General features: G+C 38.3%; 2 protein-coding genes and 1 long non-coding RNA gene across 3 annotated transcripts; 1 reads left to right on the top strand and 2 right to left on the bottom strand.

Moving 5' to 3' along the window:
• The first annotated feature begins 4,819 nt into the window (after positions 1-4,819).
• On the top strand, positions 4,820-6,120 carry LOC108984619. The gene is made up of 2 exons (XM_018956639.1): positions 4,820-5,771; positions 6,077-6,120. The coding sequence occupies exons 1-2, from the start codon at positions 4,820-4,822 to the stop codon at positions 6,118-6,120; spliced, it is 996 nt and encodes a 331-aa protein (XP_018812184.1).
• A 41,304-nt stretch (positions 6,121-47,424) lies between these two features.
• Positions 47,425-48,750, bottom strand: LOC118348573. Its single transcript, XR_004801651.1, has 3 exons — positions 48,607-48,750; positions 48,408-48,474; positions 47,425-47,457 (listed from the first exon to the last, which is right to left on the bottom strand). It is a non-coding gene; the product is annotated as an uncharacterized LOC118348573 (long non-coding RNA).
• Positions 48,751-50,431: 1,681 nt separating this feature from the next.
• Positions 50,432-53,720, bottom strand: LOC108984620 (putative receptor-like protein kinase At3g47110). The gene is made up of 2 exons (XM_018956640.2): positions 51,062-53,720; positions 50,432-50,875 (listed from the first exon to the last, which is right to left on the bottom strand). The coding sequence occupies exons 1-2, from the start codon at positions 53,718-53,720 to the stop codon at positions 50,484-50,486; spliced, it is 3,051 nt and encodes a 1,016-aa protein (XP_018812185.1). The 3' UTR covers positions 50,432-50,483.
• Positions 53,721-72,089: the final 18,369 nt, after the last annotated feature.

Below are 72,089 nucleotides of genomic sequence, written 5' to 3'. Positions count from 1 at the left end.
GAAATAAAATAATTCAAACGTAATGATTAAAATGTAAATAAGTAATTAAACCCAACAATAAGTTAATTTAGTTTGAGAAAAAATTTAAACGCATAACAATAATTAATTTAGAGAAAACATTTCAAAAAAATAATTTTTGTAAACTAAAAATCATAAAAAATAACCCAACTAAAAATCCAATAATTTTAAAATAAGAGAATAAATTTTTGAATAATTAAAAATAATCTCTCATTAAAAATATACTAAAATACGGGTGTTACAGAGAGGATGAGGTACCGTGTCCATGGACTGAGTTCGGCAGAGAACGACGCGTTGGCCTGGCTGTGGGGGGTGGCTGGGCTACTGAACGCAACCGAGGCTTGCGGTTTGGTGCTTTACGGAAGGGTAGGGACTGGCTGCAAAGGCCACGGTTTCTTGTGTGCTGAGGGCGTGAAATGAGGGCAGCGGCAATGAGTGGGTACAGTGGGTGATGGAGGCTGAGACGTGAAGAGAAAAATAACGGCAATGAAACTTGCTAGCGCAATGTAGAAGGGATCTCGGTTTGGCGAAGAGGAGGACGAGCGGCACTTAGTCTAGGGTTGAGGTTGCTTCACACACACACACATATATATATATATATATAGACTATAAATAGAAAATAGATCAAACCTAAATAAAAGGGAAGAAGAGCGTGCATGAAAATGGAAACTGCTTGAAGCCGTGCGACGAGGAGTCTGAACAACGCTTCCACGGGCTGGGCTCTCAAGTCTTAAAAATATATATGGCCACATCTTGGATCTTGAATTATTGCATGAATTTTTGTAACACCCCGTATTTTAGTATTTTTTTTTAATTGAATGATTATTTGTTATTAATTTAAAAATTGATTATCTTTGTTTTAAATTTTTAGATTTTAGTGGGTTTATTTTTATGATTTTTATTAATTTGTGAAAATTAAATTTGACATGTTTTCTTAATATTAATAATTGTTATGCATTTAAATTTCTCTTAATTTAAATTAGTTTGTGGGTTTTAAAATTATTGTATTGTTGGATTTAATGATTTTATTTTACTTAGTCACTGTGTTTAAATTTATTTTATTTAAAACTGTTGTGTTGAAATAATTTTTCGTTGGAATTTTGTGACCCAAGTTGTGAGTTTTAGACCTCATTTATTTCTCTTCATTTTTCTTTTTCCACTTTCTTTTTCTCTTTTCTCTTTTTTATTCTTTCTTTTTTTTTTCTTCCTTTTCCGGAACTGCTCCCTCCCGTGCACGACGCCCTCTACTCGTGCGTTTTCCTTCCTCTCCCAGCCCGCCGCCATGAGCCTCCGTCCGGCAACACCGCCCAGCCCACGGCCTTCCCCACCCTCCGGCGACCACCTCCCTTCAATCTCAGCCCCTCTAGCGTCGCCGTCTGCCCCCACGCGCAACGCTATGCCGCGGCATTCATTGTGCTCGCGCGCCACCACCGGCCACCATTTCTTCACCACTTCATCCTCGACCTCCTAGCAACCTAGTGCACCCATCCTGGGCTCCGATCTATCACCGGTGAAACCCCATCTATCTCCATCTCCAATTTGAGCATTTTGGCCTTAAACCGCTGCCCACGCCGCCACCCACGGCCAACCACCACCACCACTAGCTTCACCGACATCCCTAAGCCATACCTTAGCAATCTCGGGTCTTGGTTTGTCACCATTCAAAAGTGAGTTTTTGAGACCCACGGCCACAGTGCTTTTGGCACTGTTTTGTTGCTACGTTGCTGCTTCTAGCACCTTCGTGATCTTTCAAAAATTATATTATAGCATTGTAAGTATTTTCTCAAAGAACTTTTGAGATTTAAATGTATTTTCATGCTAACTCATATTTACTGTGAATTGGTTGGTTGTGCCGGACTCAGTCCGAGGAGTAAAGGGGTCGGTTGGATTAGATGATGGAGTTGTTGGTGTGATTGGTTTATGCTATGAGATTTATTGGCTGTTTCGAGTTTAAATATTGATGTTTTGTGTTTGACGTGGATTATGGTGGATATTGATGATTTTAGGAAGTGGTGATATATTTTGGGATTATGAACGTTTTAAGTTTTGAGGAATTAAAATAGGTTATTTAAGAAGTTTAGGCTTACATATCGAAATCCGTGATTGATTGAAAACTTACGGAAATTATGTGATTATTTTTATAGGTGAAGATTTATAGTTGACTCGATATTTTTTAGAAAATTTCTAAAAAGCTAAGTTGTCCAGGTAAGCGGGGTTCATATACTAGTTTTGCATAAAAGAAATTAAATGAGGTTGACTTTGAAAATATGCATGTTTGTTTCTTTAAAAGAACTATGAAAATGACCTCAGATGTTTATTCTGCATATGCATAAATTCAATATAAGAGAAAGTGTTTTTCTGTCATGACTGGTGTAGACATGAGCTAGTTTTGTGCATTCTGTTTCTGAACTATACAAAAAGAGAAAATATGAAAGTCTAAAAGTTTTTGCTTTGAATAAACGAAGATGTTTTGGTGTTTGTTTATTTCGAACACGTGAAATGATCTGAAGCTTTTCAGTACTTTGTTTTGATATGATGTGTCATCTGAAAAACCTTGGCATGAAGTTCTGATTTTGTTTCTGAATGTGATCTATTCCGATAATGTTCTGTTCTGTTTCTGTTAAGGCTCAGCCACGGGTATAATGGTGGTTTATAACCCTACCACGGGGTGAAACATGGAATACGGCCCAGCCACGGGTATAATGGTAGTTTACAACCCTACCACGGGAGTAAAACATGGAATACGGCCCAGCCACGGGTATAATGGTGGTTTATAACCCTATCACGGGGGTGAAACATGGTATACGACCCAACCACGGGTATAATGGTGGTTTATAACCCTACCACGGGGGTTAAACATGGTATTTGTCCCGATGTGATGCTAAGAGATGATATAATTATAATGTTTCAGTTTGGAAATGCCAATGGATTTTCTTTTTGGGAACAAGTTTGTATTTCTGAAAGAAAACAAGTTTGTAACAAGTTTTGTTTATACATTCTGAAAGAAAATATGTTGTTTCTGCATTCTAAAAGAAAATTTGTTGTTTCTGCATTCTGAAAGTAAATGTCTTGTTCTGCATACCGAACTTTATAAATGCTCATGTTTACATGCTAGTATATGCTCTCTGCTTACTGAGTTGTTGATAACTCACCCCCTTATCTCCATAATATTTTTCAGATATTATGATGGTTCAGCTGATGATCAAGATTATGAGGCATTGGGTGAGATGATTTAAGTGTAGTGGTTCAAGCATAGGAAGTTTTTATGAGTATTGTCGAATTTTATTAAGAAATTTTATTGTGTTGTGATGACTTGACATTTTGGAAAATTGGTTATATTGAGGAAATTAGATTGAATCAAATTTTCTAAATGATATTGGGAATTTGGAGTCTTTTTTTTTTTATATTGTTGGAATGTGAGTTTAAGTGTTAGGAAGTAACTCTCCGACCCGTGCGGGACCGAGGCGTTACAATTTTACTTAAGTCTCGGGCCTTGACTCAACCTAAAAAAAAATATACATTTGTCCCTTAAATTTTTTGAGTAAAATACCCCTTGGTCTATTAAAAGATTTTAAACCTAATTATCAAGCCTATTGAATTATTATATTATGCCAAAAATATCTTAGGCCCAAACTCTCTAAAAAAAAAAAAAAATTACTCATAATCCAAAATGATTTTTTTTTTTCATAGCTATAAACCCAAAAAATTTTGTAAAGTGGCTTGGCTGGCCCGGGTGTTACAGCCCGTCTTCCTTTCTATTTAAGCCTATGACGAATGATCTTCTTAGGTTCGGAGTGTATGGATCCATCGATGTTCACAAGTGGAAGTTTCGATTAAAGCACGGATGTGGAACCCAGGTGTTTCTTGAGTAAAGAAACTGAAAGACTGGGTGAATCTGGGACTCCGCTGGCAACTTCATGCGATAGGCGACAGTCCCTACCTTCTTGTCTATTTGAAAGGGCCCAAAGAATCTAGGGGCTAGTTTCTGGTTCCTGTGAGCTACCGCCGAGAGCTGGTGGTAGGGTATGAGTCTCAGATAGACCCATTCGCCTTTGTCAAACTTTCGCTATGCACGATTTAGATCTGCAAATTTCTTCATGCATTCCTGGGATTCTCTCAGGTTGTCCTGCAAGATCTGGAGTATGGTTTCACGATCCCTCAAATAATCTTCCATTGCTTGAACTCGCGCTTTACCGGGAACGTACTGAAGAAGCCGGGGAGGTGGATATCCATATACTGCTTCAAACGATGTAGTTCTAGTGGAGAATGTTCACTGGTATTGTACTAGTACTCTGCTAGGGGAAACCACTTGCTCCATGCTTTTGGTTTTTCTCCTGTGAATCTCCTCAAGTTATTGGAATTAAAGGATGACAATTCACAAACACTTGGAAGGCCACCAGACTAAACATGGCATGATATTTTAATTCTTATTTAATAAGCTGTAAAATACAATTACATTTTAGCATTCTGTTATTTTCTGTGCTATAAATAGCAACTGTACATGACAAATGAATACACGAGGAATTCCACTACTTCACTCTTCACGTTTTCTGCTTTCTGTTATTCTGCATTCCTGCGTGTGCTCGACGCAGTTATTCCATCACTCACGCTGCAAATGCTTCATTGTTAATATGGTACCAGAGCAATGACAGAAAACACAGAATCCTCCAAGCATTCCAAAAATGAAAACAACCCTCACCATCCCGCTAGCCCCTACTATATTCAACCTAGAGAAGGAGCCTCATCTCCCTTAGTTCCTGATTTGCTCACCACAGAATATTACGTAACCTGGGCAAGAACAATGCGCAGGGCCCTCAATATCAAAAATAAGCTTGGATTTATTGATGGTTCAATCACCAATCCAACAAACACTTCTGATCCTCTCATCGCACCATGGGAACGCTGCAATGACATGCTCATAGCCTGGATCCAACATTCAGTTAGCTCAGAACATCGATCAAGCATTGCGCATGCAGACACAGCCGAGAGTGTTTGGAATGATCTTCGAGAAAGATTTTCCATCCAAAATGCTCCTCGAATTTTCCAAATCACAAAATCCATTTCATCCTCAACACAGGACACTGATTCCGTAAGCCAGTATTATAATAAACTCAAAGTGTTCTGGGATGAACTCGAGATCTATGAACCTTTGCCCGCGTGCACTTGTGGAGCTATCAAAACGATGCTAGAATATACTCATCGCAACAAGGTAATGCAATTTCTTGTTGGCCTTGACGATTCTTATGACTCTGTTCGTGCGCAGATATTATTGCATGATCCACTTCCTGCACTCAATCGGGTCCTCTCCCTCGTTCAACAAGAAGAAAGACGTCGCCAGTTGCATTCCGTACCTTCGCCTTTAGCTATGATCGCCAAGGGACCAGATCATCGCAACTCCACCACAAACCGTAGAGAACGACTATTTTGCTCTCATTGCAATATACCCGGACACTCCCTGGAGCGTTGCTTCAAAGCAAACCCTCACCTCCCAGTGTGCTCACATTGCCATATACCTGGGCACGTCAAAGATAAATGCTACCGATTGAATGGCTTTCCTCCTGGCCACAAAAACAACAGCAACAAATTTAAATCCTCAGCTAATCAATCATCTGTTGCACAGGAGGAAATTAACCTTGGTCCGCCTATTACTCGAGAGCAGTACAACCAAATCCTTGCCTTACTCAATCCTTCCCATGGTGACGATATTCCACCTGCTGCAAACAACGCCCAAGCCAGCTCTCCTCCTGTTTCTGGTATTTCAACTTTCAATACAAAATCACACACATCCTGGATTATAGACACAGGTGCTACAGATCATATGATCTGTAGCCCAAAATTTTTCACTCACAATATCAGTTCAGTTTCTCGCATGATCAAACTTCCCAATGGCTCGACCACAGTTGCTACACACGTTGGTGATGTACACTTATCACCTCATTTGACTCTTCACCGAGTATTATGTGTGCCTGAATTCTCTTTTAATCTCATATCTGCAAACTCCTTGACACATCATTCTAATTGCTGTCTTCTATTTTTTTCCAATTCTTGCTATATCCAGGACCTTTCATCATGGATGACGATTGGTGTGGGAGCGGTTCGTGATGGCTTATACCACTTGCAACTATCCAGACCCAAGCCAAACACACTGCAACAACATCTTCATACCTTATTTCCTTCTATTTCCGTTAATCACACTACTACTACCAAGTTTGATCAATTTAAATTGTGGCATTTTCGCCTTGGACATAGTTCCATGGTGAAGCATATATTAAATGACATTGATTCTGGTTTCAAACATTTTGATCAATCCAAAATTCATTGTGACATTTGCCCTCTTGCCAAGCAACACAGATTGCCTTTCCCAACCATGGCATCACACGCCTCACAAGCTTTTGAAGTCATTTCAGTAGATATTTGGGGACCCAACCAAACTCAGTCATATGATGGCGCCAAGTATTTTCTCACCATTGTTGATCAATTCACAAAATGTACTTGGTTATATCTACTTAAAACAAAATCTGAAGCTAGAAACTCTCTCTTAAATTTTTTTTCTCTTATTAACACTCAATTCAACACTCAAATCAAAATCATTCGATCCGATAATGGTGCCGAATTCCACATGCCAGATTTTTATAACTCCAATGGTGTTTTACACCAAACAACATGTGTTGCCACACCCCAACAAAATGCCATTGCTGAACGCAAACATCAACATATTCTTAATGTGGCACGGGCACTCAAATTCCAATTTGGTTTATCACTCAAATATTGGTCTGATTTTGTCACCACTGCAGTGTACTTAATAAATCGAACACCTACTCAAACTCTCAATTACAAAACCCCTTTTGAAGCTCTCTACAAAACCAAACCATCCTATAACCATTTTAAAGTGTTCGGATGCCTTTGTTTTGCCTCCACCTTATCTCATGCAAGAACAAAATTTGAACCTCGAGCTCGGAAATGCCTATTTCTTGGATATCCTTATGGCGTCAAAGGCTATAAAATACTTGACCTCACCACCCATCAAGTATTAATTTCCCGAGATGTCATTTTCCATGAAGAGATATTTCCTCTCAAACAACAAATAAACACTGCACCACTCATTCCCTCTCAAACATCTTCACACCTGCCCTTCGACAATCCTCCCTTTTCTGATCATATTGACACTATAAACTCTCCACCTTCATCACCTACCCACACCCACACAACACATTTGGACACTCCAGATTCACCCCTTCATAATCCAACTGAACCTATCAATGAAGAAAACCAAACTTCCAGTCATAATGAAACTTCCCCAGTTCTTTGAAAATCAACTCGAACAAGAACAGCCCCTGCATTCCTACGTGACTACCATTGTCAACAAATCATTACCACCAATCCTCACCAATCGGCATCAACAATGACTGCTCCTGGATCTTCCTCTCCATCAGGTTCGCATATCTCTTTTCCCATTTCTTCTGTTTTATCATATGCATCATTATCTCCTCAGTTTCTGGCATTCACCACCTCTGTCTCCATAAATTCTGAACCAACATCTTACACACAAGCCATCAAATATCCAATTTGGCGTGAGGCAATGGATCAGGAACTTGCTGCTCTTGAGCTTAATGAGACTTGGACCATTGTTGATCTTCCACCAGGCAAAAGACCGATTGATTGCAAATGGATTTACAAGCTGAAATTCAATGCTGATGGAACTGTTGAAAGAGCCAAAGCACGATTGGTTGCAAAGGGTTTTACCCAACGTGAAGGTATTGATTTTCACGATACATTCTCACCCGTTGCTAAAATAGCTTCTATCCGCTGTCTCTTGGCAGTTGCTGCAATTAAAGGATGGGAATTACAACAGCTTGATATAAATAACGCCTTCTTGTATGGCGAGCTTGCTGAAGAACTCTATATGAGGCCACCACCTGGCCATTTTGCATCCAAAACCACTCAAGTCTGCCGCCTGCAAAAGAGCTTATATGGCTTGCGCCAAGCTTCCCGTCAATGGAATGCCAAATTGGTTTCTTCACTTGCTGAATTCGGTTTCATGCAATCCAATGCTGATTATAGCCTTTTCACCAAAAGCACTGCCACCTCATTCATTGCACTCCTCGTATATGTCGATGACATTATTCTCATGAGTTCAGACACCAATTCAAGTGATGAAGTTAAGGAATTCTTGAAGACCAAATTTCGCATAAAAAATCTGGGCAAGTTACGATACTTCCTTGGCATGGAAGTAGGACGCACACAAGCTGGGATCCAACTCTGTCAGCGCAAATATGCGCTCGATATCCTTGCTGAAACTGGACTCTTGGCGGCTAAACCATCTCCCTTACCAATGGAACCCAACATCAAGCTCAAACGGGATGAAGGAGAATTGTTTCATGATCCGGCACTTTACAGAAAATTAGTTGGTAAGTTGCTCTACTTAACCAACACACGACCAGATTTAAACTATAGTGTCAACTTGTTAAGCCAGTTCATGGACAACCCGAGAGTGCCACATTATGATGCTGTTCTTAAGGTCCTTAAATATGTTAAAGGAACTCCGGGACAGGGCATTTTTCTTCCAGCAAATTCCAACATTGAACTTGTTGCTTACTCCGATGCCAACTGGGCAACTTGCCCCGATACTCGTCGATCCACTACGGGATTTTGTGTGTTCATAGGAAAGTCTCTTGTTTCTTGGAAGTCAAAAAAACAAAACACAATCTCAAGGTCATCTGCTGAGTCGGAATACAGAGCTATGGCAGCTGTAGTTTGCGTGCTCACTTGGGTTCGTTATCTACTTACAGATTTGCATGTTACCATTAACACACCCGCTACTCTGTACTGTGATAACATTGCTGCTATGCACATCGCTGCGAATCCAGTATTTCACGAGCGCACCAAGCACATTGAACTAGATTGCCATCTAGTTCTCGACAAAATCTTAGCAGGACAAGTCAAAACTGCTCACATGTTCTCCTCTACTCAATTGGCAGATTTGCTTACTAAACCACTGCACTTACCAGCTTTTCAAAGATTATTGTTCAAGATGGGAGTCATTAATGTTTACTCTCCATCTTGCGGGGGCATATTGGAATTAAAGGATGACAATTCACAAACACTTGGAAGGCCACCAGACTAAACGTGGCATGATATTTTAATTCTTTTTTAATAAGCTGTAAAATACAATTACATTTTAGCATTCTGTTATTTTCTGTGCTATAAATAGCAACTGTACATGACAAATGAATACACGAGGAATTCCACTACTTCACTCTTCACGTTTTCTGCTTTCTGTTATTCTGCATTCCTGCGTGTGCTCGAGGCAGTTATTCCATCACTCACGCTGCAAATGCTTCATTGTTAATACAAGTATCCTTCCAAATTTTGATTTACAATTTCTGTTTGGCCGTCGGATTGGGGGGTGGTAGGCTGTACTGAGGTTGAGTTGGGTGTGTTGGAGACAGAAAAATTCTGACCAGAAATTAGAGATGAAGATTCACTTACTATGGATGTAGGGGTACCATGGAGTTTGAAAATGTGGTTGAGGAAGAGGTGGGCGATGGTGTTGGCTGTATAAGGGTGGCTGAGTGGGAAGAAATGGGCGTATTTTGAGAGGCGGTCCAACACCACCATAATGACATTATGGTCGTGGGACTATGGAAGTTCTTCAATGAAGTTCATACTGATATTAGTCTACAGTCTGGCATAGATAGTGGTTGAAGAAGTCCTGTTGGATGAGTGTACTCCACCTTGCTTCGTTGAAAAACTTCACATTCCTTGACATATTGCCTTTCAGATATTTATTTGCATAGCTGGAACAAAACGAGGAGGACTACTCGTGTGTGCTATTTTCTTTCATGTGTATGTCAAAGCTTGGTTCGGTTTATGCTGTCAGAAATAGAATTATTCCAAAGGTTGGCTCGTTTGTAATATCACCCCCCCAACGGTTTCTCCCTTCCGATTCCATCTTCTCCCGGTCACGTCTCCTATCCGATACTTTCTCTCCACACTTACCCAAGTCCTCATTTCTCTCAACAATCTCAACCTACTTATCTCTCCATGTCCAACTCCCTTACAGTAGTTATCCCTCCACTTTTCACTCGCCACTCAAGTTTTCATCTCCATCTCTCTCTCTGTCTGAAGCCAAGTATAAACCACCATAGAAACACTGCATGCAATGACTAGCACTCTCACGACATCCCGCACCACCACTTCCAAGCAATATACCAACCATCGACAACATTGAGATGACGCACCGCGAGATAGCCACACTGCCAAACGTCCTCCACACTGCCACCACTCTGCACCAAGAACCACCAAGCATTGCCCAGCCCATTAGCAAACCGTGAACCTCTGTCGTGGCCTCCACGAAGTTTGTTGCCCCACTACCAATGTCCCGTACGACACCGTTAGTTCACCACTGATAAAAGAGCATCCAAACCAACACCTCCCCTTCCCATGTCAAGCTGTCGCCCAGGACCTTCCCCCCCTCACGTCTTTACTTCAAACCACAATCACCTAAAAGACACCTCTATCTTTCTACTACAAAGTAAAGCATCCTGCCAACGCCACAACCTAGAAGGCAGCAAGCCTAGAGCCACCGTGTAAGGCCACATCCCGCATTGGCCAGCCCCTAGCCATGCATGGGCACCCACTGTACCACGAACCGCTACAAACCCAAGTCGAGAGCTACTCAGCGAGCTCTAGCCCATGTACGTAGCCACCGTTGAAGCACCCATGGTTGCATCGCCGTGAAGAACCTTCACCCAACTTTGGCCTTCCTCTCGCGTGTTTTTTGAGTGATTCCCGTGTGCAGTCTGGCCTGGTGGCTAAATCACAAAAATACCCTTCCTTCCAAGTAAGTGTTGATAGTATGTAATATGCTGTGGCAGTTAATCGTGTGATTTTTAAGAGAGATTAAGTGAATTTTAATTATTTAGAGAATGACAATATTTTAGGTTATATGAGATTTAAGTTATGTAAGTACTCTGGTTTTTAATTAGAAAGCGTGAGCTTAATTAGATAGTTAAGTATTATTGAAATTTTAAGTAAGTTAAGTGTTTATTTTATAGGTGATGATGAAAAATTCAGAAAATTTAAAAATTGAGGTAAACGGGGGTTCTATGCTAGACTTTACCTAAAAGAAATGAATTGAGATAGATTTTAGAAAAAATATGCATGTTTTGTTATGAAAAAAGATTTGAAACAAACTCATTTATTTGTTCTGCATTACTCACGAAATTTGAATAAAAGATGAAAGTATTTTTTCACATGATTGGTGTAGACATAAGCAATATTTTGACATTTTGTTTCTGAACTGTACAAAAAAGAGCGAATATGAATTCTAAAAATTTGTGCATTTTATATGAAGATGCTATGAATCTGCTTTGATAATGTGAAGATGCTTTGAGTTCGCTTTGATTATGTGAAAAATGATATGAATTTGTTCAGTATTTTGTTTTGATAAAATGTAGCAATTGAAAAACCTTTGACATGACTTTCTAATTATGTATCTGATTCTATTTCTAGTCATGATCCGACGATTTTGATTCTGTTTTGCTCTTATTTATGGTCCTATCACAGGGCAAAATCGTGACCTCTGGCCTTGTCACGGGACATAATAGTTACCTCTAGCCCTATCATGGGACATAATAGTGACCTATAGTCCTATCAATATACATAATAGTGACCTCTAACCCTACCACGTGAAACAATGGTGAGGCCTCGCCACAGGTTATAATAGTGGTCTCTGTTCTGAGTGCAATCGCTTTAGCATCATGGTGTTTTATGTTCTGCTTGACTTTCCGCAGATTACACAACCCTCCACGGAAGTTAAACATGATCTATATTCTGATATCAGTCTCTGATATGATATGATAAGATGATGATATTTAGTCATGTTATGCCAAATGATATTTTTTAATATGAACATTTTGAACTGTCGCTTTGATATTTTGATATCATGTTTTTGATTATGCATTCTAAAATTAAAATATTTTGTTTTACATACTAGTATATGTTCTCTACTTACTGACTTGTTGATAACTCACCCCTTATCTCCACAATATTTTTCAGATAATTTAAATATTTCAACTGAGGATCAAGATTATAGAGCACAGGTGAGATGATTTAAGCATAGTGGATTAAACACAAAAAGTTGTCATGGTCATGGTTATTGGAGCATGGGTGAGATTATTTAAGCATTGTGGATTAAGCAGAGAAGGTTTCTATGAGTATTGGCGAATTTTATTAAGTAATTTTGTCGTGTTCTAATGTCTGGTATTTTGGAAGGCTAGTTTGAAACAATAATTTTTATATGGCATTCATAATTTGGAGTCAATAAATATATTGTAAAAATGTGAGTTTAAGTGACACGAATTAATTCTCTGACCCCTTCGGGACTGGGGTGTTACAATTGGTATCAGAGACAGGTTTGAGATTCTGCAAACTATAATATTTGTTGCCTCCAGGACATAATTTTCAGATTTGAGGTGTAGATATTTGTGGCTGTAAGAGATGATTATATTTGTATTTAAGATTTTAGAATCTGGTAAACTTTTGCGAATATGTTCTATGAAATTTGAGGTCTTAGATTTTGTGGATTTTAAGAACTGATCTTCATTGCATTTGAGGTTTCTAATTTTGTATGCTTAGTCTATAGACATTATGAAATGTCTCTAATAAGATTTGAGGTTTACCTTTTGAGAATTGTACATAAGCTTACTCGAAAGTTAGGTTTGAAATTCTACAAGCTTTATGGATTGAGTTTTTGGAAATTCGAGTTTTAGAGATTTTGCAATCTTTACAAATGATTTTGATGATATTTGAGGTTGTAGAGTTGGTGAAATTTGGAGAACTGGTTTCGAGATATTTTTGGTTTTAGATAAGAATTTAAGGCTTAGATGTTAGAGCTATGCATAAGCTTAAGCGAATACTAGGCTTCAGATTCAGTAGATTTTAATGTATGAACAAATCTGATTTGGTGCTTAGCTTCCATTCTACTAAGAAATTTTGCCTTCAGGTCAAGTTTAAGAGTAGTTAAGGTAAATTTTTGCACGTAGGCTTTAATCAAAATGTTTTGGTTTAAATGGAATGAACTATTGAGGAGTACGATTACTTTAAGTCAGTTTAGTATATTAGAAATAATGAGTAAGACAATAAATTGTTGATTTGTGATATGTAGATTAATTGGTAGTTACATTTATGCTTAGTTATTATTTTTAATTTTCCCTTTGAAATGTTTAACCAAGTATGATTCTTCCATGATGGCAGATTGTAGTCGTGTTCAAAATCTTGGGGACTTAAAAGCTGGAGATGAGTAAGGCGAATGCACTGTGGAGCAGTTCAACTAGATACACCATCCCACTTTTGATGGGTGTGGCGATCCAACCTTGGCTGAGAATTGGATTTAGGACATTGAGGAGATACTTCGTGTGTTGAATTATTATGATGAACATAAAGCATTGTACTTCGCCTTCAAGCTGATAGGTGAGGCTAAAAGATGGTGGATATCAGAGAGAACCATCAGGAAAGCTAATGGGAGGGGAGTTTTTAGTTTGCCCCACTTCAAGCAGCTTTTCTTTGATTGTTTCTTTTTGAGATTGGTCGCATTTTGCCTCATACCTAATCCCCAATGAGGAGAAGAAGTCCCAGAAGTTTGAGGAGGGACTGAGTAACCGGATATATGAATGAGTGGAGGTGCTTCAGATCCAGTTCTCAAAGTTAGTAGATAAGGGTATTACTCGAGCGAAGCCTTAAGAAAAGCATTGAACTTTAGGAGTAGAGGATGAGGTTGATGCCATTGGGGTTTCCCTTGAGCAAGAATCAAGAACCATGGAAAATGAGGAAGGTAGCGAACAACCCGGGCCAAAGATAGGTTTAGGACAATCAATGAAGTAGCCCGTACAAGTCATGCAATATAGTACACTTTGGGAAATGTAAAAGGGAAACTGGACGATGTTTTCGATGTGGTAAGCATAGCCACCTCGTCAAAGATTGTCCAAGGTAATCAGATGGGAGTATGAACCCCAACCCGCTTTAGAGGACTAATTCAACAGCACGAGGCAAGAATTAACACAATACAATATCAGCCTAAGTTGAACACAATACAGGTACTCTACCCCTTTTCCTTTTTTTTTTTTTTAAAAAAAAACTACTAATGTATTTGATATTGAGGTTACCATTCTTTCATCTCAACAGATCATGCTAAGTTACGTACCGTAGGAGCTAAAAGGTTGGGTGATAAGAAGGGGTGTTTATGAGATTTTAACCTCAGGTACCTAGGTGGAAATTATTAGAGTTCGCAACGGAGATTGGCAAGATGGGTTGGGAGTAAACGTCATGAAGGTTTGGAAATTAGTTGAGTTGAGATTACTTAGGACTTAAATCTTAGCTATGGATTTTCAAATTTTTGAGAATTATTAGGAACAATAGATTCTTATGGACCACGATTTGGATACCTTCATGAATTGAGTGTAAAGTTAAGTACCCCAGACTTTTGGAGAACTTATTTTTGTTGCGTATGAGGTTCTTTTATAATGTGAAGAGCATGTTTACTATTTGATATGAAGTTAAGTTGAACTTGTGTGAAGTTATTATTAGAGTTTTAGTCGAGCTCGTTGATGGAGGTTTAATAAATATTTTGAATACCGTACAGGACGTCGTACCGGTCAAGGCACTGGAATGAAATATTTTAGTACCGGTACCGTTTCAGAATAGCGTTTCGGGATAACGTTTCAGGATAGTCGATATATAAATAAATTATATATAAATACATATATATAAATTATAAATAGTCTAGTCTAAATTATGGGTTAAAAAATAAATTTGTAGTTTGAAAAAATGAAAAAAAACAAAACACAGGCCGAAATTTAGTCTGGTATGGCCGGTACCGGCCGGTATTTTAGTCGGTACGGAACAGATATAGTACCTGTACCTGCCGGACGGCCGAAACGAAACATTTCGGCCGTACCGGCCGGTACAGTACGAAATTTAAAACACTGGGTTTAATACTCAAATTGGACCCTGGGGTGTATGACAATCGATATTAGATGCGTGAATTAAGGGGTATGTAAGGCATTGACCAAAAATATCAGAAAATTAAAATCTTGGAATATTAGGTTCGACAATAATGATCGAGAATTAAAATAGGCGTGGATTGGATATGATAGATAACTGTGTAGGCTTTGCTTGAGGCATTAGCAAATTTCGAGTACGAAATTTTCATAAGGAGAGGAGGATGTAATACCCCACACTCCCAAGGGTTTCTCCCTTCCAATTCCATCATCTCCCCATCATCTCTCCTATCCAGTACTTTCTCTCCCCACTCACCCACATCATCATTTCTCTCAACAAACTCTCCCTCCTTATCCCTCAGTGTTCCACTCCCTCATAGCAGTTCTCCCTCCCTTTTTCACATGCCACTCCAATTTTCATCCCCATCTCTCTCTCTCTCTCTCTCTCTCTCTCTCTCTCTCTCTCTCTCTCTCTCTCTCTCTCTCGTGCGCTAAAGCCAAGCAAAAATCACAATAGAAACACTGCATGTAATGACTAGCACTCTCATGGCACACCACACCACCACTGCCAAGCATGCTACCAACCATCGATAGCATTAAGATGACCAACCGAGAGATAGGCCCACTGCCAAACCTCCTCCACACTGTTGCCGCCCCGCACCAAGAACCACCAAGCATCACCTAACCCATGAGCAAACATTGAACCTCCGTCTTGGCCTCCACAAAGTTTATTGCCCCACTACCATTGTCAAGTACGACACCGTCAGCTCACCACTGATAAAAGAGCATCCAAACCAACACCTCCCCTTCCCCCGGCAAGCCGCTGCCCAGTACCTTCCCCCCTCATGTTGTTACTCCACGCCACAGTCGCCTAAATGACCTATGTTTTTCTACTACAAAGCAGAGTATTCTGCCAAAGCCATAACCGAGAAGCCAGCAAGCCAAGAGCCACTCTGTAAGACCACATCCCACCTTGGCCAACCCCTAGCCACACATGGGCGCATAGCTTCACCAATCTACTGTGTTGCGACCACCACAAGCCACTACAAACCCAAGCCGAGAGCTATTCAGCAAGCTCTAGCCCATGTACATAGCTACCATTGAGGTGCCCATGGTTGCACCTAGGGGTGTAAAACAAATCCGGAAAATCAGACCAAATCATCCTGAAACGGCCCGAACTGGTCCGAAACCGGTTTTCAGAATTGAAAAACCAGTCAAAACCGGACCGGTTTCGGTTCTAAACATTTTTAGCCCAGACCGGACCGGTTCTGTTTAATATATATTTTAAATTATTTTTTGAATTTTATATATAATATATTTTATATATAATATAATTTTTATATATAATATATAATAATATAAATTATAATTATATATAAGATAATGTTATTATAATTTATAAAATAAAAGTTTAATCTTGAACATGAAAATTTAATTGACCATATGCTTTAAACATAAAATATATATTAAATTATTAATAACATTTTATTATAAGAAGTAAGAACCAAAAAAAAAAAAAAATCACTCAAATATTTTTACTAATTTTGATGGCGTAATAAATTCTCAATATTTATTTTTTTGATAAGTACATAAGATATTAGTAGATTAGTAATACTAATATATATTAGTATGTAATTTATATTAATTACAATTTACATTTTATGACCTAATACTAATAGTCTAATATTATATTACTATTAGTAATATACTTTAAGTCTATGTATAAATTAGTATATAAATCACTATACTAAATAAGCACATATAAAATAATGATATAGTAATACTAATACTAAATTACTATACTAATACTATAACTATAATGCCATCAATAATATAGTTATAATAAATTAAACTCACTATAACAATTAACAAATACTAATTTAACACGGTTTTCCTCCGCCATAAGTGAGGGTTTTTTTAATAAAATTGAGAGAGGGTTACTATTGAACATGTGACCTCTTCTCTTCTTTAAAAAAAAATACTAATATAACAATTAACAAACTCACAATAGTTATAGTTATAGTTATACTATAGTTATATTTATACTAAAATATAGCTATACTAGTAGTCTACTATTAATACTATTATATAGTCTAATATATTATATAGCTACTAATATATAACTAATACTATTATATAGTTATAACTAATGCTAATATATATACTAATACTAATACTAATAGTCTAATATAGACTATAGTTATACTTACAGTAATATAGTTATACTAAATCACTATAATTATTACTATACTATAGTATTAGATATAAATCACTATAACAATTTTTTTAATAGGTTAAATCAATATAACAAAATATATATAACTATATATAGTTATAATAAATCAAACTCACTATAACAAATACTACTATATAGTTATTCTAATCACTATAACTAATACTAATATATAGTTATTCTAATCACTATGATGTAGAAACCCAATGCAAAAAACACCCTAGAGAGAGAACCTCCAACTTCTCTCTAAAAACTCCCCCAATCTAAAACTAGCTTGAGGGGGTTGGGAGCTTTGGCTCCTCACCCCTCACTTCCCTCTTGCCCATTATTTCAAGTTTATGTTTTGCTTTTGTATTTTGTGTTCTTTGTTTTAGGTCAAATAAAGGAGGAACACTTGTTGGTGAGCCTAGTCTTGGAATCCCACCCTGAGCACGATGGAGCTAGATTTGAGCTACCTGAAATCCCACCCTAAGCAGACCACCACGGAGGAGCACGGTGGCATGAGCAGTTCTGCCCAGCCTAATCGAAGCATGCTACAAAACAGGGTGGAGGTGAGCCGCATGCGTAGTGGACCAAGAAGCACGCACGTTGGACTAGAATGGATGGGGGGCTGCCTACGCAACGGTGGACCGAGCTTCAATGCAAGTGGGATGACAACATTTAGGGTATATATATATGGGTGGGAGCAATGAGCTTCAATGAGCTTCCGTAGGAGGAGGAAGTTAGTGCTCGTGATGAGGCCAGTGCTCATGCGTAGGTGGAGGGGAAACTCGCGGTGCTCATGCGAAGGAGCTTGCGTAGTGGCACATAAGAGGAGAAAGACGTAGGTGGAGGAGAAAGAAGGGGAGGGGTCGGGACAAAGGTGAAAGATGCAGGGAAAAGAAAAAACAAAAAACAACAAAAGAAAGAAGAAGGGGTGTGGCGGCTAAAGAATACGATGAAACCCTAAGGGTTGAGCTCCCACTTGCAAACAGGCTGGGACTTTTTTTGTTTTAGACTGGCCCATGTGTTTTTCTTACAGCCCCATTGTCAGTGTTTCTTTGTGTTTGTATTTTCTATGAATTTCCTGGTCTGTTGTTTTTGTTTTAGTTTAAAAATAAAAAGAAAAAGGCTATTGGACTTGATGTCCATAGCATTAGTGTCCCACTGCTCCAAAGGAGGAAGGTTGGTGATTGAACTCCTCCTCCTTGGGAGGAAGGAGTGTGGTTGTACTCATCCTCCTTGGCAGGTCAGAGGGTGTTTGTACCTCTCTTCTTTCGGAAGAGGGGTCGTTTAGTTATGTTTTAACAAGACGTTTTCTCTGTTGTCATGAGAGAGTTTATAGAAGTTAAGACAATGTCCGTCACAAAGAAATTTGTGGGTGGAGGAGCCCCTAACAAATGAGTGGTTTGGCTGGTAATCTGGATTTTTTCCTGTATTGATTAGTCACAGTTGTAACTTCGATTTTATTAAATGAAATGAAATATATTTCCATAAACAAACAAAAAAAAAAAAGTTATTCTAATCACTATAACTAATACTAATATATAGCCATACTAATAGGCTAATATTAATACTATTATATAGTCTAATATATTATATAGCTATAACTAATACTAATATATATACTAATACTAATAGTCTAATATCGACTATAGTTATACTTATACTAATATAGTTATACTAAATCGCTATAACTAATATTATACTATAGTATTAGATATAAATCACTATAAATATTTGTAATAGGTTAAATCACTACAACAAAAAATATATATATAACTATATATAGTATTTGTATTTGTATTAGTATTAGTATAGTATAGAGTATTATTATGAAAGTATCACTATAATAGTATAATATATAGTTAGTATTATAATATATACTATACTATATATATTATGCATGTAGACTAAATTTTAGTTCCAAAGGCCAAACAACATCGGTTAATTGGAGCCTGGGTTGCTTTTATCTAGTTTTCAAAACGACATCGTTTAATGGGGCTATATATATTACGGTTACATCCCCGCCGACCATCTCTGCTTTGCCTCTCGAGTCCCTGCATCCCCACAGCCGTCTCTCACGCTCAGCCCCTCTCTCACGCCATCAATAGCCCCTCGCCATCGACACTGTTAGTTCTTTCTATTCTCCTCCACTTCCAGTTGTTCTCGAGGCTACCGAGTCACATATATTATTTCCCCCTCTCTCGACAAGCTAATCGGTAACATATATATGTTTTAGTTTTCAAGATCTTACATTTACTTCATGAATCATTACAATGTTTCAATTCATTGCTAATTGATTCATTTCATTTAGGATTTTTATCAAATTTATAGATTTAAGATTTAGAGTTTTTTACATATTTTGAAATCTGATTAGTGTTTATATTTTATAGTTTTTTTGTATAGTTCCCCATCAAGCTGAATTTGTATCTTAATCGTGGAAGGTATACTTTTATATTTTATATTTTAGGATTTAGGGTTTATATATATTGTATAGCTCCCCATCGAGGATGAACTTGTATAGTTCCCCATCCAGCTGAAAATGGCTTGCTTTCTTTCCTTTATGTTTTTGTGGGTAATTTTGTTTGTTTGTTCATATATATATATATCTGTTAGTAGATTTGAACCTGAGAATTTTTTTTGGGTTGAATGGATGTTAATCAGTGATTCTACTGGTTTGGTTTTCTTGTATGTTCTGTGTTTTCTTAAATCATTACAATGTTTTCTTGCATTGTATGTATTCTCTATTTGAATTTCTTTATGTGTGTATTCTGAGTGTATTCTTTTTGTGTGTATTCTTTATGATCTTTCTTGCATTGTGTGTATGCTCTATTTGAATTTTCTGTTATTGGGTTAATGATCTTTCTTTCTCTATTAATCTTTATTCTGTGTGTATTGATATAAGGAACCCAAAAACTTTTTCTCTTGTGCTATGTAACGAGAGGCAGGGTACTTTGCCCTTTTGGCTTGTCATTGCAATTCATGTACTTAAGATTTATTTATATCAATTTATTTGGTGACCATGGTCAGGCGTCGCCCCACCATTCTATCTCTCTCTCTCTCTCTCTCTCTCTCATCGCGACCTCTATTCTCTCGGCACTCTCTCATCGTGGCACCATTGGAAAATCGACAAACCAATAGGAATCACGTCAAAATCAAGCCTGCTAGTTTCTCACCCTTAATCAACCAATTTTAAACAAGTAAAAAACAGTCGGTTCGGTTTAAGTTTTGGACTGAAACCAAACCGCATGTGTCAGTTTTCTGGTAGGACCCCATGTTTTGTGACCCATGGTCAAGTCACTAGCCATGTCATAACAAGGCTGGACAGCCCCACAGCAGCCCCATGGGCATGTCAGCCACATGCCAACAGCCATGCTACTCATGCCAGCCATGCCCATGGCCCATGCCATGGGCCAACCTAGCCCACCCATGGGCTCATGCATGCCATGGGTCAACTTGGCCCATGCCAACCATGTTATTTTTTATTATTAATTTTTATTTAATTAATTATTTTCCAAAAGACCTATTGGGAGTTTTCAAGTTGTAATCCTTATAAATAGGACCCTTAGGCTTTACATTTACATCTTTTGGAAAATTTCCAAGTGGGTAGACTATTTTGTTCTTGAGATCACCATTCGGTGCAAACGCACTTGGGTTCTTTGGGGTGCAATACGTGAATTCCCTAAGAGAGGATCACACCTTGCAATTCGTGAATAGGTGTGGTTCAATCTATCTTGTGCTTGCAACTTGGTGCAATTCGTGAATCCAAGTTGTTGTTCTCTTTGTTATTTTCAAATTCATCAATAAAGAGGTTTATTTCATCTATGTACAATTCGTGAATCATAGTTGAATTGGCTATCTTTTGTTCACTTTGTTCTTGATTATTTATCACTTGTTCATCATGTTCTTCATTTGTTTTTGGTGTACATCCATTCCATTGCTCATTTGATCAATTACATACCATATAATCGACCACCATAGTGTTTGTCATCCTTTCTATATGTTTGTCAACTTACCATAAATTATTTCCTCCATACTCCTTACCCTAGCCGAAATACACATAGCCTTCACTCCCACATACATCATTCAGCCAACCTTAGTGTTGCCCTACTTTCCATATTAGTTCACATTTTCATAATTTCCCTTCATCTATCATATATATAAAACCCTAGCCATACCATCCACTTACCATATTCGGCCATCCTAAAGCCATCCACCATAAACCCTAACCGCCCATCTCAAAGCTCTATAAGGAAACTCATTCCTTCTAGGAGTCTTGACTTCCTCCAATTCAAATTCAAATTCCAATCCCAATTCCAATCTCTTAATTTAAGGAATTGTAAATCCTCTTCAATTCCTTAAATCACTCTTCCTATAATCACTCTAAGTCAACTATTGACTTGTCATCTTAATTCAAATTCAAATTTCCCTATTCACTCAAAGATTCCTTCCATCTTACAAACTTCCTATATCCACCCCTAACCCAACCAAATCTAGCCAATCTTCCTAAGATCAAGTCAATCCAAATTCGCCCACCTTAGCCACCAAACCCTAGCCTCACTCTTCCATCTCATTCCCAAACCCTAGCATCATGCTAAACTCAAACCCTAAGCCAACTCTTGCAAATCTCGAAATCCACCCTAGCTACCTCAGAAAACCCTAACTACACTACACCATACCTATCCTAATCACCATCCAAGTGGCCCAAACATCAAGGGCAACCCTTAAGCCATTCCTATTGTATCAAACACCCATAATCCTAAGCCAATCTTCCAAGACCACGCCTACCCTAATCCCACCATAGTTCACGGCAACCCTAGTTGCCTCCAACCCATAACCCTAGTCTCATCTCACCCATTCAACCCTAGCCTCCATCATCTTGGCACCTCACTCAAGAACAAGTCTAGCCACCCACATTGATTTGCCTTAGCCTAAACACTTAGCCTACCCAAGTGCATCATCTTCATCATTCCATCACCCAAACACCATTCCTTCGTTGAAGGCCAAACAAGTTGGCAAGATCACTCAATCATCATCTTCACCAAGGCAAGCTCGTGGACCATAGTGTTAGGGACAAGACTGGGGTCCCTAACATTTTCACCCCTAGCGCCAAGTGCCGGGGGGCATAAATGGATTGGTGATATTTTAAAGAATATTTGGTAGTGTTGACTTAAATTTCTTTAGAATGATTTTTCAGGAATTTAATTTTGGATGATTATTGTATTTAGGTTTTATATTTTATGGATTTCAACTTAAAAGGATTCACCCCTGGGTACAAGGCGTGACATCTTACTTTTTAATTTCACTACGTAAATATGATTTCTTCTTTGAGAATCACATGTCTGCAACTTTATTCTATGACACATTAGAGTACTCCCATCCGATCATGTATTTTACATGTGTATGTAAAGTAGCTATGAAATGTCAAAAAAGGAGGTCCATCAGGTTATGTAAAAGCAAAAAAAAACTAATTTACATTTGAGCTAAACCAGACCTAACCTCTACATTTAACTTCAACTATTCATCCATCTAAACTTTTTTTTTTTCTTTTTTTATCGCTTCATCAATTCTTTATTATTTTCACAGTTCTCTTTTAGCTTGCCCTTAATTATTTAGTAAAAATATTATTATGGGAACATTCTCGAAACATACTCGTCTTTTTTTTCTTTTTCTTTTTTTTTATCTTTTTACTTCTAATTTTTGTGTAGATTATTATTCTCATTTTAAATGTGGATAAACAAATGATTACAATCCTGTTAATATATGAAATAACATTACAAATATTGAAAAATATGAGATATTATTATAAATTTATTAGTAGCTAGAAGAAATAATATAATTCTTTAATGTAAATACAATTTAAATTTGAATGATATTGAGGAAAAATAGATAATTTGATGCATAACACATTGTTAAAATCATTAGCTAAAATAGATTTAAGTTTACATGTAAGTTACCATTTCTATCATGTAGAGAATTTATTTTATTATTTCTTTTAATTTATAGAACCTAGCGATTATACGATCGACGCAGAATAATTAAGTAACCTATGTCATAATCCGGTGATTAATCATGCATGACTTCACTATTCCGTTGAATATTATGCAGCCTTCTATATGAATTAGGAAAACTACATTGCATCAAGAAAAATTACAGCCCACTAAATTGTGAAAATCAAGGACATTAATGTATGAAGCGCTCAAACGGACCTGAGCTTATTGTAGATCAATATTAAGCTGACATATGTCTTGCAAATTATTCTATTGATCCATTATTGCCATCTTTGAATAATATTTCTCAGTTTTCTCTGTAGGGCCTGGTTTAAGAAGGTTGTCTCTTGCAGATTTCAGTTTGTGTAGATCACCTTTAATGCTAATCCAGTCATCACGATCGAGCGTCTGCAGTGCAAGATTGCCCAACCCCAGGGATTGTGATGAGGCATTCGTGTTGAGCATCAGGGCTTATGTGTTTCTCATTGTGGTCAAGGCTGCTCATCTGAGCTAGCATCTCAGGGTCGAGTACTTGTTTCACGTTGGATGGGAAACCTAAGTACTGCACCCATCTGGTTAGGTTTTGGCCTCCAATGAAGCTTTCGTGTGTTGGGTTCTAATTCCCAGTGATCAAGAGCGCGAGCAGCATTACCCCGAAGCTGTACACATCTCCAGAAGTTGATATTTTTTCTCCCAAACCATACTCTAGACATCGTAGTTATCAGATTCCAGGGCTGGCTCAATATGTTCTGGGACCTAAGGCTAAAATTTTGAGCTATGTTTTTTTTTTAAAGGTAAAATTAAATAAATTTATTTTTATTTTTATATTATATTTTTATTTAAAAATAATTCCTATCATTTTGTAAAGTAAAATTATTGATTAAGATTTTATACCACATTTTCAATTAATACCTGACTTAATCTTTATTAGGAAATTTTTTATTTAGAGAGAATTTTATTAAATCTAGTTTTACAAGTACTTTAGACTCTTAGACACAATTATAATCTTTATTGTCAATAAAGTTCTATAAACAACTTACACATTTGAAAAAAAGTGGGCCCTTGCCTCTTCAAAGGATTATACCAAAACCTTTTTATGAACACTGAAAAATTAAAATTTGCTATTTATAATTTTCACATTAATTATATATTAAACTAATAATGAAAAGAGAGAGTGTATTCTTAGAAGGAGAATAGGTAAAATAATTATTATATGTGATACTTTTAAAAAATAATAATAATATAATATCTATTTGATCTTATTTATATTCTCCTTCTCGTTGAGTTAATTAAAATTTTTTATTAGATATATATATATAAATTATACTTTATATATTTTTTTAGGGCCTTCTTTCATTAGGGACATTAGGCAATTGCCTAAGTGGCCTAATGGAAGAGCCGTCACTGTCAGATTCATCATGTTCACAACATTTAGAAAAAAAAACTAGCTGAATAATTAAGTAGTGATATCAGAAAGGGTATCCTCAGAGAAAACATGTTCATAACTCAAGACGAAGAAAACAACATAACTGAAATTAATTATCAACTACACGAGATCGAAGAGAGATATTGTTATAGTACTAATTAGCTAGAAGTATGTAACTTATGGATTCCTTTAGAGCATTTGTGGAGCTGATATGAGATTGATTGATTATATGATTATAAAAAGAGCGAATATGAGATCAGGAGTTTGTATATGATGATTATATATAAGATATTTATCTCTGTTTAGTACTCTGTTAGGATATATTGCTGCATCTAAAAACCCTCTCACATGACATTTTGTTTCTAACATTACCATTGGTGTAAAATCGTGGCCTTTGTTATTATGTTGGTACCAGCATCTTTATTTCTAATATATCCACTTTGGAGACAAATGGTTTTCTGCGTGGCCTTTCTTGTATGTACACTCGGTGCACCAAGTTTAAAATGGGGAGATTTTACGCTCTATTTCCGTTCAATTGGCAATCTGGATTTGCACAAGCCCACCACGGGAGTTTAACATGGTATATGTTCTATTATGATGTTGTTCAGTAATGCCTCTGTCAAAGGACTTTTGTTTTTCGTACCATTTTAAATAATTATTGTTTCTAAAATGTCACTCTATTATTTTGACATTTTGTTTTGTTCTGTATTTTGTAACTAGTTCATGTTTACATATTAATATAGTTTCGCTGCTTATTGAGGTGATGAACTCACCTCTTTATCTTCATTTTGTTTTTAAGGATGACTTTGATGTTCGTGACAAATGAAATAGATGACACATGACATAATTATAAAAGATATGTGAGGTAAGTGCCAGGTGGCATAAATGGATGGTGATGTTTCAAAGAATATAATTTGGTAGTGTTGACTTAAATTTCTTTGGAAGGATTTTTGAGGAATTTGATTCTGGATGATTATTATATTTAAGTTTTAAATTTTGTGGATTTCAAGTCAAAAGGGTTCAACCTTGGGTACCTTTTTTTTTTTTTTAATTTTCTGGGCTTGACATCTCACTTTTTACTTTCACTACGTAAATATTATTTCTTCTTTAACAATGATATGTCTAAAACTTTATTCTATGACACATTAGAGCATTCCCATCCGATCATGTATTGTACATGGTATATGTAAAGTAGCTAAGAAATGTCAAAAAACGAGTTCCATTAGGTTATGTAAAAGAAAAAACCTAATTTACATTTGAGCTAAACCAAGCCTCTACATTTAGCTTGAACTATTCATTAATCTAAACTTCTTTAATTCATTGTTGTTCTTTATCTTCTTCATTATTTTCACAATTTTCTTTTAGCTTGCACTTAATTATTTAGTAAAAAACATTCTTATGGGAATATTCTCAAAACATTTCCTTTTGATTTCTAACTTTTATGCAGATTATTACTATCATTTTGAATGTGGACAAACACATTGTAATCCCGTTAATATATGAAATAACATTACAAATATTAAAAAATGTGAGATATTACAAATTTCTTGGTAGCTAGAAAAAATAATATAATTTTTTAATCGTAAATAAAAAATTGTATTTAAATGATATAAAGGAAAAATAGATAAGTTAATGTATAACACATTGTAAAAGTGTTTCAAGTTACCATTTCTATAGACTTTATTTTATTATTTCTTGTATAGAACCTAGCACTACGATGCAAAATAATTAAGTAACCTTTGTGTTAATGTAAAAATGAGTGTGTTGGCATATTTTTGTGAAAACCTTTGTAAAATTGTATTGTAAAAAGTGTTGATGTGTGTCAAGGTGAAACGGGGGTCAAGTGAGCTCAACACGGCTCAAGCAAAACACAAACAGGAAGTTTGCTCGACATCCGTTGGATTGGCGCCCGAGCAAAACTCAAAACAGAGAGTTCGCTCAACATGCACTCAACACACCGCTCGAGCAAAGCTCATATAGGGAATTCGCTCGACTTGCGCTCGACATGGCGCTCGAGCGAAGGTCATCTAGAGAGTTCGCTCAAGTCTCGCTTGACATGACACTCGAGCAGCTTTAGAAGTGCAACGTGCGCTTGACTCGTGCTTGACACTCCACTCAATCCAATGTTTAGAAAACCTAATTTTTCCTAGGGTTTGAGAGCCTCACTTCTTGGGAGGTATAAATACAACATTTTGTTTTGCCCTTTGGCAAAGGTTAGAGAGCTAAAAAACTAAAGCCATCTTCCAAGAACATTTGAGAGCTTCTCCCCCACATTCAAAGTTGCTTCTCTTGGAAAATATACCTCCATCATATCACACTCAAGATCAAACACATTTGAGTCCATTGGAGTGGACGTGTTCATTGGCCGGAAGGTTTCCAGAGGTGCTGTTGCTACAAAGATTGAGAGTTTCTATTCGGACACTATAGAAAGGTCGGAGTTCTAACACTATATGCGTGTAGAGATCGAGTGGGTCACTCGTGGAGTTGGAAGTCAAGTTTAGCTACTACAAAGGTTTTGTAAGTGTTTCTAAATTGGTTGTAATGAATTAAAGTTTCTATAGTAGATTTGTGGTGGTGACCTACACCCGGAGTGGTTTTGGATTTTAAAAACGTTCTTCAAATGAGGTTCCACTTCATGAACAACTTTTTGTGTTGATGGTTTGTGTGATTTTTTATGGTCCAATAAAAAATATTGACAAGTAAACCATTCTTCAAATGAGGTTCCACTTCATGAACAAATTTATGTGTTGATGGTTTGTGTGATTTATGTCTTTGATGAATGGTTTACTTGTCAATATTTTTTATTAGACCATAAAAATTTAAACTACACCCATTCGCCCCCCTCTAGGAGTTGTGTTGAGTAGAACTACTATTTTTTCAATTGGTATTAGAGCGGGTTCACTCTGCTAGGTCAGTTCCTGAGTGTGACCATGCTCTAATGGTTAAAATGAATAGGTCTCAATCACTCACATCGCCACCATATTTCAATGGCAGAAATTATGGCTATTGGAAAGTTCGAATGAGAGCTTTTCTGAAATCTATAGATGAACGAGTATGAGTTTCCATAACAAGAGGATGGAAATAACCAGTTATAATCGTTGAAGGAGTTGAAATTCCCAAAAATGTGAAAAATTACTCTAAAGATGAAGTCAACAAGTGTAATTGGAGTAGTAAAGGCCTGAATGCGATTTTCATGGCTGTGTCCCAGGAGGAGTTCAAGCGAATCTCTATGTGTGAAATTTGCAAAGAGGCATGGGACATTCTTGAAATTACTCATGAAGGTACCAAGGCTGAAAAAATTCAACTTCAAATGTTGACTACCAACTTTAAAGAGCTTAGAATGAGGGATGATGAAACATTTGATGCCTTCTATGCAAAACTGAATGATATTGTCAATTCTCATTTCAATTTAAGGGACCAAATCTCAGAAAATAGAATTATGAGAAAATTTCTCAGATCTCTTCTTGAGAGATTCCATCCAAAAGTTACTACTATTGAGGAAAACAAAGTTTTGGACACTTCAAGGATTGAAGAGTTGGTGGGGTCTCTGCAAACCTATGAACACACTTTTCCTATGGACAAGAGAAACAAGTCTATAGCACTCAATGCTGTTCAAGATGAGTTAGAGGAGTCTTCTGTGAGTTGGCTATGAGCGACAGAAAAATAGCATTTTATGCTAAGAAATTCAGGAAAATGTTTGTAGCTAGAAATAACAAGAGCCAGAGACAAGATAAGAAAAAGTTTGAAGGATACAACGAAGGCTCAAGTTCAGGGAATAAGGAAATGAGCTCTAAGAAATACAATAGAGCGAATAAAGACAAGACACAATCAAATGTTGAATGTCATGAATGTCATGGATTTGGATACATTCGCTTAAAATGTGCTAATTACAAAAAGACCAAAGAAAGAATTAAGATTGCATCCCAGAGTGAGAGTGAGTCAGAGTCAAGTGAGTCATTAGAGAACTCTTCTCCAAAGAGAAACCTCAACTACATGGCGTTCACTGCTTCTGTTAGTGACAAAAGTCAAGGTAGTGAACCAGTGTCGAATGATTTAAGTATATCTGGTAATGAGTCAGGTATGAAGATCAGTTACATGAAATCTATGAGAAGTTGTACAAAGAGAGTGTTAAATTGAGAAAGCTCAACAAATCACACATTGAGAAGATAAATTTCTACAAACAAGAAAATAAAGGGCTTCAAGAAAAATTAAATGAGGCCATCAATCTAACAGACCAGCTGCAGAGGAGGAATGTGTCTCTCGAAGACAAAGTGAAAATTCAGGAAAGTGAGGTATGTTTGTTAAGCACCAAACTGCAGAAGTTTATGAATGGGACATAAAAGCTTAACCAACTCCTATGTTCAGGAAAGTCCTCTGTGACAAAAGTGGTCCAGGCTATGTTGAAGATGTACCTTCAACTTCAAAAACCTCCTCCAAGAATGCAAGAAAAATTGTGTTTACGATTGAAAATGGGAATGCTCACTTATCTAAAAAGGGTAAGAAACCCTTACATGAGCAAAAGTCAGTTCCTCCTCCCAAGAGACAAAGAGCTCACAACACGAACCCTATATGTTATCACTATGGGAAGAGTGGTCATGTTATACTAGATTCCATTAAACTGAAAAATAAATCTGGGGTTGCTTCTTCTCCTTCTAAAAGTAGGATTGCTTATCCCCCAAAAAGGGGTAAGAATTTCATTAATACTCCTAAGCATGTCTCACCCTTCATGAGACAAAGAACTCATAGAGCAAACCACGTCATAATGGTGGTAAGGCTGGTCACATCCGACCAAACTATTACGAGCTTGGGAGGCATATCAAAAGAGATGAAAATAGTCATTCAAGAAGAGGACATCTAAATCTGTGGAGTCAAGTCATGGCCCTAACTAGACAAAATGACATACTCAATGTCAAGTTAGACCAACTGACCACTAGCCAAAAGGCTAGGAAGGCCAACTCTCCAAAATTTAGAACAGTGTGGATCAAAAAGGGAGAAAGAAACACGTGTCATGTTGCACAAGTTACTTTGAAGACTAGGGACATCTCCTTGTGGTACCATGATAATGGGTGTTCTCGTCATATGTCTGGTGATAGAACCCTATTTAAAACTGTTGAAGTGTGCAAATGTTGAACTGTAACATTTGGAGATGGGGCAAAAACTGAGATAATCAGAAAGGGTGAAATTGAAATACCTAAACTACCTGTCTTGAGGGAAAGTCTTATTTGTTGAAGGGTTAAGAGAAAATCTTCTCAGTATAAGTCAAATGTGTGATAACAGTTCTGAAGTTTGCTTTTCAAAAGAAACGTGCATTGTTTCATATAAGGATGGAAGTTGTTTGATGTAAGGAATCAGGATATCTGCTTACTACTATGGCGTGGCTCCTAGCTTACAGTACAGCTACAATAGTGCTAAGAGTGAGGCTGCTAATCTTTGGCATCAATGACTTGGACATGTGAATCACATAAATATGTCTAAGATTGCCAAGAAAGATATGGTGGTAGGATTGTCTAAGATGTGGGTCAGATCAATTGTGAAAACAAATTAGAACAACTCACTTGAATACTACGACCATCCTAACCAAATGACCATTAGAATTGTTGCATGTTGATCATATGTGGCCCTCTAGATTTGAGAGCCTAGGGGAAAGAAGTACATACTGGTGATGGTAGATGATTTCACCAAATACTCTTGGGTAGAGCTTTTGAGAGAAAAGGGTGATGCCCCTGATGTGATTAGAACACTGTGCAAGAAACTTCAAAATGAATAAGGGAAATCAATAGTCATGATTAGGAGCGACCAAGGAAGAGAGTATGAAAATTCTAGTCTTAAGACATTTTGTGATGAAATGAGTATACATCAAGAATTTTCTGCTCCTATCACTTTATAGCAGAATGGAGTGGTCGAAAGAAAGAACAGGGTCTTCAAGAAATGGCTCGAATCATGATGCACAGTAAAAGTGTACCCACTCATTTCTGAGGAAAAGTTGTGAAAACAGTCTGTCATATTATGAACAGAATCTATCCAAGACCAAGCACTTCTGAAACACCATATGAATTGTGAAAAGGGAAGAAGCCAAATGTGAAGTGCTTCAAGGTGTTTGGAAACAAATGCTACATTTTGAGAGATAAGGAAAACTTGGGTAAGTTTGACCCTCAGAGTGATGAGGGAATTTTTCTAGGTTACTCCAAAAATAGTCGTGCATATAGGATCTACAATGTACGCACCCAAACTGTCATGGAATCGTCAAATGTAGTGGTAGATGATGCTACTAAAGAGGCCCTGAGCAAGAAAGAGAAAGAAAATACTCCATGTGAGACTAGAAAAGAAGATTCTGATGAGGTTGATGAAAGTTTTGAGAAATCCTCTAGTCAAGTTTTGAGTGGCTGACTACATACTTATTAGAACACAGATTTTTGAGAGGAGGTGTTGACAAGATACTATTCATCAGGAAAGTGGGAAATGATATAACAGTTGCTCAAATCTATGTGGATGATATTGTGTTTGGATCATCTATTAATGCATTTACTGTTGAATTTACAGAAGAAATGAAAAATGAATTTGAAATAAGCATGGTAGATGAACTAACATTTTTCTTAGGTCTTCAAGTGAAATAATTGGACAACGGGATGTTTATATCCCAATCCAAATATGCAAAGGATTTGATGAAACAATTTGGGTTAGATGGGAAACTCTATGCCAGAACCCCCATGAGCACAAGTGTCAAGCTTAGTACTGATTTGACTGGGAAGAGTGTCGAACAATCACTATATAGAAGCATGATTGGGAGTCTACTATATTGTTCAACACTATATAGAAGCATGATTGAGAGTCTACTGTATCTCACTACTTGTAGACCAAACATCGCATTTAGTGTTGGGGTTTGTGCTAGATTTCAAGCCAATCCCAAAGAATCACATCATACAGCCGTCAAAAGTATACTTCGCTATGTAAGTGGGACAGTTGATTATGGAACCTGGTATTCTAGGGATTCAAATGCTGAGATTGCGGGATATTTTGATGCAGATTGGGCAGGTGATGCAGATGATAGGAAGAGTATCTCTGGTGGATGCTTTTTTATAGGTACAAATCTTGTGGCTTGGATGAGGAAGAAGCAAAACTTCATATCTTTGTCCACAGCTGAGGCTGAATACATTGTTGCAGGAAGTTACTGCACACAATTGCTTTGGATGAAGCAAATGTTGAGTGTGTTTTTTGACAACCCAAGTGCTATCAACATCTCAAAAAATCATGTCCAAGACTCTAGGACCAAGCACATTGACATTAGACATCATCTTATTCAAGAACTTGTGGAAAAATATGTTGTGACTCTCGAATATATTCCCACTGAACATCAATTGGCTAATCTGTTTACAAAACCTTTGGATGGCCTTAGATTTGAATGGCTTAGAAAGAGTATTGGTATTTGTGCATTGACCTGAGAGCTGAATCATACATCACATGCACTACATGCATATTTTGTTTACACTTGTTTTGCATACTTGTTTTTTACTTTCTTCTTCTTGCTATTTTTTTTTTCTTAACATTCTTCTCTTGAAAACACTTGGAAGTGATAAAGGAAGTTAGTGTTGGCAATTCTGAAAATCTAGGTACACAGGTCATTTGAAAATTGTATCATATACCTATATGAGTTACAAAGGTTCAAATACATGTGTCATTTATAATTTGTGATGTGCACCACACACTACACTCTGAGCTTTATCAATTGACGTTTTGCTGCATGTGACTTTTTGGGGAGGCAATCAAAGGTGTAAGGGAGCTCTAATTATATACAAAATTGACTATGGGCTAGATGACCTCATTATTTCTCTTCCTGTGAAAAATTCTTTTATATCAAGAAAAAGAAAAAAAAAAGTGGTCATATAGTGCGAAATAGACCAATATTGATACAGGAACTCAAACAAAAGCATCCAGGTTCCAGCAGCATTAGGCTTGACTTTCTATATCTTAGAAGGGCTTCCCAAGCATTTTTGGTTTCTTGCTCAACCCAACCTCACTGACATATTTTGGTCGAAATTTCTTGAGTAAGCAAGGACCCTCTAAACATGCCCAATCATATTACTTGTGATACTCTGTTTTTGCCCCTGCATGATTTATTGGAATATGATGCACTTTTACATTTGATTTGTATTTTGGGTTTCAAAAGTGACTTCATTAATGCTTGAATCACATAGTGTGAAAATTGATCTAATTTTGCCTCTTCGCTTGATACACCACTCGAGACCCAGGTTTCTCGCTCGAGCGAAAACTGCTCAAGTGGCCACTCAAGGGTTTTAAAGTCCGCTCAAGCTACTCATTTTCACGATTTTTTCCTTAAAAACCCCTGCGTCGCTCGAGCAATTCATATTCACGATTACTTCCCCTATTCTCATCTGCTCTCTGTGCGATTTCCTTCTTCTCATCCTCAAATCCCCTACTTTCGTTCAGTTCTCTCATCAATCGTTCGGCTCTCTCCTCGATAGTAAGTTTCTCATTCAGTGTACATTTTTAATTTCCATTTTGATTTTCAAGGGGGTATGGTTTCGAACATGGGGGCTACAGTTTGTGTATTGGGGACATGCATTTTCATTTCATATCATGGAGGCTATGGTTTGTGAAATGTGGGCTATGGTTTGTGAATTAGAGTTTCCACATTGGGTGCATTTTCATGGGAGCTAGAGTTTCCACGTTGGGCAATAGTTTTTAGGTTCTTGAAATAGAGGTCGAAATTGGGATTATTTGAAAATGAGGAGTGTTGGACCCAAGATTTTAAGTTTCATATAATTATATATCTACATATAGATTTTGATGATAACAAATGAATTCAAGCATAAAGGAATCTCAAGCTCAAGTTGTCTATATAATGGAGTCAAGCATATCAACAAATCAAGCATGGGCAAGACAGGAAATAAGCTTACAAATAAAGCTCTTAGAGTAAGTTTGTACATTTCTTGATAAAATTCGAAATTGAATTAAAGCTCAAAATTAATATTTTCTCATAAAGCATCAAATTGGATTCTCTACATGTGCATGACATATTTAAAATTAAAAGTTTGAAGTTTGAATTTTTGAAAGATGATTGATTGTCATCTTTCACATGTACATGTTTTGTTTGAAAACTTTGAAAAGTGGTTGATACTCTTTTTGATGTATGCAAAAATTAGATGATTTTGTTTGAAAAGTAAAAGATTAGTTTTGAAAATTTTGAAAAGTGATTGATACTTTTTTTGACATATGCAAAAGGTAGATAATTTTGTTTTAAAAAAAAATTGAAAATTTTGAAAAGTGATTGATACTCTTTTTGACATATGCAAAAGGTAGATGATTTTGTTTTAAAAAAAATTGAAAAGTAAATCATGCTCACTTTGTCATATGAGAAAAGTAAAATATTAGGTTTAAAAAATTTAAAAAGTGAATGATGTTTTTTTTACAATTGCTTGGAAAATGGAAAAACTTTTATTTGAAAATTGTGAAAAGTGAGTGGTTCTCCTTTTTGACATGTGAATCTTTTTAAATTTTAAAATGAAGTCTCATATGCTTAAAAATAACTCAATCGAGATCTTCAAATTCATAACACAACATCAATTCAAAGCTCTCAATCTCTCTTCTCTAAGCATTGAGTCATGACCCTTGTTCATTTTGATAGATATAGTTTGCACTGTGTTGTTCTTATTCCACTTATTGAGAAGTGTTTTTCTGATAACCTACACACTATCAGCTCTTGTATCAGTAAAAATGTGTGTATAACCCTTATTTGTGTAGAAGGGGTTCTATACAGGGAATAGTTGAATCACCACGTGCAAGGTGATTGCAAGTATAGAGAGTGTTCTACAAGGATTCTTTGTAGTAGTACTGCTCAAAAGTGTAATAGATTTCTATCTCCACCTGAAGAAGATTGAGTAGTGAATTTGGGAATTCTCAAGGGGTAACTTGAGGCTAGAACATAGGCAGTGGGGCTGAACCTCGTTAAAATACCGAGTTTGCTTCTCTCTTATCCTTACTACTTATATTTACTATTGCTTCGTATTTTGTTCATATTTATATTGTGCATTTGGTTTATAACTGTTAATTTTTAAATATAACCCCAATTCACCCCCTTTTCGTACTAGTCATCTGGGCAACAAGGACTATGGTTGGAGCTGAGTCTGTTTTGGTAATGGGATGTAGAGACAATCACTCACCCTCTTGTATTTAGAACTTTTGAAGTTGTGCATGCACTATCACCATACATGGCAGCACATGCACACCAAGTGTTTGATGAAATGCTTGAGTGGTCCCCAATGTTGCATGTAATAATGTGTTGCATTGAACATGTTAGACTTGGATTTTAGGTGTAATGCCCTGCACTCAGAGGTCCGAAGAGTTAGTTCTAGCAACCTAACATCATCTTCCATAACAGATTTATACACTCTAATATTCCATCAAAATACACAGTCTTGAAATTTTCATGACTTACAATACCAAAAATAATATAAAATAGTCCCAAATAAATACTTGTACTCTTGAATAGTTATTCCTCTACGAACTTCGTAATTTTTCTAACACAGCCTACTGTTACTCGCTAGCAGGACCATTATAATCATCTGAAAAATATTATGGAGATAAGGGGTGAGTTAACAACAACTCAGTAAGCAGTAGTTGAATTGGCTGAGCGCATCGGTTTGGTTGCTACTACGAATACATGTTAGGGTGGTTGGCTTGGCTTGGCTACGGGGTGGTGAGGCAGTGGCTCACGTGGAGGGAGCGGTGCTCTGTTTTAGGGAGCCAAAGCTGTAACGCCCGTCCTTGCGGTGGGACTTTTTCCAAAATATTTTTATAAAAGGACGACGGGAATTACCGTCCTATTTAAAACTTTTCACTTGCATACCCAGAGTGCGAGACTCCACGTTTATAAATTAAAATGTGCTTTGGGATAAAAGAGGTTTACAGCGGAAAACATTAATTTTTACAATAAAAGGCCTCTCATACGTTTAAAACTCGTGTCTAGACTTTCGTGCTCTTCCCCATGGGCCGTGTCCGTCCTGATCATGCAGTTCCTGTGGGATGAGGGACATACATAAAAACTAAAATGAGTCAAAGACTCATAAGCATTACTTCATATAGTTAAAATATAACAATATAGGTTTTCATTCATGCATTCGTCACTCGTACATACTATTACGTGCATGCATACGTGCCATACGTGCGTTCATTTGAAAAATTCACTGGACGGGGTTTTTCTCTTTTAAACATGGGCATCCTTTTCGTAAAATGTTTCTCCCGTTAGTGCCTTCATTTCTTCAAGAGTTCGTGCATGTTTATGTGCATACGTGCATTCTTTTGAAAACGTCACTGAACGGGACTTTTCTTTTAAAAAGGCTTTCCCTTCTTTATAACGTGTCCCCCGTCAGTGCCTTTATTTCTTAAAGGTTCGTGCATTAGTGCATTCGTGCATTCGTACATCCATTCATTCTTATCACTTTCATAGGCCAGTACACACTGTTACGCCCCGTGTGTTTTGGGGTTAGCGGTCTTCCTTTGGACCCGGATTCCGCCCATGGCCACGGGTTGGGAATCCCTTTCATAGGGGGCAGCACTGAGTACACTTCCAATACTATTTACCTGGCGTTGCAATCTGCCCATTCATTGTTACCCTTTTCATTCATTCATATGGCCGTTATGTATCTTCATACATTCATGCTTTCATTTCTTTCTTTCTTTCTTGCTTTCATTCATTCATTCATTCATGTCAGCTCGAAAGAGCTGGAGCTTTCATTTAGTTTGTTCTTTCATTTAACAGTCCTTTCTTTTCATGAGAAAACATCGTTTGGGGCATAAGCCCAAAAATCGTCTTTTCGTCTTTCAGTTCATTTCAATCCTATCCTTTCTTTAATAGTTCATTCGTGAAAACTTCATTTAAGAACATACATAGACTTAAACCTCAACTTTCATGGCATCCCATAAGCGTCACCTTGAACATCGTCAATCATGGATTCCACGAGCATCACCCCGTGGCACACATGAGAGCGTCGATTCGTAGGATTCATAAAAGCATCCGTTGTCATGCCTTTCATGCATTTTCATCAGTTTGTGGATTTTCTTAGAAAATACATACAATAGATACAGCGTATAATACTCCATTCATATGCGTACAATTAATACTTTGGTTGCGTAAATAGGGGCTGCCAAGGAGGGGCCGTACATACTTATACATTTGAACACTTAGCATTTTCTTTCTTAAAATGTCTTTCGTCTTTTCTTAAAGCGTCATAAAGGAAAAGCTTTCGTTTTCATTTTCTTTTATCTTATAATGACTTTAGAAGAGTATGAACGTAATACTTACTTGGACTCCATGCTACTTGCATGTCATTCAGTCCATTCATGTGCTTGTCAGATGGCAATCTACATACATACACATAGCTTAGCGTCATTCTCTATCTAATGCATAAGCAACTTGAATTATAAATAGAACTACGCTATACTTGGAACACTCTCCTTCTATCCCATGCGCTTACGTGCCCTTTACTATGTTAAACCCTTCGGGACCACTTACGGTTACCACATCTTCCAACTCAAAATCTTGCCTTGAGTGCTCATCCACTAAAGTGAACCCATGATTCACCTTAGGATTAAGACACTAAGACATTCGTCTTACTCTTCTTACAACCACATTCTGACGCATGATTCTGATCGATGGAATCACGCATCCCAATCCTAGATAATATGCCCGTCACTACCTTCATGCACCTTAGCCCATACTAATCCTCATTCTCATCCATCCAAGCCACACGGCTCTAAGCCAACTCTGAGGCTCAAGCACCGTGTAACTGTACTCATGACAGATTACCCATTACATATGATGAATCCGCTCGACACATGTGTCTCACTATGTTACACATGTACCTTACCCCTTCATCACCTAAGATCAACATGTAACATGTTGATCACCTGTTCATAGGGACAAGAGCCATACTCCGATACCAATCTTCTCTTAACCCGGCTAGCATGACTTTTCACGCTACCCGTCCTTTTTGACAGTTCATCCCAACATTTAACACGACAAGACTCCATTCACAACTACGCCTTATCTCACGTCATATAGCCCGAGATTGCTCCAAAGCTACATTGTGACCTTGTCGCGTTATCTAACATTCTGCTACGTCAACTCCTGACTCATCATGAGTACAGTTCCTCACGTACTCCCATCACATAGTGACATCTCGTCACGTTCCCTTACGCCATTCATACCCTATCGCTTCACCACATGGCAAGCACGACTGTCAGTAACCACGTCACGAGGTGACGTTGCCCAGTCATACTTCCGCTGCGTACTCTTCCACTTATTCTGCTACTTCATCCTTATTCGCAGCCGTAAGTCCAACACAGTGACACTTGTCACCTTAGACTACAGGCCACATCACAACTACTTCGGGACATTGTTCCACAGTTCCCAACACTACTCATCACGCTTTATGCCCATCAACTGCACAACCATCCTTATTTCTGCGACACGCCACACGGAGTGTCGCTGCCACGTGGAGTACACTCCACGTATAGTCCCTTCACATATGCCATATCACCACTATGGCCTACCCACCATATGGTGCATCATTAAATCACATGGAGTATACTCCTCGTATACTCCCTTCACACATACTACACCACATCACCACTATGGCATACCCGTCATACGGTACATCACTCCATCACATGGAGTACACTCCACGTGTACTCCCTTTACATACGCTACATCACCATTATGGCTTACTCGCCATATTGTAAATCAATCCACCACATGGAGTACACTCCACGTGTACTCCCTTTTACATGCACTACGCCACAGAGTACACTCCACTCGTAGTCATCCCGCTCCACAATACGCCTTGAGGGTATATTTTACATATATTCTCCTTGTCTCACATTACGCCACACATAAAGTACACCCAGCGTGTACTATTCCCATTCTATCTGCCACGTCGCCAATATAGCACATATTCCCCAACCACACTACATGGCACAGTCCACAACACTTCCCATCTACACCAAACACATCACAGCGCACTACATGGCACAGCACATCTCCACCCAACACATATATGCCCAACACTTCACAATGCACTACACGGCACAACACATCTCCACCCAACACATATATGACTAACACTTCACTACACAGAATGCCCAACACTTCATCACACAGCACCACATCACAATACCACAAATACCAACAGCACACTCCACAACTAAGTCAACTAATCAATATCTAGCAAAAATAAGGAGGGATAGAGGGTTATTCCATCGACATGATAACCTGTGCATTGCTCATTGATCGTCATGGTCGATGATGTTGGAAGGGTCATATGTGGTGGCTAAACTGCGTACGGTGACTGTTTAAGCATTTGGATAGCTAGGTGTGGTCTTGGAAGGGCTCGTGGTGGCCTTGTGATGGTGGCAAGGGGTATAACATGGCAGATCTAGCAGTGTACAGTGGCGGTCAACCACGCGTAGTGGCTGTCCATCACATGTAGTGACTACCCACCACTCAAAGTGGTGGTTTGGACCTAAGGTTGGGCTAAGGGGTTGCTGGTGGAGCTCGTGGTGGCACTGGGGTGGCGCCACGGTGGCTCTTGGCGAAGGAGGGAGGAGTGGTCGTGTAAGGGGGAGGGAAACCCGTGAGAGAGTGAGGGAGAGTATGCGTGCATGGGTGGTAGATCGAAGCTAAGGGCGGTTGGGATAGCTCGGTGGTGGCCTGAGGAGGCTGGAGGTGGTGGTCATCTGTCGTTGGTGGCGATGCACGGTAGTGGAGGGTGTAAAACCAATGCGTGAGAGAGTGAGAAACCGTGAGATGGATGAGGGTCTTCTGGCCATGGGTTCGAGGGAGGAGGAAGGGTGAGACCAGGAGTAGCTCGTGGTGGTGTCCGGTGGCCAAGGTGGTCGTCTATGGCGGCACACAGTGGGGAAATGGGTCAAAGCCCCATTTTGACTACTTGCCATGAGGGGAGAGGGAGGACTGCACAGTGGAGGCCGAGCCTGCTGGAGGAGGTTGGCCAGTGGAAGAGGAAGCTACCGTGGGAGTGGTGGCGCCGTTGGGCGGCGCTACGCGCACCAAGCCCATTCGGGCTGTGTACTTCTAGCGGAGAGAAAGGGAGAGCGTGAGGGAGAGAGGCTGGGCTAGTTGAGCTCACCAGCGTGAGGTGGAGCTGGTGGTGCCGGCAGTGAGGGCTGGCGACGTAAGGCAGCGCCGGGCTGTGCGATGGAGGCTTCGGCTTGGGAGACGCAGCGTACAACATACGCTTGAGGGAGAGGGAGGAGAGAGAGGGCTATGGGGAAAAGTGAGGGGGTCTGGGTATTTAACCCAGTCCCTTCGTCCGGAGATCCACTAATGATCTAACGATGGATCTCAAACACTGATTTAAAAATGCATAAACGTTAACTTAATTAAAAGCACTTAGAGGAATTAAGGTAGAATATTATTTTAAACTAACTTTAGTTTATAAAATAATATTCCTTCATCATTAATAAAATGATGAAGTCTCACTTAACATATTAAAGAGAATAAAACCATTTGATTAATAAAAACTTTCAACATAATTTAAATCTCATAATATCTTAAATAATTGAAATCATTTTAATAATAATATTAAAATGATTTCCGACCATTATAATATTTTTGGAGCTCTTCAACAATATTATGATTGTCATATTTAAGATCAATCTTAATTCAATAACACTGAAAATACTCCTTATAAATATTTTCAGCATATTTAAAACATTGGGCGTGCCCTAGAAGTCACACGATATCTTTCGAGACATGCCATCATGGTTCGACACGCATAACGTGGCTCGCAGTCGCTAGTGAGAAGGGCAGATGATCACATAATCTTTGCCTTCGAGATTTGTTTACGTCATAAAGACGAAACATACATAAGAAAGAAGAAGCGTACGTAAGAAGGAAGAAGCAGGGTATTACAAAAGCATAGGAACAAAAATGGATGGGTACTGCAACAGGGCTTCTCTACGGTGGTTCTCAGTTTGGTTGCTGCTACGAGTAGATGCTAGGGTGGCAGCGACTGTTGATGCGTGCATGCAAGAGCAGCGTCGTGGATCGGTTGGGGTCGATGGCGGATTTGTCGTGATCACTGCTGCGTAAAGCTTGTTGTGCATGCATGCGGACGTGGGTTGTGAGGAAGAATTCGAATGAGGGAGGCGTGAAGGAAATCCGTGTTGCTGTGGTTTCACATGGGTGGTGCACTGTCCTCAACGGTCCATAAAATGATGATGCACCGAAAGAGAAATGAAACAAAATAATTAGGCGGTGGAAAGTGGAAATGGAGGAAATGAATGACAGGCGTATGGAAAAATAATAGTGCATGTCCGGGTGTTGGTGCTTGTCATGATGAAAAATCTTAGTGGGTGGAACCGGGTATTACATTAGGCATGTATTGGGTATTCTAGAAGAGTCATTGCACAAGTTGGCATTTTAGAGGAACAAAAATGGGAATGTTTCTATATTTTTACTTTGATGAAATGTGCATACTCATGGAATGTGTAAACATTGTATTAGGCATTGGGCATGCTCGTGTATTGCATTGAGCACTTTAGGCCTGAGTTAGAGTGTTTTTCATGCATTTTAGGTGCATTTTGGGCATGCAGTTTAGGCATACACATTAGCATGCATATGTATTGGACATGCATACATTCATCATGTGCATTACCTTTAGCCTTGTCTAATCATCATTGTTCTGTCTACAACCCAAACTCATGTCTCAACATGTGCGTCTTCACCAGAATTCTCCTGCCCCAACCCAAGCACACTTCCACAATACTAGGGCACGAGAACTTTATACTCAAAATTTCATTAACTGCACTTCGATGGTTAAGCGTGAGATATCCATAAGTGAGCTCACTGATACCATTGTGCCTCATATTTTTTAATCCCGCCATGGCTTACCTTAACCACTGGTCTTCCTACTCCTTCTATGGAGTTGGTGAGAGAGTTTTACTCCACATCCATGTCATTTCTGATAATGGCTCCTTTGAGGTGAGTCTCTGGAACATCCACTTTTGGGTGACTCCGGGCATGTTAGCTGACTTGCTATAAGCCCTTAGTGTGCCCAACCCTGTCTATCCATATATCACCACCTCTCATCCTCCCAAGGCAACAGTCACTGAATTCTTAACTAGGCACTACATTGCTTGGGATGGTAGGATGCCTTTGCAAACAGTTGAATTTCCACCAGACTACCTCATTCTTAGTTGAATTGTCCTGACTAACCTCTACCCTATGGGCCATCACAATGATCTTGGGTATGATCGGGTCATTCTTCTTTATGCCCTAATCAATGACGTCTCTATTGATTTGGGGAGTCATCTGTGCTGAGTCATGCTTGAGGCCTTCCAGTCCAACAAAGCCTAGACTGGACTACCACTTGCCTGCCTCATCATCCAGATTGCGTTGGCTCAATTTGTCTCATTTCTTCCCTATGAGCCTAGGATTAAGCTTAAGGCTCCCATTGGTCGATCGTAAGACCATTCAGCTTAGCCATGCTCACATTTGCCCTCGTCCATTGATCGTTAAGCATCCTCCGACACCCGCATCTCAGCCGTCGAGTTCTCAGCTCTCTAGCTCCGCACCATCCACCTCAACACTTCCTTGCGTGGCACCAGATTCGACCGAGCCCAATTTACAGATGGTTCTTGACTACTTGGTCCATCTTTATGCTCGCCTAGACCGTCTTGATAGTCGAGTTGATGGCCTCCAACAGTTTGACACCCAATGCTTCAATGACATGGAGGAGCTCATCAATAATGAAGATGGTGGCAGCCTTTCAGATGGTGGTGATTGAACCCCTTGGATTCTGTGACAAAAAGGGGGAGTGATATATGTAGGGGGATAGATAGATAGATGTATTAGGGGGAGCACATATGTAGGTGGGGGAGCACATAGTGAAAGAAAGTTTTTTGTGAAACACAATTTTTGAGCTGCTATTGTATTGTATTTTTCATTGAAACTCAATGTCTGAATTTTTCTTAATAAAGATTTTTTTGATGAAAATTGTGTCTGTCATGTGTATACTTGAATTATTGCTTTAAATAGAAATTGATTACACATGTGTGAATATTTCTTGCACTTTTATGTTGGTATGCTTACCTGTTTGTCAAGTGTGCAAAAATATCCCAACTTGTTCGTGATTGTACCTATATTTGGGAATCTTGTATGGGGTGTGTCAAGATTAGGTCCAAATGTATAGGTTAAAGGTTTTGTCATAGAAATGCCAAAGGGGAAGATTGTTAATATAAAAATGTGTGTGTTCGCATATTCTTGTGAAAACGTTTGTAAAATTGTGTTATAACAAGTGTTGAAGTGTGTCAAGGTGAAAAGGGGGTCAAGTGAGCTCAACACGGCTCGAGCAAAACACAAATAGGAAGTTTGCTCGACATCTACTCAACTAGCGCTCGAGCGAAACTCAAAACAGGAAGTTCGCTCGACATGCGCTCGACACACCGCTCGAGCGAAACTCATACAGAGAGTTCGCTAAACATGCGCTCGATATGGCGCTCGAGTGAAGGTTGTCCAGAGAGTTTGCTCAAGCCTCACTTGACATGGTGCTCGAGCAGCTTCAGAAGTGCAACGTACGCTCAACTCGCATTCGACACTCCACTCAAGCCAATGTTCAGAAAACCTAATTTTTCCTAGGGTTTGAGGCCCTCACTTCTTGGGAGGTGTAAATACAACATTTTGTTCTACCCTTTGGCAGAGGTTAGAGAGCCAAAAGACTGAAGCCATCTTCCAAGAGCATTTGAGAGCTTCTCCTCCACATTCAAAGTTGCTTCTCTTGGAAAATATACCTTCATCATATCACACTGAAAATCAAACACATTTGAGTCCATTTGAGTGGACGTGTAACACCCCGTATTTTAATGTATTTTTAATTGAATGATTATTTGTTATTATTTTAAAAAAAATTTTCTCTTGTTTTAAATTTTCATATTTTATATGGTTTATTTTTATGATTTTTAATTTGTGAAAATTAAATTTGATATGGTTCCGTAATATTAATAATTGTTATGCATTTGAATTATTTTATTTTACTTGCTGTTTTGAAATCGTTTTCATTGAATCATTTTTTTTTTATCTAAGATGTGGGGAATGGACCTCATTTCTTTTCCATTTTTTTTTTCTTCTTTTCCTCTTTTCTTTTTTCCTTTTCTCTTTTTCCTCTTTCTTTTTCTTCTTTTTCTCTTCTCTCCCCTGCTTCTCTCCCGCGCGCGACGTCTTCTCCTTCCCTCCCTACGTCCGTGCGTCGCCCTCTAGCCCGCTGCCGCCGTGCGTCGCCTCCATTCGGCGACACCAACCCTCCCAACCTCTTCCCCTCCGGCCGGCGATCCTAGCCTTGTGTTTTCAGCCCCTCCCTCGCCGCAAAACTCCTCCACGCGTGGCTTCAAGCTGCACGGCTTTTGGTGCTCGCGTGCCGCCGTTGCGCCACCGCTGGCCACCACCTTTTCACCACACCATCCTCGACCTCCCATCTACCTAATGCACCCATCCTTGGCTCCGATCTGCCACCGGTGAAGCCCATCTATCTCCATCTCCGATTTGAGTATTTTGGCCTTCAACCACCATTTACACCGCCGCCGCCGCCGCCGCCCACGACAAACAACCACCACCATTAGCTTCACCGACATCCCCAAGCCCTTCCCTATCAATCTCGGGTCTTCGTTTGTACCCGTTCAAAAGTTGGTTTTTGAGACCCACGGCCACAGTGCATTTGGCACTGTTCTGTTGCTGTGCCGCCACTTCTAGCACCTTCGTGATCTTTCAAAATTATATTATAGTATTGTAAGTATTTTCTCAAAGAACTTTTGAGATTTAAATGTATTTTCGCGCTAACTCATTTACTGCAAATTGGTTGGTTGTGCCGGACTGAGTCCGAGGAGTAAGGGGGTTGATTCGATTGGGTGATGGAGTTGTTAGTATGATTGGTTTAGATTATGAGATTTGTTGGCTGTTCAGGTTTAAATATTGGTGTTTTGTGTATGACATGGGTTGTGGCGGATATTGGTGATTTTTGGAAGTGATGATATATTTTGGGATTATGAAGGTTTTAAGTTTTGAGGAATTTAAAATAGGTTATTTAAGAAGTTTAGGCTTAAATATCGAAATATGTGATTTATTAGAAACTTACAGAATTTACGTGATTATTTTTATAGGTGACGATTTATAGTTGACTCGACATTTTTTAGGAAATTTTTGAAAAACTAAGAAGTCCAAGTAAGCGGGGTTCCTATGCTAGATTTGCATAAAAAGAAATAAACTGAGGTTGGTTTGTAAAAAAATGTGCATGTTGTTTTAAAAAGAAAATTTGAAAAACAACCTCAGTATATGTTTTGCATTCATTCATGAGATATATATGAAAGATAAAAGAAATGTTTTGACATGAATAGTGTAGACATGAGCAATATTTGACATGTTTCTGAAATATGCAAAAGAGCGATTATGATATCATTGAGATTTTTTTTATGCATGTGATATGAAATGATTTGGATCTGTTTTTGATCAAATGGAAATGATATGAATATGTTTCACACTTGTTTTGATATGATATGGATATGATAAAACTTTGGCATACTTATATGTTCTGAATCTGATTTCTGAAAATGGTCTTGATATGATGATACTGGTTCACGTGATATGGTTGGTACCAACATGATATGATATGATATGATATGAGTGCACCCACTTTGGAAATAAAGTCGTCTTTTTACGTGTTCTTTCATGTGTGCACACTCGGGGCTCCGAGATTGAAAAAGGGAAAGTTCACCATATGACACTGCCTGGTTTGACCACCGGGGATAGCACAACCCTACCACGGGGGTTAAACATGGTATATGATATGATACGATGATATGATAAGATGAAAATGTTCAGTTATGTTATGCCAAAGCGTTTTTGAATATGAAACAGATCTTTAAATATGAATAGTTGATTTTGAGTATGAAAAGATTAAAAAGTCGCTCTAATTTTCTGATAACACGTTTTTCTGAGATTTGCATATAAAAATAAAATGTTTTGTTTTTGCATATTGAACTTTCTAAAAAAGTTTATGTTTACATACTAGTATATGTTCTCTGCTTACTGAGTTGTTGATAACTTATCCTCCTCTTATCTCCAATATTTTCAGATGATTTTTTTGGATATTTCAGTTGAGGATCAGGACTATGAGGAATTAGGTGAGATGACTTAAGAATAGAAAACTTTCAATGAATATTGGTGATTTTTTATAATTGTATTGTTGAAATGTGAGTTTAAGTGACATATAGAGGAGTTGGTAAAAACTTTCGATGAATATTGGTGATTTTTTATAATTGTATTGTTGAAATGTGAGTTTAAGTGACATGTAGAGGAGTTGATAATTTTGGGGATTACTGTATGTAAGACTTTATATACGTATATGTGTGGTTAATTAAATTTGAAGTGTTTACTTTGGATTTGGAACTTTTGGAAGTGTATTAGTAATGTTGGAGTTGATTATCAGGTGTTTTGTGTAACACCCTGACCCAATTTAGGTCTGGAGGGTTAGTCATATCACCTAAAATCAACTCCAATTAATGCGTTTAAAAATAAATTAGAGTCTCCATAACATATCAAGATATTTGTTCAACCCAAAGATCCATGTTCCTACGTAAGGGCACCTCAATGGTGTCTTGTCGTTATACATAACTTTTCCACAAGACTAGAAATATTCATTACTTAACATACCAAAGTCACATAAAATTTCAATACTACCAAAAGTTACTCTCCAAAAGTCATTGTACCCTAAGGCACTTAGTCTTTCATAATCCACAAAACTTGCAAATACTTCCTATTCCTGATTCTCAACTGTTGCGTCAATATCATCTGAAACATATTATGAAGATAGGGGTGAGTTATCAACAACTCAGTAAGCAGAGAACATATCCTAGCATGTAAACATGAGCCTTTTCAGAAAGTTCAATATGCAGAAACAAAACATTTTATTTTTTTTATATGCAGATCTCAGAAAACTTGTTATCAGAAAATCAGAGCGACTTTTCAAGCATTTCATACTCAAGTCAACAATTCATATTTGAGGATCCATTTCAGATTCAAAAACGCTTTGGCATAACATAACTGAACATATTCATCTTATCATATCATATCATATACCATGTTTAACCCCCGTGGTAGGGTTGTGCTATCCCCGGTGGCCAAACCAGGCAGTATCATGTGGTGAACTTCCCATTTTTCAATCTCGGAGCCCCGAGTGTGCACACAGGAAAGAACACGTAAAAAGACCACTTTGTTTCCAAAGTGGGTGCACTCATATCATATCATGGTGGTACCAACCATATCACGTGAACAGTATCATCATATCAGAACCATATTCAGAACAGATAAGTATGCCAAAGTTTTATCATATCCATATCATATCAAAACACGTGCGAAACATATTCATATCATTTCTATTTGATCAAAAACAGATCCAAATCATTTCATATCACATGCATAAAAATTTCAAAGATATCATATTCACTCTTTTGCATATTTCAGAAACATGTCAAATATTGCTCATGTCTACACATTTCATGTCAAAAACATTTCTTTTCTCTTTCATACGTATCTCATGAGGGAATGCAAAACATATACTGAGGTTGTTTTTCACTTTTTTTTTTTTTAAAACAACATGCACATTTTTACAAACCAACCTCAGTTCATTTCTTTTTATGCAAATCTAGCATAGGAACCCCGCTTACCTGGACTTTTTAGCTTTTCAAAAATTTCCTCAATAATGCCGAACCAAAATTAATCGTCACCTATAAGATAATCACGTAAATTTCCATAAGTCTCCAATCAATCTCGTATTTTGATATTCAAGCCTACAACTTATAAAATAGTCCATTTTTAATTCCTCAAACTCAAAATTCTCATTATTCTCAACATACCAGCATCACTTTCTAAACTCGTCAATATCCGACTTCGACTAAACATTTAATTCTAACTTATTTAAGAAAGAGATCTTACTATAATTTACAATACAAGGTAACATAACTATAATAAATTCATTATCCTTAGAAATTCATAATTTTATTTAAATAATAATAATAATTCAAAGATATTCTTTTAAAAGGATACGTTAAAATATTCTTTTTAAGTGTTACTTATTAATCTACTTATTAACTATTCCAATAAAATATAAGCCCCAAAAAAATACTCATTTAACAAAATAAATTCATGCATTTACGCCTAAATAAAACACACTTTACAATCCACGTATTATACTCATGATTTTAAATCCGAAATACATAACATAACTTAATTAAGCTAACACCCCAACACTAACTTTGGAGGCGCACTATAAGAGAACAGAAAATAAAATAAAATAAAACAAAACAATATTATTTCCTACTATTAATTTAATATAATTTTACATATACATCCGTATATATATATATATATACATATATATATTTGCACCAGAAAATCCGTATATATATATATATACACATATAAATATATATTTACACCATAAGATTGATTTCATCCGCATATATACTTACATATATATATATATATTTACACCAGAAAATTAATTACATCCGCATATATATATATATGTATAAGCACATATATATATATATATTTACACCAGAAGAAAACAAATAAGTTTACGTAACACTCATGCATATATATATATATATATATATATGTAAGTACACACACAAAAAAAAAATTTCACTTCACATGGTGCGGCGGAAGCACTTACGGAGGGTGGGGGAAAGCACGGCGGCGTGGAGCTGGGGCTGGCTACGGCGGACGAGGGTGGCACCTAGCTGCGAAGCAAGAGAAAGAATGAGAGAGAGAGAGAGAGAGAGAGAGAGAGAGAGAGAGAGCTGAAACCGAGCGGTGAAAAATGAGAGAAGAGGTGGAGGGGAAGATATGGGGAGGGAGTGTCCGTGGCTTACCGAGGGGCAGAGGTAGCGCGCGGTGGACTGATGGTGGTGCGGCGATGGCTGGCGGTGAGGATTGCCAAGTTGGCAGCACACGGATGGAGGGAGGATTCCTCTGTTTTTAGGCGTGAAAACAGGGGAGAGGCTCTTAATCCAGTGGCTGAGAAACCGAACGTGGAACCCGGAGGGACGGTGGCGCACGGCTGGGGGAAAGACTCCGAGTGCTTGAGCTACCGGCGAGACTGTGTGTGGTGGAGTTGCTGCACGGAAGTGGCTCTGCGGGTGGCCATCTCTTGGTGCAGGCTGAGGTTTCGGTTTGGTGCTCTGCAGGGAAACTGTGGGCTTCTGTGAAGAGGGAACCGAGCGGCACTTAGTCTAGGGTTGTAGTTGCTTCATATATATATATATAGATCAAAATAGAAAGTAGATCAAACCTAAATAAAAAGGGAAGAAAAACATGCACGAAAATGGAAACGAGAAACGTGAACCGTGCGATGCGTGGCGTGAACCCGTGAAACGATTTCTGAAAACGTGAACCACGTGCATTGGTCTAGCAATGCTGGGTTTTACATTTTGAGTTAACTCTCCGGACCTTCGGGGTCGGGGCGTTATAGGACGTGTTCATTGGCCGGAAAGTTTCCGGAGCTGCTGTTGCTATAGAGATCGAGAGATTCTCGTGGGACACTATAGAAAGGTCGGAGTTCCGACACTACATACGTGTAGAGATCGAGTGGGTCACTCGTGGAGTTGCAAGCCAAGTTTAGCTATTGCAAAGGTTTTGTAAGTGTTTCTAAGTTGGTTGTAACGAATTAAAATTTCTATAGTGGATTTGTGGAGATGACCTACACCTGGAGTGGTTTTAGATTTTGAAAACGTTGTTCAAATGAGTTACCACTTCGTGAACAAATTTTTGTGTAGATGGTTTGTGTGATTTATGTTTTTTTTTTTTTAACCAAAACATTCCTTCATTCATAAAACCTCAATACAAATTGTTTTGATCAATCCAAAGAGAATGATCAACAAAAGTAAGAACATGCTCCCACCACACAAACATATTGTCAACATTCCAAGCATGACAAGCAAATCTTTGTGAAACCTCATTCCCCATGCGATACACATGTTGGATTTCAAACTCCTGAAAAAGGTGTAGTAGACTCTTTGCATCCTTAATAAGATTACCATCTGTTGACTAGGAGTCTTGATCCTCTTTAAGCTCTTGAACCATCATTAGACAATCACTTTCAACAATAAGTTGGGAAAAAACCCAAATGGGCACTCAGCTGTAAGCCTCGAAGTAAGGCTAGTAATTCAATGGTAGCCGGATTCTCAACCTCATTTTCTATCTTACTTGCAGCCAACACTAGTTTTCCTCTGTCATCTAGAAGTATCATACCCACACCAGCTTTTCTCATATCTGAAAACATGGCGCCATCAACATTCAACTTAAAAAAGCCACTTGGAGGAGGATTCCAGCAGCCTATTCACTTAGTTGTCTTTGATTTATGTCTTTGATTAATTGTTTACTTGTCAATATATTCTATTAATTGGACCATAAAAATTTGAACTACACCTATCCATTCCCCTCTAAGTGTTGTGTTGAGTAGAACCATTGCGTTTTCACTATGTGATCATAATCAATATTCATGCGTCACTTCACTATTACGTTGAATATTATGGAACCTTCTATATAATTAGGAAAACTACAATGCATCAAACAAAAATTACAGCCCACTAAATTAAAGAAAAGAAAACTACATAACAAGAGGGACCAAGGGCACTGTATGAAGTGCTCAAAAGTACGTAAGCTTATTACAGATCAATATTAAGCTGACTGCTGACTGCTGACATACCTCTTGCAAATACCATTCACCCATTAGTGCCATCTTTGATTACTAATTCTCAGTTTTCTCACTAGGACCTGGTTTAAGAAGGCTGTCTCTTGCAGATTGCAGTTTGTGTAGAGCACCTCTAATACTAATGCGGGCATCACGAGAGTCTGCAGTGCAAGATAGCCCAACCCCAAGGATTGTGATGAGGCATTCGTGTTGAGCATCAGGGTTTATGTGTTTCTCAATGTGGTCAAGGCTGCTCATCTGAGCTAGCATCACAGGGTCGAGTACTTGTTTCACGTTGGATGGGAAACCTAACTGCACCCATCTGGTTAGGTTTTGGCCTCCACTGAAGCTCTCGTGTGTTGGGTTCTTCCAAGTGAAGAGCTCGAGCAGCATTACCCCGAAGCTGTACACATCTCCAGAAGTTGATATTTTTTCTCCCAAACCATACTCTACACATCGTAATCAGATTCATCATGTTCACAACATTTAGAAAAAACTAGCAGAATAATTAAGTAATGATATCAGAAATGGTCTCTCAGAAAAAACACGTTCATAACTTAGAAGAAGAAAACAACATAGCTGAAATTAATTATCAACTACATGAGATCGAAGAGAGATATTGTTATAGTACTAACCTGGAGGTATGTAACCTATGGATCCCTTTAGAGCATTTGTGGAGCTAATATGGGATTGATTGCCTGTTCTTTCAATTAGCAACCTGGCAAGACCAAAATCTCCTACCTTTGCAGTCATGTCTTCACTCAAAAGGATGTTGCTGGGCTTCAAATCACAATGCACCACTGGAACTTCACAGTCATGGTGCAAGTAATCTAATCCACAAGCAACGTCAATGACCACGTTCAATCTCTCCAGAACATTCAGCGCATGCCCATTTACATGCTTCCTCTTGCCTTCTAGCCAGTCTTCTAAGCTGCCATTACTCATAAATTCGTACACCAGAGCCAAAAATTCCATGTTCTTGAAGTCTATGCTAGAGCATGATGTGATGAGTCGAACAAGATTCCGATGCCTAACATTCCTCAAAGCCTTGCATTCTGCCAAAAAGCTCTTCCAAGAGCTCTTCTTCTCATTGTCCAGGACTTTAACTGCGATAGCGATTCCTTGCCAAAGATAGCCTTTATAAACTGTCCCAAAGCTCCCTTTGCCAATAAAATTTTCTTGGTTGAAATTTCCAGTCGCCTGACGGATTTCATTGTAGGACACCATTTGATGCTGTCCTATGAAGGTTTCAGCAGAAGTTTTTTCCATCGTTGGTTTCCTTCTCTTTATGTACAACCGTGAGCCAAATATAACGCAAAGGACCAATGTTACAAGGATACTTGTTATGACAAGAACTTTGACTACTGTTCTTCCTCGACGCCCTTGACTATTGACACATGCAAAATGCAGGCAAAGCATTGGGTTGCCTTCCAAATGGACTTGAGAGACATTACTAAAAACTCCGCCGCTGGGAACAATCCCAACCAAATTATTGAAAGACAGGTTCAAGGATGTTAAGGCCTGGAGGTTTTGGAGTTCAACGGGGATAGAGCCAGAAAGTTGGTTGGAGGAGAGATCTAGAGTATCCAGGCCTTTCACTTCTTCCATGGTATCTGGAATTGGACCTGAGAGCATGTTTCTGGCCATGAATAATTTTTCCAAGCTTTCACAGCTTTGGATTGAGCTGGGGATACTACCAGACAGAAGGTTGTCAGAAAGGTCAATGGTTTTGACACTTCTTAGAGAAATTTCTTCAGGTATAGGTCCACTTAGAAAGTTCTCAGATAGATTCAAAACAGTGCTCAAACTGGGGAGATTCAACAATTCTTTAGGTATGCTCCCATTGAATCTGTTGTTAGATAGGTCAATGGAAAGAATATTCTTGAAGTTTCCAAAAGCAGGGGGTATTTTACCCACCAAACTATTTCCTGATAATTCAATTTGAGTTAACTTTTGGAGATCACCTAAAGAATTTGGAATACTGCCAAAAATTCGATTTTTTGCCAAACCCAATATCTGCAGTTTCTCCAATCGGCCTATTTCAGGTGGAATTTCACCTGAAATCAAATTGTCGGTTAAATTCAGCAATTCCAGGCTTCTAAGGCGACCAATGGACGTGGGAATGTTACCGTAAATACGATTCCCTCCCATGTATAACCTTGACAGAACTTTAGAAAGATTGCCTATTGATTCTGGAATCTCACCCTCCAAATGGTTGCCATCAATTGCAAGGTACTCGAGGAGAGTGCTATTTGTCAAAGAAGTAGTAATGAATTTGACACCATGATCTTTACTTGATCTAATCCTATTATAACCAATGTTATACATTCGAAGAGCTGGGAGATTTCCCAGTCCCGGCGGTACTGTTCCTTCTAGAAAGTTGCGCGCGATGCGGATGCTGCGTATATTGGTGAGATTGTGCAAGGACCATGGAATATGTCCGGTAAGTTTGTTGACGCAAACAAAGAAATCTAAAAGATTTGGGAGTTTAATCCCAACATCTCCGGGAATTTCACCCGATAGTTGGTTTTGACCTAAGCGAAAGTAAACTAGAGAGGATATGTTGTATACTGATGGAGGAATGATGCCAGACAAACTGTTATCTGTGAGATCAAGTTCCTTCAAATTTTGAAGGCGTCCCAATTCACTTGGTATTATGCCGCTGAGATTGTTGGTTCTGAAATTTATATCGAAGAGTGAGGAAAGGTTACCTATTGAAGGCGGAATTGCACCAGAAAGTCGGTTTTTTCCCAACTTCAAGACTTCGAGCTTCGTCAAGTAGCTAAGCTCTACAGGAACTCTTCCTTCAATAAGGTTTTCAGTCAAATCAAGGATCTTGAGCTGAGTCCATTGGCTTACATTTGAGGCGAGCACACCTTCTATTCTGTTAAAGCTGATGTTCAGAACTTCCAAGCGAAAGAGATTGCCAATCTGATCAGGAAGCATCCCTGTAAATTGATTATCTTGGAGTTGAAGGGATTGGATGAAGGAGAGATTACCAATATGAGGGCTAATTGACCCTACAAGTTTAAAACCAGAAAGATCAAGGCCAACCACTCTCTGGCCAGACTTGTTGCAGACAACTCCTGTCCAGTTGCATGGGGATGTGCCTTTGTCCCAAGAAGAGAGGTGGTTTGAAGGATCTTCGCTTATAACAGACTTGAGAGAGATCAAGGCTTCCTTATCTGTAACAAGACTCAACGCGGCTGACTCTACTCCAAGAAACATGCATCTGAAAAACATCGGGACAAGTAATAAGGTGGCCTGAAGCATTAGATGGGAAAGAAAACTCATGTCTCTTGGTTTCTATTTTTGAACTGGATGAAAGAGAGGAGTATCGATGTCATTATGGAGCACAAAAAGATACGTATTTATAAATATCGAGCTGTCCTGTTCTTTGAATTGGAAAATGAAAGATCATCAGAAGCATCCTTCTTAATTAAGACCTTTCACCTTCACGATGGAATCCCATTCGTCTCAACGTGGACAACAAGGTAACGGTAAATTGCATGATGGATGCATTGGGAGTTGTTTCATAACACTTCCAAACACTGCCACTCTGCTCTTCTGGATCTCACTTTTCCAGTTTTAGCCCTGTTTTAGAATTTGTTGTGAAAAATGACGCAAGAATATGAAGTAAATTAAGAAATCAATCATAACATTTATGTGGTTCAATGTGTTTACATCTATAAAATTAAAGATGATTTTATTATCATAAAAAATGACAAAATATACTTCGAACCTTGAGGCGAAAAATACTATTTCAGAACCTATCATGCTGTTCATAATTATATTTTTATTGGATTGTACAACAGAAATCCTAATTTCATAATTATTAGGTTATTCGTTTGAGCGAGTCTCGAACAAACTCTCAATCTGATATTTGCTAAAATGAAATGTTGAGCAAACTATCTGATAGAGCTTCGTTCGAGTGATTTGTCACACAAATTTTGAGAAAACTTTATATTTAACTATAAGTACATTTTATACTTTTTTAAATTATTTTTTAAATCACTTTAAATATTTAAAAAAAAATAAGAAATTATTAAAAATTACTTTCTTAATTATTAAATAATAATAATAAATTAATTAATAAAAATGGGTAAGAAATGTCGGGACCACCTCTCTACCCATGCATTTTTCAACAACAAAACAGTAGCACTTCCCGTCACACTCTCACCGGTAGATTTACCGTCGATGTCACATCTTGCATGAATAGCATGCGTCAACAATTTGCACCAGTTCTTGCGCAATCAGTAGCAACTAGTGCATTTCCCTACGTGTTGAAAAGTAAAAAAGAAAAAAAACTGGTTTAGTATAAGAAATAAAGCAAAAAAGATTCCACAAACATCACACACATTGACGTTATCTTTTTCTTCTTTTTTCTTTTTTTCTCAACCCTCAGCAGTGTCTCCCCCGACTTGGACTCTGACTTGGTCAATAAAAGAAATAAGATTCTTGGACTCTGACATGGTCAATAAAAGAAATGCAAACCCACGAATGCTAGTCTGGAACCTCCCTGCTTCTTCTAGAATATCCTTCATATTCCCTTGCCACGTTGGATTACATGGACGACTGAGATGGGGCACGGAAAGGGGCAACATGACAGAACCCCCCCCCCCCCCTTAAGGACCGTTCCCAAATAGATCCTGAAATGTCCTAATTTCTTCCCACGTTGCTTCATCTTCTCCTAACCCTAGCCACTTTACCAACAGTTCTGTTGTAGCCCGTCTTCCTTTCTAGTTAAGCTTGCAACGGATGATCAGTGTATGGATCCATCGATGTTCATGGGTGGAAGTTTCGATTAAAGCACGGATGTGGAACCCAGGCGTTTCTTGAGTAAAGAAACGTGAAAGACTGGGTGAATCTGGGACTCCGGTGGCAACTTTAGGCGATAGGCAATAGCCCTTACCTTCTTGTCTATTTGAAAGTGTAACGACCGTCTTTATGGTGAGACTTTTTATAAAATGATTTTAGAAAAGACGACGAGAATTACCGTTCGATTTAAAACTTTTTACTTTCATACTCAGGATGCAAGACTCTATGTTATAAAATAAAATGTGTTTTGAGAATAAAAGAGGTTTACAGCGGAAAATATAAATCTTTAAAATAAAAGGCCTCTCATACAATTAAACCCTCATGCCTAGACTTTCATGCTCTTCCCCTTAGGTCGTGTCCGTCCTGACGCGTATTGCTCATTTTGTTCCTGTGGGGGGAGGGGCATACATAAAAATTAAAATGAGTCGATAACTCGTAAGCATTACTTCATACAGTTAAAATATAATAATATAGGTTTTCATTCATTCATTCATCATTTCATACATACTATACATACATGCATTCATTTGAAAACATCACTAGGCGGGAGTTTTCTTGAAAATGGGCTTTTTTTTCGTAAAATGTATCTCCCGTCAGTGCCTTCATTTCTTAAAAAGAGTTCGATGCATTCATGCATTCATACATTCATACATTAATACATTCTTTCTTATTACTTTCATTGGCCAGTACACACTATTACGCCTCGTGTGTTGGGGCTAGTGGTCTTCCTTTAGACCCGAACACCACCCATGGCCACGGATTGGGAATCCATTTTCATGGGAGGCAGCACTGGGTGCACTACTAGTACTATTTACCCGGCATTGCAATCTACCCATTCATTGGTACCCTTTTCATTCATTCATGTGGCCGTTATGTATTTTCATACATTAAATGTTCAGTCCTTTCCTTTCAGTTTAGTCCTTTCATTCAGTCCAGTCCTTTCTTTTCAGTCCTTTTCATTTAGCAGTTCATTCATGGAGAAACGTCATTTAAAAGCACAGCCTTAAACATCGTCTTTCATGAGATCGTTTAAAACATCAGTTTATAGGGATGTTTGAAAACATCAGTTCATATGGACCATTTTAAAACAATTTACTCGCGTCATTTAAAGCATCAGTTAAAGCATCAGGCATAAGCCTCAACATTTCTTTTCTTAGAAAATACATACAATAGATACTGCTTACAGTCATCCATTCACATGCGTACAATTAATACTTTTAGATGCGTAAAAAGGGACTGCCAAGGTGGGTTGTACATACGTATACCTTTGAACACTTATACTTAGCATGTTTTTTGTAAAACATCTTTCATGTCGTTTCGAAAGGAAAAAGCATTTCGTTTTCATTTCATGTATTTTAGAAAACTCTAGAAGAGTATGAACGTAATACTTACCTAAACTCCACGCTACTTTCATATCATGCAGTCCATTCATGTGCATGTCAGATAGCAACCTACATGCATACACATAACCTTGACGTCATTCTCTATCTAGTACATAAACAACATAAACTAGAATAGAGCTACACTTCAATTGGAATACTCACCTTCTATCCCGAACTCTTACGTGCCCTTTACTATGCTAAACAATTCTGGATCCACTTACGGTCACTACATTTTCCAAACTCAACATTCTACATCGAGTGCTCATCCCTAAGGTGAACCCATGATTCACCTTAGGATTAAGATACTAAGATCTTCATCTTGTTCTTCTTGTTGACCACATTCTGACGCATGATTCCAGCTGATGGAATCATGCATCCCAATCCTAGACAATACATCCGTCACTGCCTACATGCACCTTAGTTCACACTAAATCCTCATTCTCATCCATACACGCCACACGGCTCTAAGCCAACTCTGAGGCTTAAGCACTATGCAACTATGTTTAGGACGAATTACCCATTACATACGGTGAAACCATCCGGCACATATGTCTCACCAGATTACACATGTACCTTACCCTTTATCACCTATGATCAACATATAACACGTTGATCGCCTGCTTGTATAAACAAGCACCATACTCCGATACCAACCTTCGCTTAACCCGGCTAGCATGACTCTTCAAGCTACCCGTCCATTTTGATAGTTCATCCTAACACTTAACACGACAACACTCCATTTACAACTACACCTTACGTCACATCATATAGCTTGAGACTACTCCCAAGCTACACCGTGACCTTGTCACGTCACCTGACATCCCGCTACGTCATTTCTATGCCAACTCCTAACTCATCACGAGTACGGTCCCTCACGTACTCCTGTCACATCGTGACATCTCGTCACATTCCTGCTACGTCATTTCTATACTAACTCCTCACCCATCATAAGCACGACTGTCAATAGTCACATCACTTCATGATATTCCCCAGTCATGCTCCCGCTGCACACTTTTACACTTGTTCTGCCACTTCACACATACTCCCAGCCATAAGTCCAACACAGTGACACTTGTCACCTTAGACTACAGGCCACATCATAGCTACTTCAGGACACTATTTTACAGTTCCCGACACTACTCATCACGCTCTACACCCATCAATCACACAACCACCCTTTTCTCTATGACACGCCACACGGTGTGTCGTTATGCCTCATGGAGTACACTCCACATATACTCCCTTCTCACATGCTATGCCACATCATCACTATGGCGTACCCGCCATATAGTGCATCACTCCATCACATGGAGTACACTCCACGTGTATTCCCTTCATACACACTAAGTCATATCACCATTATGGCATAGCCGCCACATGGTGCATCACTCCACCACATGGAGTACATTCTGTGTGTACTCCCTTCATACATACTACGCCACACAGAGTAAACTCTACGTGCACTCTTCCCATTCCACACAACGCCACGCCCCCATTACAACACATACTCCACAACCACACTACACAGCAAAGTCCACAACACTTCATAGGACACTTCCCAACTACGCCCAACACTTCACTACACAGAAACGCCCAACACTTCACCACACGGAATGCCCAACACATCACAGTACAACAACTCAACAATACTAACAGCACAGTGCACAACCTAATCGGCTAATTAACATCTAACATCATATATGAGGGATAGAGGGTTATACCATCAATGGCGTTGACTCGTGCGTTGCTCGTTGACCATCACGGTTAATGACATTGGAAGGGTCGTATGTGGAGGCTAATCCACGTACAATAGTTGTTTCGGCATTTGGATAGCTAAGTGTGCTCTTGGAAGGGCTCCTGGTGGCCTCATGGTGGCGGTGAGAGGCAGTACACAGCGTATCTAGCCGTGTACAGTGGTTGTCTTGGCCATTGGAGGTGGCTAGAGGTGTGGGTCTAAGCTTAGAGGGTCGGGTCGTGGTCCTGGAGTGGTGGTCTCGTGGTGGTACCGAGGTGGCACACGTCAGAGACACAGCCGCTCGTGGAGGGGTTAAGGTCGTGGGTCTCAACTTGGGAATCCGGAGGGAGGCTTGGTTGGCCATGACTGGCCATGAAGGAGTTGAAGGAGGTGTGGTGGAACTTGTGGTGGTGCTGGGTTGGTGCGACGATGGCCTACGGTGGCTGATCTAAGCCATGAAGTGGAGAGGAGCAGTGGGAGAGAGAGAGAGGGCTTGAGAGAGGTGGAGGGCTTGGCTGGCTTGGAGGAGCTCGGAGAGGAGTCATGGTGGCCAGGGGAGGTGCTTGGTGGGGCTTGGACTGGCACACAACGGCGCTAGGACCGTCGGTGGCCTTGAAGCCGTGCGAAACCCATTTATGGGTTTCGTATGTGTGTAAGACGAAGAGGGAGAGGGAGGTTGTCGTGGCTTGGGTTCCATGGAAAAGCTTCACCAGTGAGAGGGAGGTTGTTGGTGGCGGTGTGGTAGCCTGGGTGGCTGCGTATGGCAGTGGAAAAGGCTACGCACGGTTTCACCGTGCGTGGGTCTCTACCTGCATGTATGGGGGAGGACAGTTGTGAGGTGGAAGCTGGCTTCGGTGGTGGAAGCTCACCGGCATGAGAGGATGCCGATAGTGGTGGCGGTGAGGCACGGCGGCGCCAGGCTGGGCTGAGGAGAGAATCGGTGAGAGGGAGAGAAGCGTGCAGCATACGCTGGGGGAGAGCGAGGAGAGAGAGAGAGAGAGGGAAGGGAAAAGTGAGGGAGAAAGAGTGGGGGCTTGGGTATTTAATCCAGACCCTTCATATTGGGATCCACAAAACGATCTAACCATGGAGGATTAAAACATTGATTTGAAAATGCGTAAACATTAACTTAATTAAAAGCACTGAGAGGAATTAAGGTAGAATATTATTTAAACTAACTTTAGTTTATAAAATAATATTCATTCATCATTAATAAATGATGAAGTCTTATTTAATATCTTTAAATGGATAAAACCATTTAATTAATTAGAGTTTTTAACATAATTCAAATCTCATAATATTTTAAATAGTTGAAATCATTTTAATATATAATATTAATATATAATATTAAAATGATTTCCAAAAATTATAATATTTTTAGAGCTCTTCAAAATATTATAATTTTCTTATTTAAAATCAAGTTTAGTTCAATAACACTAGAAATACCCCAAATAAATATTTTCAGTATATTTAAAACACTAGGCGTACTTTAGAATTCACATAGTATCTAATAAAACACGCCATCGAGGTTCGACATGCATAACGAGGCTCGCAGTCGCTAGAGAGAATGGTAGATTGTTGCATAATTTATGCCCTCAAAATTTGCTTACGTCAGAAAGAATAAGCCTTACGTCAGAAGGAATGAGCGGGGTGTTACATTCTCCCCACCTTGAATAAATTTCGTCCTCAAAATTTGCTTAACGTTCTAGGGAGTTTGCTTAGCGTTATAGGAATTTGCATAGTGTTCTAAGAATATGCTTACCCTTACTATGGACCCGTTCATACTAGTTCCTCGTGTCGTCTTTACGCGTCTCTGCGCACGTTCAGCATCTCAGTCATGTCTTGTACAGAACTTTGTCCTCATGTCTAGTCACTCCTCCATCGACATGCTTAAAATTAGTCTGAAGTACTTGAGCCCATCCATCACGTAGCGCTCGTACCTTCCATAATAAGATTCTTGCCAGCAAGGCTTGAAGTTACCATCATATTTTCAGTTTCAATCCTAGCTTAGCTCATAGTCGTTCATACATTTCTTAACTATTGCAGTCTCTCTAACGTTTCTAATTAGTTCCTCAATTAGCAAGCAACAAGTTCTACATGTCCTAACGTCCATTCCTTATCCTCTAGCTATGTTCAGTCTCTGATACATCTTACATTCTATACACTTAGCATTACTACCTCTTTCTAGTTGCCAGTCTAACATGCATAAATTAGTCAAGTCATACTTTGAAAATATCATAACATTAGAATAAAATACTTTCTTGTACTTACTGCAGGATGAGACATGCCTTGGGAAGACGTGAGTCTAGGTTTTCCCTTCACTTGCAGTTCTCTTTTCAAAAGTTTTCTTTCATTGGAAAAAGTTTTCACTCTTTAGAAAAAGGTTTTCTCTCTTTTATTTTGAAAAGATGCTATAGAGTCTAGCATAACCTGGGCTTTGCTCTGATACCACTATGTAACGCCCGTCCTTTTAGTGTGACTTTTTATAAAATGATTTTAGAAAAGATGACGGAAATTACCATTCGATTTAAAATTTTTACTTTCATACCCAGGGTGGAAGACTCTACGTTATAAAATAAAATTTGTTTTGAGAATAAAAGAGGTTTACAACGGAAAACATAAATCTTTAAAATAAAAGACCTCACATACAATTAAACCCTCATGCCTAGACTTTCATGCTCTTCCCCTTGGGCCGTGTTCGTCCTAATGTGTACTGCTCATTCGGTTCCTATGGGGATGAGGGGCATACATAAAAATTAAAATGAGTCGATGACTTGGAAGCATTAGTTTATATAGTTAAAAGATAATAACATAGGTTTTCATTCATGCATTCATCATTTCATACATACTATACGTACATGCATACATGCATTCATTTGAGAACATCACTAGGCGGGATTTTTCTTGAAAATGGGCTTTCTTTTCAAAAAACGTATCTCCCGTCAGTGCCTTCATTTCTTAAAGAGTTTGATGCATTCATACATTCTTTCTTATCACTTTCATTGGCCAGCACACACTGTTACGCCCCGTGTATTGGGGTTAGTGGTCTTCCTTTAGACCCGGACTCCGCTCGTGGCCACGGGTTGGGAATCCCTTTTCATGGGGGCAACACTAGGTACACTACCAGTACTACTTACCTGGCATTGCAATCTGCACATTCATTGGTACCATTTTCATTCATTCATGCGACGATTACGTATTTTCATACATTAAACGTTTAGTCGTTTCCTTTCAATTCAGCCCTTTCATTCAGTCCAGTCCTTTCTTTTCAGTCCTATTCATTTAGCAGTTCATTCATGGAGAAACGTCATTTAAAAGCATGGGTTTAGACATTGTCTTTCATAGGATCGTTTAAAGCATCTGTTCATAGGGTGGTTTGAAAACATCAGTTCGTAGGGACCATTTTAAAACACTTTATTCTTATCATTTAAAGCATCAGGCATAAGCCTCGACATTTCTTTTTTTTAGAAAATACAAACAATAGATACTGTTTATAATCATTCATTCACATGCATACAATTAATATTTTTGGTGCGTAAAAAGGGGCTGCCAAGGAGGGTCGTACATACGTATACCTTTGAACACTTATACTTGGCATATTTTTTACAGCAAGCTGGGCTAGCGCATAATATTAGTTCTTTTTTCCGTTCCACAATTCTTGGACTTGCCTTATTAGGAATTTTTGGTTTCTGAACTTAGGGCGTGCCCATAGCGGCGCCCCAGCCCCCCTTGGTGTCTTCGACATCTATGGGGGACACTGGAGTTCTGGTTAAACCAACATATGGTACATCAATGGTGAGGCAGGATTCATCTTCCTTCAAGATGTTGATGCAATATCCGGTTGATATCAATGGGGAACCAGGCTTCGTTTTTACTGATCTAGAGATGTCGAAAGCAGTCGATGATTTTTGTTTTGCTCTGGTTTTGAAGTTTTCTCATATACGTCCTCCGATAGAGAAGATTCGACGTCATATAATTAAATCCTGGGGGTTATTGGAGAGTCCTAGGATTAGTTTCATGGATGCACATCATGTGCTTCTACAGTTGCAATCGGAACGAGATTTTGTGCATGCCTGGGCAAGGGAAGGCAGATTGATGGAAGGTTGTGTGTTTCGTTTATTCAAATGGACGAAGGAGTTTGACCTCCATATTGAACCTTCTCTTGCACCGCAGTGGATATTCTTGCCTGGGCTTCCCATGCATTTATATAGGCAAGATTGTTTATAGATTTTGGCCACACAATTTTGGTCATTATTTGGGCACAGACCATGCAACTTTGAACCAGACGAGAGCAAAGGGTGCGCACATCTGTGTTGAAGTGGATCTGAAGGAAGACCCGGTGCAAGGATTCCCGATAGTGGTATCTGCGAATAAGACACTCTGGCAAGCGGTGAAATACGAAAAACTAGGTTTCTATTGCATTAAATGTTGTCGGCAAGGACACACTGAAGTGGTATGCATAATAGTTGAGTACAGAAAGTCTTCGAGTAGCGAAAGGATCACGATTCCAAGACAGGATTGGAAGAAAGTGGCAAAAGAGGATGAGGGGCCTACGGATCTTTCGATTCCGAAGGAAGATCCTCAGAGCTCGATGGATGGGAATGACATTGATAAAGGCAAACAAGTGTCCAATGCTTTGACCATTATTGAATTAGAGGAAGGCGAGATTATGACTACTGATGTACAGCCTATGGAAACATTTCATTCAGAAAACATGATAGTAGAAGTTCCACCAGATAGTTTTGGCCTTAAAGGTCTTGGCACTATGGTATGTGAGGAAGTGGTGGTAGAGAAGGCACTGAAGACAGTGGAAACAGATATTTCAAAGGACCTGAGTGTAGTACAAGATGGAGGAGGGTCTCTAACGCCATCTCAGGATGAAATGCAAGTGGTGGAATGGGCTTCTTTGGAAGAGTCATCTGGGAAGAAGGGCACAATGTAGGGACATATGGCTTTGGTTTGAGAGTTGCTGGAATTAGAGTGTCAAGCTAATGTAACAAATGCTAGGTACACTTTTCGGATGAAGGCACAACCGAGAGCTTGTCTGTTGGAGAAACGGGTTGCAAGTCCCCACCATTAATGAAAGATAAGTGTTATGACTCAAATACTAATTTACAAGTCTCAACGAGAGTTAGCAGCAAAACACACACAGTACATCAATCCCAACGGGTGTTATCCTGTCCTACAAAACTTAACTTCTGATGGAAAATATGTTAGTGTGGAATGTGCGTGGGTTAGGCACGTAGAGGAAACGTTTGTGTCCGTTGGTGAGGAAGTTTAATGTGGCTATTGTCGCGATCTTGGAACCTTTTTCGGAAGTTAGTAAAATGGATCGTTTGGCCTATTTATTGGGGCTCTCGAATCATTGTAGCAATGATGAGATGGGTGGTAAATTATGGGTTTTTTGGAGTGAGTCGTATGAGTTTGAAGTTTTGTGTATGTCTAACCAAATGATTACCGGATGGGTCCGGAATGGTGTGAAAACTTTTCTAGTTACTTTTATCTATGCCAAAGGTAATCCGGTGGAGAGGAGAGGTTTATGGGATAGTTTAAAGGCAACTTGTATGGAGGGTCCTTGGTTGGCAGTGGAGGATTTTAATATCATTCGAGATGATCGGGAGTGAGTCGGTGGGAATCCAAGGCCATTAAATTCCATGGCTGAGTTCAATGAGTGTTTGGATTCCTGTGGGTTGCTAGACCTCATAGTGGATGGTAGGCGTATGTCATGGTGTAATGGTCATGATGGGCGCACTCGCAGCTAGGCTCGTTTGGATCGTGCCCTCATAAATTTGTCGTTTGGGATCTCTTATCCGTCGACGTTCTTTGAATATTTGACAAGGAAACACTCGGACCACTCGCCTATGCTTCTGCGTTTCAAATGGTCAGAGGTATTTTATGGTCCTCATCCTTTTTGTTTTCAGAACATGTGGTGTAACAATGCAGGTTTTAAGCCTTTTGTTGAGGCGATTTGGCGTGAACCAGTGTCAACTCTTGGGTTTCACAAACTGGGTGAAAAACTTAGGAAAATGAAGATTGCGTTGAGGACTTGGAATAGAGATATTTTTGGGCATGTGGATCAGACCATCAAAATGCTACAAGAACGACTAGAAATGCTCGAGAGTTAGTTGCAAAATAGTTATGATGAGGAGATAGAGAGTGACTATCTTATTACAAAAGCAGAATTGGACATGTGGGAGCTAAAAGAAGACCGTATGTCACAATTGGCCACGAAAAGATGGTTGAAGGAGGGTGATCAAAATACTAGTTTTTTCCATGCTAGTGTTAATCAAAAGAGAAAGAAGATTCTATCCCAGATTGTACTAGAAGATGGTAGTGTCTTGGAGACGCAGGAACTTATTCATGAGGGTGCGACCACATACTTCCAGAATTTCCTCTCGTTGCCAAACGTGGTGGCGCAAGGGAATTTATCTTTGTTGATTACTGCATATATTTCCCAGGAAGAAAATATGGAACTTGTTCGGGCTCCTTCTTGTAAGGAGGTGGCAGAAGCTTTAGCAACTATCCTGAAGGATAGTACACCTGGACCAAACGGCTTTGGCTCGGAATTTTACACTCATTGTTGGGAGTTTGTCAAAGAGGACATAGTCAACGCAGTGGGAGAATTCTTCATGGGTATTCCATTACCTCATTTCTATACTGCTTCTTATATATACCTAAGGTAAAGGAATCGAGAAGTTTTGATAAATTCAGACCAATAAGCCTTTGTTCAGTTGCTTATAAAGTTTTCTCAAAGATTTTGGTTAAACATTTGACTCATTTTCTTCCTCGCTTGATTTCAAGTGAACAATGGGCCTTTATCCCAGGTAGGAGCATTTTTTAAAATATCACTTTGGCACAGGAAATGGTGCACTCTTTGAACAAGAAAGTAACAGGTGGGAATGTTATGCTCAAGATTGATATGGCCAAGACTTATGACCGAATAGATTGGTCATTTTTAGAGTGTCCTCGACAGTTTTGGTTTTTCCTCTCTAGTTTGTAGTTTGGTGATGAATTGTGTGAGATCACCCTAGTTCTCCATAATGATGAATGGGACTTATAAGGGCGCTCGAGGCTTTAGGCAAGGGGATCCCCTCTCGCCATATTTATTCATTATAATGGAAGATGTCCTATCTCGACTTTTAAAAAAGGATTTTATTGATGGAAGGATACGTTGTTTCTCTCATCCTGTGGGTGTACCGTTGGTGTCGCACCTTCTTTATGCAGATGATTTATTGATTTTTGCTAATGGTGAGAGGCATTCTATGAGGCATTTGGTTGAAACATTGGGCAAATATGCTAGGTGGTCAGGTCAGCTTATTATTAAAGAGAAGTCACCTTTTTTCTTTTCAAAGAATATTACAACGTCAAGACGGTGGAGTTTGCTGAGGCTTACCAATTTTGTTGAGGGGAATTTCCCCGTAACATATCTAGGCGTTCCCCTTGTGTCTGGCCAGTTAACCTCAAGAGATCTAAAGCCTCTTGTTTGGAAGATAAAAAATAAAATGGCAGGTTGGAAGATGAGATTACTCTCTCAAGGTGTTCGGCTTGTATTACTCAGGTATGTACTCTCTTGCATGGCAACACATCTCTTGGCAGTTCTTCAGGTGACGATGGTGGTACTAAAAAAATTAAATTCGAACTTATCTATTTTTCTTTGGGGAGAATTTTATGGTAATCCTAAAAAGAAATGGTATGCCTGGGATCAGTTATGGATGAATGGATCGTGGGATGAAGATAAGCCAGTGGAACTCGTTGGCCTAGAATAAGCTGGTGAAATCACACGAAAAATAATTGTTGGGCGAGAAGGGTCGGATGTCATGATCTGGAAACCTGCAATAGACAGATGTTTCTCAACTAGTAGTGCATGGAACTTACTTCGGGTAAGGGGTGTCGAAAGACCAGAGTTGGACTGGGTTTGGCATCAATTGCTGCCAAAAAAAATTTCGGTGTGTATGTGGAAAGCAAGATTTGGAGCGTTGCCAGTCTATGTTCGAATTCAAAATCTAGCTATTCCCATGGTGTCACTTTGCGATTGTTGTGTGCTGGGACAGGTTGAAACAGTTGACCATGTTTTGAGATTGGGTAATATCGCAAGTCAAGTTTGGAACATAGCATCCATTGCTCTAGGAAACACTCGCATTGAGGGTCGTTCTTGGTGGGAAACGGTTCAAGGGTGGTTCGGATATGCCAGAAAGTCCAGCCATAGTGGAACACTACTTGGCCTGCTACCGTCCATCATCACTTGGAGACTATGGTTGAGGAGGTGTAAAGCAAGGATGGAGGGGGTGCAGGAGTCGGCAAGGGAGGTTTGGATTGCTATAAAGGTATGGCTTAGGAACTTATCTTCACTTTTGATTCAGAGTTGGGAGATTTCAGTTACTGACTAGAACTTTTTAAGGGCTCTCGAGGTGCCTTTTAGTAATACCCCGAAAAGGACGCCACGGTTAATTAGTTGGAAGAAACCAACAAATGGTTGGGTAAAACTGAATGTAGATAGTAGTTGCCATGGTAATCCGGGTAATTGTGGTCGAGGGGGTCTCATACGAGATTCATTTGGGAATTTTATGGCAGCTTTTTCTTCTCATTTTGGTCATGGAACCAATAATGAAGCTGAACTTCGAGCCTTAATTGTGGGAGTGGGTGTTTGTAAGGAGATGGGCTTTATGAATATAGAGTAGGAATGCGACTCTAGTTTGTAATACCCCACACCCCCAACGGTTTCTCCCTCCCGATTCCATCTTCTCCCAGTCACGTCTCCTCTCCGATACTTTATCTCCTCACTTACCCAACTCCTCATTTCTCTCAACAATCTCTCCCTACTTATCCCTCCGTGTCCAACTCCCTCACAGCAGTTATCCCTCCACTTTTCACTCGCCACTCCAGTTTTCATCCCCATCTCTCTCTCTCTCTCTCTCTCTCTCTCTGAAGCCAAGTAAAAACCACCATAGAAACACTGCATGCAATGACTAGCACTCTCACAGCGTCCCGCAACACCATTTCCAAGCACATTACCAACCATCACCAACATTGAGATGACCCACCGTGAGATAGCCACACTGCCAAACGTCCTCCACACTGCCGCCACTCTGCACCAAGAACTACCAAGCATCACCCAACCCATTAGCAAACCGTGAACCTCCGTCGTGGCCTCCACGAAGTTTGTTTCCCCACTACCATTGTCCCGTACAACATCGTTAGTTCACCACTGATAAAGGACCTTCCCCCCCTCACGTTTTTACTCCATGCCACAATCACCTAAAAGACACCTCTATCTTTCTACTGCAAAGTAGAGCAATTGGATATGACGGATAACTGTGTAGGTTCCGCTTGAGGCACTAGCAAATTTCGAGTACGAAATTTTCATGAGGGGAGGATGTAATATCCCACGCCCCCGACAGTTTCTCCCTTCCAATTCCATCTTTTCCCCGTCATCTCTCCTATCTGGTACTTTCTCTCCCCACTCACCTGTGTCCTCATTTCTCTGAACAAACTCTCCCTCCTTATCTCTCAATGTCCCACTCCCTCATAGCAGTTCTCCCTCCCTTTTTCACATGCCACTCCAGTTTTCGTCCCTATCTCTCTCCCTCTCTCTTGTGCGCTGAAGCCAAGCAAAAAACACAATAGAAACATTGCATGTAATGACTAACACTCTCATGACACACCGCACCACCACTGCCAAACCTCCTCCACACTGCTGCCACCCTGCACCAAGAACCACCAAGCATCGCCCAACCCATGAGCAAACCGTGAACCTCCGTCATGGCCTCCACAAAGTTTATTGCCCCACTACCATTGATAAAAAGGCATCCAGACCAACACCTCTCCTTCCCCGGACAAGGCGCTGCCCAGGACCTTCCCCTCTCACATTGTTACTCCATGCCACACTCACCTAAAAGACACCTCTGTTTTTCAACTACAAAGCAAAGCATTTGCCAACACCACAACCGAGAAGGCAACAAGCCAAAAGCCACTCTGTAAGGCCACATCCCACCTTGGCCAACCCCTAGCCACACATGGGCACATAGCTTGATCAATATTTATTTTTTTGATAAGTACATAAGATATTAGTAGATCAGTGATACTAATATATATTAGTATATAATTTATATTAATTATAATTTATATTTTATGACCTAATACTAATAGTCTAGTATTATATTAGTATTAGTAATATACTATCACTATAATACTATCAATAGTATAGTTATAATAAATTAAACTCACTATAACAATTAACAAATACTAATGTAACACGATTTTCCTCCACCATAAGTAAGGGATTTTTTAATAAAATTAGGAGGAGATCACTCTTGGACATGTGACCTCTTCTCTTCTTTAAAAAAAAAACAAAAATACTAATATAACAATTAACAAACTCACAAGATGATTGTAGTCATGTAATTAAAGACTTTCAAATAGAATTATTCAATTATAAAATTTAAATTTTACAAATCAAATATTATCTTTTGAATTTTAAATTATGTCATATAAATAATATGTAGTCTAGAGAATTTAGAAATATAACAACGAATGAGTAGTGCTACATGTACTTACACTTTTACTTATAATTTTACTTACAAGATTTTTTGTTAGTTTTCTTTTAAATTTCAAATTTTATAATTTTTTTTTGTTAATTTTATTTTCAATAACTGATACATGAAAAAGTAAATTTTTATAAATTATTCTTTAATACATTTAACATTTTTCAACAGCTAATATGTTTCTTTGTTAAAACTACTTTTGTATTCTTATTTACTAATAGGTTTCTAGATTACTAATAGGTCCTATGGTGAAAAAATAATAAATAAATAAATAAAAACTCTATCATTAGGATTAATCAGAGGTGTACGCAATCGGTCCCATCATGATCTCATAAATTATTTACGAAAAATGATAACGTCTCATTTACTTCTCAGGTCAAGATCACCTTATATAATTAAAAATGAAATAAGAAATAAAGATCAGTCATGTCACATCCCAAAAAAAAAAATATGAATTGAAAGGTGAAATTAACATGTTTGCAAGATTTTCACGAAGTATATCATCATTTCCAGATGAACAACTGCATTTTCATCCTGCACTTCTTAATATGAACAGGTTTCCAGCCTCTTGACCAGGTAATATAGAAACAAAAATATCGTTTTGTTCCTATCTTGGTTTGAGAATGTGATATCGATCCACAATTTCATTTTCATCCTTCATGCAGTTTTCAAACTGATCTGATAAACAGTTTCCACTTGACTGACTTTCAAGGCCTGAGTTTAAAGTTGTGTTTGGATGTTAAAATGAGTTGAATTGAATTGAGATTTGAGAGAATAAAATATTGTTTGAATATTATTTTTTAATATTATTATTATTTTAAAATTTAAAAAAATTAAATTATTTATTATATTTTATATTAAAATTTAAAAAAATTATAATGATAAATTGAAAAGAATTAAGTAACTAAACGAAGCCTAGGGAAATCTTTCACTAGGAGATCTAGATATTTCTCCCGATCTGACGTCTAAGGAAATCTTATGCTTTTCAAACTTGACATTTTCAATGATTAATGAACATCTCCTCATGATCAGCACTTGGCCTATATATTTTCTTGCCGTCAGTCTCACTCCAAGCAACGGTCAAGCTTGCTTTGAGTAGCAGAAGAGTTGTGAGTTTTTCGTACGCGATGAAAGCTGACAAGTCTAGCAGTAACTTTAAGGGAAAATGAGGTGATGTCCCTTGCGTGCATGCCGATATATGCCTTTGTTTCGGGTTCTTACAACAGAAAAGGGAAAGATTTGAAACCAATTGATAAATTAATAAAACTTCCCTTAATACACTGTAACACTAACGAAGGTGCATGATTCCCTTATGGTTGTGGAAGCTATCCATTCTAATTAATTAGGAGCTATTTTTTAGCTATAGCCCTTTGATAAAGAAGATTAATGGCTCGTTTAGACATTTGGAGTAATTCAAAATTCTGTGAATAGTATAAAAATGGTTTGATTTAAGATGCTTGAGTGAGTTTTGTGAAATGTGACAAATAAAAGTTAAATAAAAATATTATAAAATTAATATAATTTTTGTTTTAAAATTTATAAAAATTGTATTAATTTTTGTGCTTTATTTTAAAATTTATAAAAATTATATTAATGCTTTTTGTGTTTGGATAATGATTAGGTAATGAATATATTTTAAAATTTTAAAATTGAAAAATATTTTATATTTGAGTGATATTGTTTGGAAATAAAATTATAAAATTTTGTAAAGATTTTAATAACTTTATATTTCATCTTTGTGTCCCAAACGTCCCCTAAATCTTTGTTATCTTATTTCACTCACAAGTTCTTCATATTAGCACACAAGACAATGAAGCTGCACGCACACCTCTTGGCACGTCATGCTAGAGTACTAGGAGAAGACATTCTCTAAAGGTGGCTGCAATCTCCTACGTTTCTTTCATGTGTGCTTGTCGGAGCTGCTGCATGGACGGCCAATACTTAGCTTTATTCATGTTTTCTATGTAAATATTACGACTATTGACGATTCTGTATTTGCTATTAATTTTCTTATAATGTACAATGCAAAACTAGCTTTACTAGCTAGCAAGATCTTTTTCTTCGAAACTTACTAAGAGCACTGGTATCGGTCTTTATAAAATGGAGGAATCTTTAAAATTTGAATAATTTGTGGTTAAAAACACTTCATTGAATTCAGTATACAATCAAAATTCTAACTTTGAGTTATAGTGTATTTACTTTTATCTTTATATTTGATGACATACTATTCATGGTCTATTTTCATTATTTTATTACAAAAGCACTTCCTCCAACTTGCATATTAATGCAACGACGGTTTAAGTATTACTTAGGTTGAGGAAAAAATATAGTTGGAAAATAATAATTTAAGTATCAGATTAAATTATTAATTAACATATGGTTGGTATAATTATAAAATATGAAAAAATAAATTAAAAATATTATTATTAAAAATATTATTATATTATTATTTTGACTAATTAATGGTTAATTCAATGTGGGGTTATGACTAGTAGGTTTTGGATTTATGAAAAATATTTATTTTTTATTAAATTTTGGAGATGGCTTTGATGAAGCCAAGGCCAATGCTCTTAGTAGGAATAATTAGTAAGCATCGATATGCAGTTAGAGCATGTTTGGGTAATAAGATGATATGAGAATTATGTAAATATCAGTGATATAGTTTGTGAATGGTAATGAAATAGTTTGAATTAAAATTTTTTATTGAATTTTTGGAAATAAGAGAGAAAGTTGAATAAAAATATTATAAAATTAAAAATTATTTGAATATAATTTTTATTTTGAAAATTTTGAAAAAGTTGTATTTTTTTTTTTTTTTTGTATTATTTGGAAATTTATAATGATTGGGTAATGATTAGATAAAAAAGTTAAGATTTAAAATTAAAAAATATTTTAATTGTGTTTTAGTGATGTTTGGAGATGAAGTTTTGAAAAAATTTTGAGATGAGATGAGAACATCTCAGTTAATCTAACTTTCCAAACAATCCCTTATAAGAGATCAAATTTGGAAACTATTATATGGAGCAAATGGGAAGAGGAATACTAAATTATATATTGTACAATTTTATTATTAGGGATAAATACTAATCAAATTGTTTGTTATAATTTTCCTACCTATGAGTCAAATTAATTGATTGTTATAATAATAATAATAATAATAATAAAAGACTTGGATACAAATCCTTGC

Source organism: Juglans regia, chromosome 6 (assembly GCF_001411555.2).
Source record: "Juglans regia cultivar Chandler chromosome 6, Walnut 2.0, whole genome shotgun sequence".
NCBI classification, from domain to species: Eukaryota; Viridiplantae; Streptophyta; class Magnoliopsida; order Fagales; family Juglandaceae; genus Juglans; species Juglans regia.
This window is presented reverse-complemented; position numbering and strand designations above follow the sequence as displayed.

Coding starts and splice junctions, on each gene's coding strand:
- LOC108984619 (XM_018956639.1), top strand. CDS start 4,820: ATGCGCAGGGCCCTCAATATCAAAAATAAGCTTGGATTTATTGATGGT. Junction 5,772..6,076: donor CAGCTCTCCTCCTGTTTCTG/GTATTTCAACTT, acceptor TGCTATATCCAG/GACCTTTCATCATGGATGAC.
- LOC108984620 (XM_018956640.2), bottom strand. CDS start 53,720: ATGAGTTTTCTTTCCCATCTAATGCTTCAGGCCACCTTATTACTTGTC. Junction 50,876..51,061: donor CATAGGTTACATACCTCCAG/GTTAGTACTATA, acceptor TACGATGTGTAG/AGTATGGTTTGGGAGAAAAA.